Raw genomic sequence first — 72,089 nt, 5'->3', positions numbered from 1 at the left:
TGTCATTGGTCCATCAGTCAGTCTGTAATAATTCTCCTCTGCGACTGTTTCCTCCCAGCCTGCAAAATTCCAATAATTGAGGAGAAACCCTGCGCCATTTTCTTCTTTTCCTTTCCCCTTTTTCCCAAGCGGGCGTGATTTGTCCGCATAAAATAAAGTTCCTCGTGTGGGACCTGTGTTTGAGGAGCGTTTTTCTGGGAGTTATCGACGAACCAAAACTGCCCCTAACATCTGGCCTAACAGGATGTGTGTGATTTGAATTCAGCAATGTCCCACAAAACCTCTCAAAGTTCCCTGTTACAACAATGTTCAGAGGCAGGGTTTTCAGGAAATGGTTGGATTATGAGGGCTATAATCTCACCAATGGATTAATCCATTGATGGATGTATAGCAGAATAAAATTTTTGGAGAACTGGAAACTGTAAGATATGGGACCAGAAGGCAGAAGGTCCTTGGAGGTCTGTCTTTGAGGACTATAGCTTTAGCCTGACACCCCTCCCCAGATTTATGTCCCCCCTCTCCCTTGCCTTCCTTTCAACAATGAAGTGATCAGATTTGCATCACAACATACAATTTAGTTGGGGTTTCAGTGGGCATCAGTAGATAGATACACATGCAAAAGTTAGTTATTAATCCTCTTTGAAATGTTTTTTTTTCCTACTGAGGAAATGAGACTTCATAGAATTAGCCAAGGTAATTGTTAGAAGGTAGTAAGTAGGTTGCTTTTAACTTAGGGATGTAGTTGTTTTTATTATTATTAATACTATCATTACAGCTAGCCTGTAGGAAGTGCTGCATGTGATCTCAAAACTCAGTATCATAAAACATGATTAGAAATAAATAAATCTTTCAAATATAATGTCTTGTGAAGACAAGAAAGTATAGAAAACATCATCCTTAGGAATGATAGAAGGAATGAACTGGAAAGTGATATTCTAAAAGAACATCAAAATACCATTTATTTTCTTGGCTAAATATATCATATTTTTCTTTGTCTAATTAATCTGGCCAGCTATTTCCCACATTCACTAATGACAATATATGATTGTAAGGCAAATTTTTGCTCTATATTTTACTTTTTCATGTCATCTTCAAAGTCCCCTATAAGAACACTCACACCATAGGCATATTTCTTGCTTGTAAAATTAACTGTTTCCAATAACTATGCCAATTTCTGTTAACAAACACTGTGTTTATATTGCAAACAAAAAGCTAGCCCTGATTCCTAGAAAATCAGCCTTATTGAGTGGATTTCTTTTTATAGACACTGTGCAGAATGCTATCGTGTTCAAGACTAATAAGAGTGAAAACTTTATTAACCATGTGAAGTAGGGGTCAAGAGTTCTTTGATTAATGTTTTTAAACTGGAATAAAATGAGAAAAGCAACCAGTTTGCATAGATAACTGATCTAAAATTGATCAAAACTGATCCTCAAGATCTACGCCTAAATAAATCCTACTGAAAAACTTTTTCTTGAATATTTAAATGTGATGTGTTCTTTGTTGTACACTGTAAAGGAAAAGAAATGGTGATATGATTTTGTCACAAATATTTGGCAAACTTGGAGTCATTTTTAGAATTTTTAAAATTCATTAACTTAAAACCCATTCTAAGTACTTTCATTATATTTTGCAGTTCACTAAGGAAATACATTTATTTTACAGTTTTGCACTCTTCAATGAGGCTGATGTTTTAGAAGTATGATATTTTTGACCCGTTCATACTGGTTTGTGTTTTATTTGACCCAATGATTCTTTTCTTTGATTCTTATGCATTTGCACACGTCCTCATCATTTTTATCCTCACTTTTTCTCTTTCTTTTTTCCTTTTTCTTTTTAATTAGGGTTTAAATGGCTCTCAAGTGATTCAGTTCAAGAATTAGCTCACACGTTTACTTTGTTACACAAAAAATAATAATTTTATTCCTCAATTATGACTTAGTTCCTTGCTTGTAGTTGTATAGACTAATCACTTCATTAGTTTATTAAATGCAGATATTCTCTTTAATTTCCCCAGTAAGAGATTTTAGATAATTTAGAATAATTATTGTCTTAAATTAAAAAGTTTTATCCAATATAATATGCCTGTAATTCTTAATCACACTGCCTTCTTAGAAATCAATCCATCTCCCCATGACCAAAAAAATAAGCAAATGAAATGAATACAGTTCTAATTTTTTTCATATATGTTGAATTAATCTTATGTAACTCAGTAATTGAGAAATTCAAGCATGGAGGGGGAATATTACATTTTTGTCTAGTTTGTCAACATACAGTTTCTGGTCCTCTATCCAAAAATTAATTTTAAGACATCTCTGATTGTTTTGATGATATTTTTAGAAATTTATATTAGAATGTGTTCACATGAATTGAGTACCTTTCAATAGTGATACACACATGATTTTTACCATATTATTTTCTGGCACATTACCAAGCACTGCAATGATTTAACAATCATTCTCTTGTAGATTTAGTGTCTTGCAAATAAAATCGATTTCTTCAGAAAAGTAACCTATGTATAGGCTTTCTTTAATTCAAAATCAGGGCTTTTTCTACTGCATTTTCCATGTTAGGTTCAGTTGACACTTATTATCCACCTGACATGATGGTTGGTGCTCGTTTGATGCAGTCCTGTGCTCTCATAATTGTCCAGTTACATGTCTGATCAATGTAGTTTTGAATTTACAAATCTCCCTGCATTTATTCTGCTGACCATTCCTTTCTGCTTATATAATTTTTTAAATAATATTTTCCATCTTTTCCCTGATGGCTAACATACTGATATGACACCATAAATTTCTTCACTTTCAAATTGTTTGAGCTCCTTTCCTTGTATATGTACAGTATCAAAAATAAATATACCTTAGGTGCAAGTAAAATGCTTGACTAAAACAAAAGAAAAATGTATGGGTTAGATGAACTACACTGGAAAAATTAGAACACATATAACCATTTGTTAGTTCTGTGAACCTGAGCAACTAAAATTTTCAGCCTCAGTTTCCTCTTATAAAATGTAAAGAAAGGAGAAGCTATGTAAAATCTGGATGAAGAATGAACAAAGCTATTTTACGTAAAATGCTTAGTTTATCTCAAACAAAGGAGTATCATGTCTTTATGTAAATATTGCTTTGCTTATAATACTGACAATATTTGTAAAACCATTGAGATGTTTTGATGTGGGAAGAACATTCAGCATGTGCAGAAATGTAATGGAAGAGACTACTCACAGGAGGTTAGATTACATGAAAGTAATTTCAATATTATTTAAAAGTGAAAACACATTTTTCTTGGAAAAGTAAACATCAGAAGCACAGACCTGGGAGCAGTGTATGACAACATTGTCCATATGAATAGAACTAGTAGGAAGAGAATAGATATGTTTCACTGACAAAGGGACAATCAGTTTGCTTTTGATGGAGAACATAAGTGTTGCAAATAAGGAGAATCAAAGTGTCTTCATTTGATTTTGAGATGAAAGGTGGATTTTGGAGATTAAATTCTTACAGAATAAAGAAAGAGGATTGATGTTGTTTTTAAGTGTTGGTTTGTGTTCTGGATTACTGGAATAACAACATAATGGGCATTGTATAAAAAAGTTTATGCCACATTTACACGATTAGGGGGAATAGAATTTGTAGATATAAAGGCATTGGTTTTATGTTGAAAGCAGTGGAGAAGTACAAGAAAGTAATGCGCTTATCTTTTGCAGTTCCTCTAAAGCCAGTCTGAAATAGAAAATTGTCTTTGCAAGGATGCACTCAGGAAATGCACATAAAATGAGGGGATCGGGATAAAAAATAGAAGTGATTTCAAATGTGTGACTAGTTTGAGAAACACAGAAATAATATTAGAAAGACATTTGGTAAATACTTATTGTTTGTTGGGCTAATACTTGTCTGATACATAATAGTGAAATGAAAATCATATAGATTATAAAAACTTAAAAATGAGTGATTGACTCATACATGTTATGCTGTATTCTTAAACAACAAATATATAGACATATTTTGTGGAATTTAACCAATTGAGTGAATTCAACATCCCACATTATTAAATACTATGAAAAACAATAAAAAACAGTAATAAAATAGAAAAAAGTAAAAGTATCTAGGTGACTTATCAATTTAAGAATAGCACCAAAATTATACCCAGGGAATGTTACTATTTAGTTTTGATAATATGAAAGAGCAGTTAATAAAAGAAGCCTTTTGTATGATCTGACACTTATCTGCCAGGTAAGTATTTGCTTACCTATTAAACTCCATGATTTTTCTTTCATAAACAGAACCTTCCAGTTGAACATTGAACTTACAAAGTGGAAATTTTTAGTGTCAACCTTGTTCTGTTTTCTAAACACTTCATAATATTATCTCAAGTATTTTCCTCAAAAAAGTAATAAATTTGAAGTTATTAAATAATTTTGGTAGCATTTATTATTGTGTTTAAAACCATTATACAAATACAAAAAATGTCTGCTCTATGAGAGTAAAATCATAGGGGTTGAGTGGAATTTAGTAGAAAATAGGAAGGGTTTTCCTTAGAGCTGCTTTAAAGAATACTAGCTATATGTATCTTGAAACAGGCTTTCATAACAAGTGTAGCAAAAAAGTGATAAAATTTTGGTTGTTTGTAGAGTCTTCATGTCATGAATTAATCTATTCAATTTATTTACACATAATACTAAAATATTTGTATAGATATTTAGAGTGCATTCACGCTCTTGAAGAGAAAATATATCAAAGGAGAAGTTCAGCTAGAATGTTTCCCTTCTATGCTCCTCTCTCTCCTCTATAGGATAATAGAGATGCAATATGCTACTATTGTTTTAACATTCTTAGAACATCTGACTCTGATTCTTTATTCTTTATTCTTTATTCTGATTCTAATGCCCTGTTAATGAGATATCTCATAGTATCTTTCCTTTAGTTCTTTTTGTATTATTTCTCATTCATTTTTACCAACCAACATGTGATGTGATATAAGAAAAGAAAACTAGATGAGCACTAACGAGCATAATACACAACATCCACTGATGCATGCAAGGTAACATTACATATATGGAGCAAGAACATCAAGGAGCACTCATTAGATAATGGGCAAAGGAAAATGTTTATCAAATAAACCATGTGAGGACTAGAGAAATACTTTCATGAGAAATAACATGAAGGACCATTGTCTTATCCCAAACCTGTTAATGATTGTTAAACTATGATTAAAAGCTTTGGAATTAATTTCAAATAATCCAACACCTCTGAGAATTAGTATGTGTTCAGTATGATTCATTAATCAGGATACAGTACTTAACAGCTCAACAGAAATAATGGCAGCATAATGTGAGCTTTTTAACACTGGACTCATGTTCACTGACTGGAGAAAATGCAGTGACATAATACAGAAAAAAATCATCATTCTCAGGAAATCCAAACTTTCTCTCCCATTGCTACCATACATACTCCAGTCACCACCACCTCTCATCTAAACTCCTGCCTTGGCAGTTGTCCCCTGTTTCCATTATTGCCTATGCCCAGTCTGTTCCATTCACTATGCTGCAATCAGTGCTCTCTTTAATAATAAATCATATTATGTCATGCACCTCATCCCAGAATCATTCCATTGCTTTCTGTCACATTTTAATATATACTTCAAAATCCTGTTGAAGAGATAAAGGCAAGACATAGACACACCCTGACTTCATTACTGCTCTTTGCTTCTAGTTACCCTGAGATTCTCCCAAACTAAGGAGTGTGTGTAGATTTTATTTATATATTTATTTTTCTGGTAATGGGAATTAAATCCAAGGAAGCATTTTCATAAGCACTTAGACACATTCCAGCCATCCCAAAATTTTTAAAATTTTGAGACGAGGTCTCTCTAATTTGCTTAGGGTCTTGAATCTATAATGCTTCTGACTCAGTCTCCCAAACTGCCGGTATTGCGTTCATGTGCCACCTCACACAGCTAAGAAATATTTTTTATCAGTACATTTGTATTATTCCATCCATATGGAATGCTCTCAAAGCATTGACAGAATTGGTCCTGGTATTGATAGTACCTCCTGCTTACATTCGGGCCTCTATACAAGATAGTTTTTCATATTACACAGCCAGGCCTAATACACCTTTCTAAGACACTTCTAACACTTTATTTAGTGTAGTTTTTCAGTACACATCTTACTGTAAAACATTTTGTGTGTGTTTGCTAATTTCTTTATAATCCAGCAAACATAAGATGCATGCAGAAATGGGCTTGTTTGTGAATTTCACGGTCAAGAAAGTATTAGGACTTTAAACACCAATTCTGTTGTGGAATGAATGAAAACAATGGATGATAATGCTACTCCAAAGGCTTTCCTATCATCACAGCACTTTTCCCATGACCCACAATTTAAACCAGCAGATATTGGGATATGCAACATAATCCCAGGCTCTCCGAATGAAGAGTACACCACAATCTCAAAATTTAATCCCCAAAATGTCTATGAATATTCAAGTGTGAAAACCCTACATTGGCAAAACCTGAATATCAAGTCAGAAGTGGTTCCATAATAACTAACATTTTAATTAAATTACTGAGAAGGAAAGGCATACTTCAAGCATCTGCAAATTGCAAATCAATTCAGTTTTCTCTCTTGACTTCTTTCTATTTACCTCCAACGTGCCATATGCCTAATGTTTCTGATTTCCCTCTTCTGGTGAGAGTTTTGGCAAAGAGGGGTTCTTGGGTTATTCCTTACTTCCCAGAGCACAGTGCATTCATTCCCACATACCCGGTAAACAGGAGAGAACTATCAACACAAGTTGTTGTAATGCTTCACCCAATTCCACAATGCATCTCTTGAGGAGGTCCATCAATATTAACAAGAGTCTACAAACCGGCTCCATTCCTCTTGACACTGGAGTTACAATGATACTGGGAGAGTGGGTTGAAAATCCCCTGTATCCTCCTGAATGCAACCAATAGAGGCTAACATGGATTCAGTCACAAATCCTACCATTATTCATGAATAATTCAAATGCAAGCCACTGCAAAGCAAAACAGTAAGAGAAAATCCAGGGATCGAAGCAGCTGTCTTTTCTGTTAACCTCCTGTTTTCCAATTGACAGTGCAGTTCACATGTAAAGTACTCAGTTGTGGAAGTCCCCTTCTTTGTCAGAGAGAATGGGAGTGTGGCTGAGAAACCTGGAGAATTCCAGGTACAAGTGCAGTTCTCATTTTTAATTTCCTGCCACCGAAACCTGGTAAACGAAGCGCAGTGGAAGAAGGTGGTGAAGAGTTATTCGCATAAGCATACTTATGAGAGACCTGTAATCTCTGTGCTAAGGAGAGTAGAGTGAGTTCGTGGAAGTAGTACTCTGAAGAAATGAAGGTGAGTGTGCAGCACTCCCTTAAAGCACATTTGTAAACTAAAAGGTTCAGGGAAAAGGGGTTGCTGCTCTCCAGAGTTGATTCATTTTGTGAGCAGAGGAGAAAAGAAAATAAAGAACTGAAAGGAGGGAAATCTCCAAAGTGGTCTCGATTAAATCTTTGTTATTTCCACAATCTATCAGTGCTGGGGACTCGAACCCGGACCTAGAGCATGCAAGGCAGGTACTCTACCTGATGAGCTATATCACCAGCACAAACAGTGCTCCTCTGAGTTAGAACACTTGATCACTTACAGTCCCTAATTGGTGAAAAAGTATGAAAACTAGCAAACATGACCAAGTCAAACAATGCCTAAGGAATTCTTAACCCTCTGGTTCACCACAATCCAGGAAGGAACTCTTTTGCATGTCAATACCCAAGACGAGCAGTGTGTCCTGAGGGACATATTTTTCCCTCTCTTCACTTCAGGAGAAAAACGGATGTAACTGATCTCTGAGCACAAATTTGCATCAAGGATCCATGGATCCTTGAACAGGGACAGAGGCAGGACTATGTGGGATTGAGAATATGCTCAATTGGTGACTACGAATGGAGACTTTGTGATCAGAAGTCCCTGACTCAGTTTCATTTGTCTGTTTGTAGTTTCCCTGAAGTAACAGTACTGCCAGGGTCTCGAACCCTGGTCTTGAGCATGGGAGGCAGGCACTCTATGTGATGGGCTATAACACCAGCACAGGAAAGTCTGCTCTGAGGTACTACACTTGATCACTTACAGTCCTAATTGGTGAAAAAGTTTGCAGAGAAGCAATCATGACCAAGCCAAACAATGTCTAAGGAATTCCTAATCCACTTGTTCAGGACAATCCAGCAAGGAACTCTTTTGCATGTCAATTCCCAAGAGCAGTGGTGTGTCCTGAGGGACAGAGCTTTTCCCCTCTTTGCTTAAGGAGGAAAATGGATGTAACTCATCTCTGAGCACAAATTTGTATCAGGGATCCAAGGACGCCAGAAGCAGGGGCAGCAGAAAGACTATGTGGGACTGAGAATATGCTCAATTGGTGATTACGAATGGAGACTTTGGGATCATTCACATATGAAAAACTAGCCAATATATTCACAAACTTCTGATTAATTCCTCGATTCTATTTTTTAACTATTGTTCCCTTGGTCATTTTCTTTTGAACAATTCTAAACAGCAGAGACCTCTGCAACATGGACAAGCCAGTTTTGCATGTGGATCTCGTCCATCATCTCAGGAAAGGGTGAGGCAGAGGAAGATTTTCCTACTGGGCTATGCCTGTTTCCCTCAGTGAGTGGGTGATTCAGCAATTTAGCTGGATGCTGCTGTGAGATATAACAAGGAAAAGGCAAGTGTTGATGGCTCATGGGGTCTGGGGTCCCAGAAGTGAAACGTGGTGGCAAAAAGAAAACATTCCTCATCCAGTTTCAGATTTCTGCTCCTTACATTTTCAGTTATTACTCTCAGGATTCATTACAGAGAGATCGTGACTGAAACTCATATCCTTGATCCTACATCCATTCAGGTGCATTCACATCCACTCAGAAAAACGTATCAATTGCTTACCATTCTCCTGTGAAAGGAGAAACATTCATGGGAGAAGTGCTCTAATCAAAGGGGAGGTAGCTGGCTCTGGGAAGCTAGGTTGTGAAAGGTGCAGGGTTTCTAGGCTCCGGTAAAAGAAGGCAGTTGGTTGCACACCCCAGAGGGTTCGTGAAGCCTTGGGCAACAGGAACTTCGAAGACTGGCTCACGTGACATGGCTCCTGCACCCCAGATTCCATCTGAGGTCACAGAGGAGTGGCCAGAGAACACGGTGGCATCACGGATTCCAAGGCAACTGGAGAGCATTCAGCTCCTAGCTGCTTCCAGCCCAGAGTCAAGACAAGCACCGGCTCAGCTGTGAGGGTAAGAGGACAGACGAAGAGAGCGGGTTGCAGGGTCTTGTGTTTTTAAAGAAATGCTTTTATCCTTGTTGCCTGGTCAACCAGAAACCAGGTTGTAAGCGGTATTCAGCCCCATGTGTACGATAAATCCCCCATATCCAGGCAGGACCAGGGTTCCCACTGAAGCCTGACAGCTCGCATTTCCACCAAGGCCCGCTAGGTGGTGCAGTGCTCCTTTGACCCCACCATTCATAGTGAAAGTCCGCTCACTTGGTTCTCCTGCAGGCTATTAACCACCACAAGGTCCAGTGTAACAGGCTGGGACTGAGTGGTGCCTGCGAAGACGTGGCTCAACAAGCTGACCACCGGCACCAGTGTATTTGCACTACGACCCCACTCCTCAAGGACTGTAAATGCCCGGCTTCTCTTCAGATTCAGGAAACTAGCCTAGAGGCGTAGCAGCCACACAGAGACATGGGTGGTGAGCGCTCAGCTCAGCAGAGCATGAGGTGCAGTGTTGGGGCTTAAGTGATCATTGAATTGGGACACATCGCCCCCGACCCCGAGCGCTCGCTTGAGCGTGGCACCTTGACCACCGGGCCGACGGCGAGACCCGCCCGGGGCGCACTGGGGACAGTCAGCCCCACCCCTGGCACCCCCACCCCCCCACTGCGGGCCGAGGTTATCTAGAGTCACCAAAGCCGCCGGCACCCGCCCCCCGGCCGGGACCAGGGGGAAGATGACCGGGTTGGTTTTGATCTGATAAATGCACGCATCCCCCCTGCAAGGGGGGTCAGTGCCCGTAGGCATGTATTAGCTCTAGAATTACCACAGTTATCCAAGTAGGAGAGGAGCGAGCGACCAAAGGAACCATAACTGATTTAATGAGCCATTCGCAGTTTCACTGTACCGGCCGTGCATACTTAGACATGCATGGCTTAATCTTTGAGACAAGCATATGCTACTGGCAGGATCAACCAGGTAGGAGCGCGGTGAGCCACGGGAGGCAGCACACCTGCCTTCCCGAGCGTCGGGCAGCCACCGGGAGGGAGAACACTCCCCGACTGCGCAGAGGGGGCCCCGGCGGGAGTGGCAGGAGCGGTGGAGGCGACCGCGGGACGGCGGTGGGGAGGGGGGGCGGCTCGGAGGGATCCGGAGACACTACCGACCACGACGACCCGTCGTCCCCGACATTCCCCGCCCGCCCGTGCGGCGAGGCCGACCCATTCCGCCCGCCCAGCGGGCCCGGGGGCAGACCGAGGAGTGCGCGAGGCGGCGTGGAGCCGGCGAGGGGTGGGGGCGTGGCCGCACCACCCCCTGCGAAGGAGCAGCGGGCCACCGACGGGCGCGTGAGGGGGCCCCAGGCGCAAGACCTGACCCGCCGGTCGCAACCGTGCGGCCACCGCAGGGAACCCGATACGACGCAGCGCGCACGAGACGGAGACGGTGCGAAGGTTAAGCTCGAGGGGGGCCGAGGCCCACACCCCGGGCGGATCCCCGCCAGCACCGCGCGCGCACACTCGCGCCCATGAGGGAACGGGGGTAGGGAGCGCGAGACCTGCGCCTCCCCGCCCCGAAGGGGGCACGGAGCCGCCGTGGCGAACCAAGACTTCCGCGCTCGCTCCAGGGAACGGCGCGGCGCAGCCGGGGGCGACTCCACGCAACGGACCGGCCGCGGGCCGGACGCGCAACCGGGTGCGAGAACACTCGTGCGGCAACAGACGGGTGACCCGCGCATCGCGGTGGGGGAACGGACACCGCGTCCCCCCCCCGAGCGCCGACACACAACGACGCAATCGCCAGCGGAAAAGCAGCGGCGGACCGGAGACGGGGCCGTGTCAGACCCCCCGTGGCAGCGCACGGGGAAACCAGCCACCGCGGGCGCACCGGCCGACCGAACCCAGGGCAGCACCGAGGGGGAGAGCACGCGGGCGCATGCTCGCCTCCGAAGCCATCCCCCCCGACACACACACACTGACGCCACGGGACACCAGGGGAGGGGGTGGCAGCAGAACAGGCCCCCATGAGGGAGACTGGCGCCTGGCCGGGGGCTCAATGCCTCGACCCCCCAGACAAAACCAGTCTTTCTTTCCAGCCACTCACCTCGGAAACCCCCACAGGCCGGGGGAGACCAGATATGAGGCAGCGGCCTCAGCGGCAGTGCTGGGAAGAGGAGCGGCAAGACGCCGGCTCAGCCTCAGGCACCTCAAACGACAACCCCGACCGCTCCAGGAGGACCACGAAGGACCAAGGCAGAGGCGCACTCGAGCGCCACGGCGGCGCGGTGGCAGCCCTCCCCAAGGCAGAGGGAGGGCCACACACACGCGGCCCGGCCACCGACAGGGGGTGGCAAGCGAGAAGCATCCGCTGCGTCAGCAGACCCCAGGGCGGGGTCGGGGCCGGATTCCGCACCCCTGCCTTCCACACGCCGCCAAGGGACGTGGAGGAGAGGCGAGAGGCCCGCGGGCAGGACGAGAAGAGCGGTCCCGTTCGCCATGAACGTCCGTCCCTCGCCTGGCGCGGCTTTGGCCCAGCCCAGGAGAGCGCAAGGTCACCACATCGATCGGTCGACAGGAGGGAGGGGGACCCGGGGAGCGGGGGACCCGGCGAGGACCATCGTCAACACGGAGCCTGCTTCGGCCTCGCCGGCCCCACGCCCCAGGGAGAGCGGCAGACGACACAGACGGGAGAACGCCTGACACGCGGCACGGAGCCATGGAAACGAGCGTCGTCACAAACCGCCCTCGGTGCCCGCGGCAGGGAGCGCACGGTGGTAAAGGACCTCCGCCACATCCCCCGCCGCCCTCGGGTGCCAGAGACCGGAGGTGGCACCGCGGCCGAGACACTCCAGATGCCCAAGAGCCGGCGCGCAGGCCCAGGCGGACGGCTCAAGAGGGAAGGGGCCTGGGCCACCCCGTCGTCCTCGGTAGCCCAGAGCCCCCACACGCATCCAGAAGTCCCAACCCCTTCGGCGACACACGCCAAAGGACAACGTGTCAGCACCCACCCGACGGCACAAAATGGCCACCTTGGGACGAAACAATCATGACCAGAGGCCACGGGGACCTGTCCAGTCACCACTCTGACCTCCCGGAAGAGAGTCACGGCCACCTGTCCCCAGACCTGACCCCAGTCGCCAAGAGAGCCAGAGCCCCTAGGGCCAACTGGTCGACCCCAGGTGACAGGGACGAAAGAGGGACGCGGACCCCACGACGAGCCGGAGCGGGACCAGGTATGCCTCTCCCCGGATGCACGAGCACTCGAGGGACCGGTCCCCGAAGAAGGGCTCCGGCATAGCACGAAGGCCAGGCTCGGGACGGCACCTCAGACGAACACGGTGACACCACCGAGGGACCGAGGGGTAGGCAGGCGGGTCACCGCACCCTCTGGGCCGCCCGGTGCAGGCAGGGAGAGAGGGAGGGGGAAAAAAAAAAAAAAAAAAAAAAAAAAAAAAAAGTAAAAGAAAAAAAGAAAAGCAAAGTCCCAAGGCCCACAGCACTCAAAAGAAAACCTAAGTCCCTGCCGACACCAGCCAGGACAGGACCCAGACGGATGGGGACGCGAGCCCCTGCCGCGGTCCCCGGCCCAACCCGCGCAAGGGAGGAGTCCCCAGCTGCTCTCGCCAGGGCTCGGTCAAAGAAGGCCGTGCGGGCCCCCTGTCGTCCTCCCGGGCCAAACCAACCCGTGCGACGCGGCCCCGCCCCGCCCGGCTCCGCTCCGCTCTCTTCAGGTCCCGGGGACAGCGCCTGGGAGTGCTGGTCGACCCGCTCGGGCTGCCACCCAACGTTTCCCGGGCCCTGGAGCGCGCAGACAGGCAACCCGCACACTATGCCTGCCGGTCCAACCTCCCGCCAGTAGGTCACACAAGCCCGCCCCAGCAGGCCGGCGGCAGTTCCGCTGGTGTCACCCAACTCCTGGGACTCTGTCTCGGTCACCGCCACCACATGTCACTCCTTGGTGACTTCCGAATGCGAGAAGTTCGTATAAAAGCGGCCACCAGGTGGAGCCCGACAACCGCCACCAACATCAGGCACAAGAGACTCGGAACGTCGTTCCGTGTCAGCGGGACCAGCTCCGAAGGGGGCGTAGAAAGCCACCAGGACGTGCCCCACCAGCCGGGGCGCCCTGCCAGCCACCACCCCCCCCCCCCCGCCCCGAGGGGCACGAGCAGCCACCGCTCTGCCCAGAGGCCCTAGAAAGCCCGGCGGGGACACAGGGGCGGTCTCGGACCGCCTGCAAAACCGAAACCACGAAAGGAGGACACGCGAGGAAACGGAACAATCATCGCTCCGATTCCACCCTCTCGCTGCCGGGGAAAGGGAGAAGCAGGCAAGAGAGACTCTGAGAGACCGAAAGACAAGTCTGGGTTCATGCCCCAAGTCCAAAGAGAGAATACCAGGACTTCCGGGGATGGTGTCCTAATATGATTTCATTTCAGTTCATTTCATTCCAATCGTTCCCGCTGACGGAAGCATCCAGGTCAAGAAACCCACAGAGCAGGTCGGAGATTCCACGCTTGCAAAGGAAAGGAGGGAGGGAGGGAGGGAGGGAGGGAGGGAGGGAGGGAGGGAGCGAGCGAGCCTACAGGCCGCTTCCCTCCAGAGGAGAGGGGTGCCCTGGACCACAACCCACACCTACGACACCCACCCGCCGCCGCCGCCGCCGCCGCCGCCGCCGCCGCCGCCGCCGCCGCCGCCGCCCCCCCCCTACACACAATCTCTCTCCCTCTCTCCTCCCTCCCCCTCGGGGTCTCCCCGACCCCCACCGCCACTGCTGCTGCGTGCACCCTCCCCCCCATCTCCCTCTCTTCTTCTCTCCCTATCTCAGAGTCCAATAGGTGACTCCAGAGGAGCAGGATGTGCCATGTGCCTCAATCACTCTCACCAGGAACAGGGTGCTCTCACTGAACTCACCCTGGAAAAGATGCTTCAGTACACGTGCCATTCCGACAACACACCCCCTCCCCAATCCAAGGCAGCGCGAAGTACGAAAACTAAATCCATGTTTGCTTTTCATTCATTCATCGGTCCGGGTCATTTGTTTGGTTTGTCAGGCTTCCACCCGCCACCGCAACCCAGTGACCCAGCTTGATACTTTCCAGATCGGAGGAGGCCCCTACCAAGGCCTCCTACCTTGTCCTTTCATTCGTAATCACGTGACGGTCGTTCCATTCCCCAAGACCACTAACTAACCCTAACTCACCTTAAACCTACGCCTGTATAAATATAGACACGCGCACACACACACACACACACACACACACACACACACACACACATTGAAAAGGAGGGGGAATGTATGTGACTCAGGAGCTCAGCGTTCAGCGACCCTGCGGTTCCATCCCCATGATCACCAAGGGGGGAAAGATAAATCAATGCCGCAGCTGACATACACAGGCCGTCCATGCTTTGGATGGTACACAGTAGTCACAGAGTTCGCCAGATCATGGGACACAGATCAGTGGGCCTAATCCCGCCGCACTCTTAGGGCCATCCCTCCAACTGGACTGTGGGCTCAGGCGTAAGTGAATCATGGCTACTCCCCACTTTGAGGAAGCTTCAAGGCCTTTTAGGGCAAGAACCTTGCAGGTGCCTGCAGGATAAGCAGTTCGGAGCCCGCACGGAGATCAGCTGAGCAGAGTAAAGGCTCTCCCACAAGATGCGGGGAGAGAGACCGAGGGACCTCACTGCTTCCTGAGGCCACCACTCTATTTTCACTGGGAGCCAGCGAGTGTGTGATTTGACACGGACCGCCTCGCAGTCAGCGGGCTGGCGAGAGGCACCGGGCTCAACCCACCAAAACAAAAACCAAAAGGGAGGCGGCGGCGGCGGGGGGGTGTCCCCCGCGGGGGCGCCGTGGGGCGGGGCGGTGCCACAGGAGCGGGGCAGGAAGCTCCAGCTCGGTTTAGGTTCCTTTGCAGGATGGTGATTTCCAGAGGAGCTGGGAAGGACAGAGGGGGAAGGAAGGAAGAGCGGCCGCCACTACTCCACGCCCCCACCAACCCGCCTGCCAGCCACTTGCCAGGACCCTCCTCCTCCTCCTCCTCCTCCCCCCCCCTCCCCCCAAGTCGCCCGGGACCGCAAGTCCCACCCACCAAGCAGCGCCAGCGCCAGCGCCACCGCCACCGCCCACCCAGGCCTCCTCGCGAGAACGGTATCTTGCCGCCGCCCACACAGGTCTCGCGAGAGTTGACGCTCGCCGCCGGCACCCACAAAGGTCTCGCGAGAGCTAACTCTAATTGGTTCCCGTCCCAGGCTCTGCTACACCTTCTTCCGAAACTGAATCCACTAGGTGACGCTGCAGGACGGGGAATAGAACGGGATCCCTCACTCGAGAAAACGGGGGGGCGGGGGGGGGGCGGGGGGAGTTCTACCAAACACAGGTGATCGGCCTGGCCCCCGAGTCCCCTCGGACCACTCCTCTGGACCTCCCCATTTAGACGCAGGGAGCGGAGAGGGGAGGGCAGAACTGGGAGGAGGCGGCGGGGGCCCCGCGGGACTCAGAGAGGGCTGGGCCCGGGGAACCCTGGCCGGACCGACAGACAGAGCGGGGCCGGGGGCAAAGAGCTGCAAGGCAGTCCCCAGCCCTGGGAGACACACCCCAGGCAGGCTCCCAGAAAATCCCTCTCCCTCACACAAACCAGGCAGGTAGCAGAAACTGCTGGGGAGTCACCAAAACACATAGAACCAACTCCCCTTTCTCTCCCAAGGAGGCTCGGCTCCCAACCAGGTCCTCACCACCACGGAGGGACTTCAGAACATGCCACCTCAAAACACTCAGGGAGGGAGAGCGGCCCCAGGACAGAGGATCGATCGCTTGTGATTTCCTTTGAGGCCAGCCTCCACCACTTAGCGAGTTCCTGCCTCCCAAAATACAAAGGGGTCATGTATAGGCCTCACAGGAAGAGCGCCCTGGGTTCAAACCCTGGCACCACCGCTCGCCCCAAATACTGCCATTACCAAACCCGCCTCACTCTTCACCCTCAGAGTACCAGGTACAAAGTCAGGTCAGGTCAGAGCCAGGGTGCTCTCGCTGAACTCATGGGGCAAAGACAGTTAAGTAAGTGAAGAAGGTGCCCTCACGGGTTGCAGTGCACCTGAAGCCAAGGAACATCCCTAACTGAAACAAACAAACCAAAAAGGAAAGCGAGGAAAGGAAAGAAAAAGAAAGAAGAAGAAGAAGAAAAAAAAAAAAAAAAAATATATATATATATATATATATATGGAACCCTATCCTTAGGTGGCTTATGGTGTCTATATAGGTAAGGAGGCCGTGTCTTCTGAAAGACACAAGTTATAACTCAGAGCAGAGTGGGGGACAATGCAGGAATAGCTTCAGGACATGGGGTTTCCTCTGCAACAATGCACCAAAAATCAATCTCCCTCTCCCCAAAACCACTCACCAGACATACGTCGGGGAGCAGAGTGCACGTGTGGCGCCTTGGTCTCCTCACTCGTGCAACAGAGAGGGACAGCACCCACCGCCGCCTCCCAGGAGCACGTCAAAGTCACGTATGTATGTTACACACTTAGGGCCAGAACTCAGGAGCAGTGAGATGAGATTACACTCTCCAGGCCCGCCTGTCCTACCGCTTCACCTTGTAAACTGTCCACTCTATTGCCTGCAAAGAGGAGATGGAGATCCAAGGGAATGTGCCCCGACTAGATAGTCAGGCCAACACTTTGCCCCGATCTGACTCGTTACTCGGTTCTGACATCTCGTACCGTACATCCCCGGACAGAGCAGAAAATTCTGAGAACACCAGTGTCCTACCCTGGGCACGGCAGGGAGGGAGGGAGTGAGGGAGAGAGAGAGGCAGGGAGGGAGGGAGGGCAGGGCAGGTCAGGGCAGGGCAGGCCGGCCGCAGAGCAACCAGATGGCAGTAGCCAATCCCCCATTCAGCTAGCTCTGTCTTCCGGTAGGTTTCAGGAATCATTAATGACACCCACTCACTCACCCACCACCCACTCTCACGAAGAGAGGCGGCACAGGGCCTGATACCCTCCCTGCCAGTGCCCGTTTTCAGACAGGAGACATAAAGTTCATGGAAACATCCGATACAGATGACATTCCAGGAAAAATCCATCAGACGGTCATCGCCTGCATCCACTCAATCTGAAAATGCCGGAGCCTCAATCCTCGCTCGACTCAAACCCGAAGTCATCATCACCATCACCACCACCACCACCACCACCACCACCACCACCACCACCACCAACACAGGAACACCGGGCCAAGATGCCCGAGCTTGCTCTTCCTTCTCAATACGGCCAAATCCCTTACAGTTTCCTTTCCTGCTTTTCACCATGACCTGGTCTGCTAGGCTTTTTCCTTATTTTTATTCATTCATTTATTTATTTATTTATTTATTTATTTATTTATTTATTTATTTATTGGGAGGGGGCAGAGCAGAGGAGTACCCAGGAGTTAGGCCAGAGGCCCAGGGTGCTTGAAACTTCAACGGTTCAATGACATTTCATTTCAAAGACGAAAATGAGGCCGGCTGGGGGACAGTCAATATAAAGCTAAGGCTTCACTTCGGTGTTTGGGGGTGGAGGTGAGGGTGGGGTGCGGTGGGGGGATCAGCAAGCACATGTCAGTCCCTGGGTTTTGTCCCCAGACACAGGAAAGGAAAGGAAAGGAAAGGAAAGGAAAGGAAAGGAAAGGAAAGGAAAGGAAAGGAAAGGGGGGTGGCGGACCGGAAAACGTGAAAGCCACTGTCACCGGTGGGGGGGGGGGGCGTGACTGAGAAGGAAGAGATGAGGACTCCTGGCCCACCCGTGGTGGAATCTGGTCAGGCACGTGTGGAAAGTCTACATCTATTTGTCTTCTGCCTCTCTCATTTAGACAGGCTGGCAAGAGAGAAGCGTAGATTGCGTGTGTCTCTGCAGCAAAGGTGACCTTCGACCTTTGACTACCAGGGACTTTGGTACATTCTGTGGGTGACTGAGTGCCTTCTCTCCCATATAAATGAAAATATGTAAAAAGAAATAAAAGAATATATATATACACACATGTGCACGCACACTTACACTTAGGACTGAGGACTTAGATTTTGTGACCTTTGAGATCTTTCTCTCCTAGGCCTCTCTCTAGCTCTCTCACACTCTCTCTCTCTCTCTCTCTCTCTCTCTCTCTCTCTCTCTCTCTCTGCCATCAGGGAGGCACATTGTGTTAAGCCTGTGCCTGGTGACCAGTGTTTTCAGACTGACTGAGAACAGGAGACATTTTGAATGTAACAAGGTCTTGCATTTCTTTATCTTCCTTCTGGAGCCTGTGGAACATGGGGAAGACTGTGGTGCAAGGATATTTTTGGTGGTCATGAGCAGGGTCTCTGGAAATAAAGGGTACATACAGCTCTTCTTAAACTGAACAACAATCCCCACATACCCTGGAGTAGGATGCAGAATCTATCTGGGTAATGCTCCACAATGATTTAAACTAATAAAAAAAATTAGATAGATGGCAGAGAAAGAAAGAGAAAGGGAGAGAGAGAGAGAGGGAGGGAGGGAGGGAGGGAGGGGGGGAGAGAGAGAGAGAGAGAGAGAGAGAGAGAGAGAGAGAGAGAGAGAGAGAGAGAATATGAAAAGAATCACGTAGCTCCAGACTGTACTGAGCTCTCTTCCTGCACTGGTTCTCCCTGGATCTCACCATCACCCTTCCCTCCCTCCATCGTTTGTCTTTTCTTCCTTACTGTTTCCAATCACTCTTGCTTTACATTTGGTCACAGAGTTTAGATCATTCTGCCACTGAATCACTACATCCCCCATCCCCAGTTCTCCAGCCTTTGAATTACAATGATTTCTATTTGGGGGGTTTGAATCTGTTCACAGCACCCCCCACCATCTTCCACAGCTCTCTCCCTCTCTCTGATTTCTATTAAATAAATGACCCCTTTACCCCATTTAAAAGGCAGATATCTGATTGGAGGTCATTTAAAAACACTTTCAATGAGAAGAGCTTAGGGATCTTCAGAGGCCTCTGCTTTGAGACACCCTTCCTTGGAATCCAGCTCCATTTCCTGCAGTAAATTCCTTTGGCTCTGGAGAGAAACATGTAAAAATCAGTTGAATTTGCTTTGGAGTTGGATTTGCCTGTGTTTGGCGTTTGGGTTCCCCTTTTCTAGACAAAACTTTGTAGATGAACGGTCCCTCGGAATCCTTCCCCGTCTAGTTCTATCGTGTCTGTGTGGCAGGTTTTATCTACGTTTCTCATTTGTTATTTTTCTCCTCAGAAATAAGCATTTTCTTGAACCACAAATGGAGTCATTGCATACTCGGTAGCAGACCCAAATACATGTAGGATTTAGGTCCTTGGTAATAAGAAACTGTAACAGGGAGCTAAGACAGGCTGCATTTGCATAAGATAAAAAAAAAAAAAAAAAAACAGAAACAGAAACACAAACAGTGGTTGTTTACGTAGAGCGAAACACCACGCACACACTCTGGGTTACTGAAATCAGGAGAAAGCTCGCCACGTCTGCCTTCATTTGTATCTGTCTCTGTATAACTCGAACCTTTGCGACCCTGCTCAGTTCTGCACATAGTAGTCAGTGTTCATGCAAAAGCTAGCAACGCGAGGTTTGTCAGCCCGCTCCATTCATAAAGTGCTTGCCTGTCAAGCACAAGGCCCTGGGTTTCATCGCCAGCACCTTCTGCAAAAAAAAAAAAAAAAAAAGAAAGAAAATAAAAAGTATATGCGTTTTTGTGATGAGCATATGCAAAATGTCGATCAAACTTAACCTTGAAAGGGAACATGAAGCAAACCTCAACAAAATAGGAAATCAGGCCACATCTCTTCTCTGAACACTGGGACAGTAAGGTAGACGTCGGGCACGGTGGCCTCTGCCTGTCTTAGGAGGATCCCAAGTTCAATGCCAGCTTCAGCAATTCAGCGAGTGCCTGGGAAACTGAACAACACTTATTTGTAGAAAAAAAAGATTTATATTGCTTTAAATCTACCTTGCTTCATCTCCCAGGGTGGTCAAGTTGAAAATGTGTATTATTCGAAATGTTGCTTGTATTGTTTTCAATCACGTTTCACTCTCAATTTTATCCCTCCTGCTTTACCTGTGACAGAAAGACTCAGCATCCTCTGGTGGGTCTGGTGACAGATTAATAAAGGCATTGTTTGACCATGACTCTCTCTTCACAGGGTCTGTTCCTCAAGACCCATCAGTAACTCCTCCATGGAATTTTCAACGGAAGCCTAACAGTCCCTTGAAATTTGCTTTACTTATGGTCAGATCTAGTCATGCCCTCAACACGTCTACCTGTTTTCCCCTTTTTCCCAGAACTTTACCATTTTCTTTCATTTACCATATTTCACAAGCTATCATTCTCCTTCAATCTTGGATTGGTCTGCCCTGTTGGGACCAAGTGGAGTCTTCCTGGAGCCCTAACTGCTTATTTCAAAATAAGGGCACAGAAACTATTTTAAAAGGAATAAGCACACATCACACCACGACTGCATTTTCAGCCAGCTCTGCTGATTTACAATGGCCCAAAAAATATCCCCAAAATTGTGATCTACTTCTATTGTCAGAGGAAAAAGCGCCCTCAAGTGGACATTTCCATAAACCACTTCTTTTGCATGTTCACGTCTGGTTGACTGAAACAAGCTCTGAAATTCTGAAACCAAAGGGTCTTATCCTGGGAACCAGTAATTTCTTTTATAATGAGAATGTATGTTGTTTTATAAATCTTTTGAGATCTGGTTTTGACAACCGCCAAAGGATACAGAAGAGAAAATAGGGGTCACTGAATATAGACGTTTTATTTTAAGGAAAGCCAGAAAAAAGACGTTCAAACACCTTACCAACTGGAATTTATTGCTATATATTAACATGTCACTCCTCTTCTTAGAGAATGTAATTTTTTTTCACTTAGAAATGGTAGAAAATCCGTCAGCTGAATGATAATTACAAAATATTCAAAGTGTGATGTTACATTCAGATCTTGTAACACAGCTTGTTTTTATCCTAAACGGATACTCAGTTTTCATTAGTTAAAAATTATTCTTTGGTCCTCCATTTGAGAGACTGAGGCCTCATGCAAAGCTGAGGTTCCCATTCCCTGTCTCCCAACTTTCAGATTTTCTGTATCCCAGGACATGGGATGAAAATACCCTTTTCACCAGACTGGGAAGTTAATTTTTCTTGCCATTTTTCTCTCTCCCTTTTGAAAAATTCAGATCATACGTTCTTAAATAAATTGTAGTTAAAGAATAGTCCATAATTTATACCTACTTTCACTTAAATTGAGTGCAGGAAAAAGTCTTATGGGGTATCATTTCCCAGAAGATTTTTCTGACATTTCATTTTCTTGTGATCTCTGGAATCATACAAATGCAGTGTTGTTTCTTTCTTTTCTTTTTATAACAGTACTGTGGATTAAATCCTGGTCTTTGTACATGCTAGACCAACACCCTACCACTTAACTCCACCCCATACTGTACCTACCATACTTCTTGGTATTTAGGCTAGTTAGCAATGTTAAAAACAACAAAAATATTTAGATATCTACTTTCCATCTCACTTTCACATGACAGTCATCATTCACCTCCAACAATGACCACAGTTTCTTAAACTAGGGTGTTGGAAAAGCAGGAAAAGAAACATTATCATCAGTGCTGGGGAACCAGGGGCAGGTGCACCTTTCTAACAGACTACTTGGCAACTTGAATCAAGAACAATACAGTGCTGATGACTTTTCACTAAGTAGCTTTATTGATGATGTTTAAACTGAGGAAAAGTGTATGTAATGGTGTGAGCAATGTACATGGTTGCATACCACACAGTGTGACTTTGAATAGCTAATGAGAACAATGCTGTTGTGGATGTGTGATAAGATTGAATGTGGTCTGGATTATAAAAAAAATGCTGTGAAGCACCAAACATGAGTCTCCTTTTATGTGAGTGCTCATGCATATGCACACACACCTTAAGTGGATGTGTTATTTAAAATCTCTATAAAGCACTCAAAAACTGAAAAATGGCAACTCTCCCAAGATGAACTTAGGGTGCCCTAAATCTTTCTGTCTCTCTAGTCAAGATGGGCAGTGCTCCAAAAGATGAAGACATACCGAGGTTACCCAGGACATAAGGCAGGGCAATAATAAAAAGATTAACAATTTTTTTAAGCTGCATTCTAACACACCTTTAGAAGAACTAAAGTCAATATTCCACTAAGTATTCCATTAAATAGAAAGGGATGGAATACTTCCAACTTCAGTCTCTAAAGCCATTCTCACGCTTATACCCAAACCAAATAAGGACAGCTCAAGCAAGGAAAACTGTAAATGAATAGTAATTATTAACTTGGAAGCCAAAATTCTAACTCAGCACTGATTAATGATAAAAATATTGAAAAAACTAGGGTTAACATCATGAAGTCTATATATGAAAAACCCAGAGAGGATCCAAGATGGTGAACTAGAGGGAGGCTGCGTTCCTTATCACCCAGTAACTCTGGTTTCAAGCAGAGGATATCTGTTTCTTGGTGAGGGCAGTTTTTGCTCCTTATTAATCCCCTGCTGTTTACCCCATTTGTCTACTGTGATCACCTGCACTCTGCCAGGAGCCTATCATCTGCTATTTGCCAGCCTCTTGCTTGTCCATCGCCTGCCTTACACCTATCCATCACCCACCAAACAAGTTTCACCTCCTGATTGTCCAACAACAGTCAGCAAACTTATCACTGACCGCTAATGGAGCACCACCAGCTGCCTGCTGTTGCCTGGAAGTTCACTGTTAACAGGACCTGCAGGTTTGATTACACATGGATGGCACCATTTAGAGACAACAGTCAGGCCCCATAGGACCCCTGGCAGGACTGACTGAACCCCATCTCCAGGATCCCACAGACTGACCTAATCACTCCCTGCCTCCCTGCTTCGAGGGTCTTCACATCCACTGACTGCTCCCTGCTGCCAGGACCCCCAGACTGACTGATTGCACCCCACCTCCAGGATCCCAAAACCACACCAAACACAACCGACCTCCAGGACCTCTGCCTGACCAACTGCACCCCGCCTCCAGGACCTCCAACCAACCACGTCCATACCCTGAGCTGCAGCTCCCCATTTGCCAACACATTTTGAAGCCAGAGTGGCCATCTTGGATAATCCTGGAAACCTTCACTCTGATCTTTAGGTGGGGCAAATCCCATCCTGAGACACCTGCTGGAGACTTGAAACTCATTGTCAGGTACCTCTCATACATAAGGCTACCTAACTCTGGGAGGTTTCATTACTATATGACTGTTATACTGTAGATTTTCTTTTTTCTCCTTAATGAAAAATTTTAAGTTTTTATTTCTTTACTTTTCTTGCTCTCTTTTCCTTTTGTTTACCTGTTCCCTCAGAGTCTCTTTCTCCCTTTTTTGCATGCTAACATCCAATTTCTTTTAATTACACTCTCACCCTTTCTATTATCTAGAAATTCTGTATATTCTTTTCTTATGCCATTAACAGCCCATTCTACATCCCTCTGCATCCTCTTTGTCCTCCATTAGAACCTGCACACCTTATTGCATATCTGTTAGTTTTACTGAAGGTAGTATTTGAACTCATTCTGTTTACTATGACAATTTTTTTATTGTCCTCATAGGGGCTATTTGGTCTAGGATTGCATAGCATCTGAATTGGACACTGCTAATATTGATCTCCCCTTAAAGAAAAGGTTTTGGAAACCTATAGGGCCACTATAAGCCTGTAGGGGGAAATCTGCAATATCCCAGATCTGCACTGCTAGAGGGGAAGGTACATGAACAACATGAAAAAAAAGGGAAGAAAATGATCCAAACAAATCTAGATTCTACAGTAATAGAATCCAATGACAGTATGGTAGAAGAAATGTCAGAAAAGGAATTCATATTATACATGATTAAGATGATTCACGAAGCAAAGGATGAGATAAGAGAGCAATTGCAGGCAATGAATGATAATACCAATAAGCTGAAAGAGCAACTGCAGGAAACAAAAGATCATTTCAACAAAGAGATAGAGATTCTCTAAAAAAACCAAACAGAAATCCATGAAATGAAGGAAACAATAAACCAAATAAAAAAAAAAAAACTCAATGGAAAGCATCACCAACAGACTAGACCGCTTGGAAGATAGAACCTCAGACAATGAAGACAAAATATTTAATCTTCAAAATGAAGTTGCCCAAACAGAGAAGATGGTAAGAAATCATGAACAGAATCTCCAAGAACTATGGAACATCATGAAAAGACCAAATTTAAGAATTATTGGGATTGAGAAAGACACAGAGAAGCAAACCAAAGGAATGAACAACCTATTAAATGAAATAATATCAGAAAATTTCCCAAACCTGAAGAATGAAATGGAAAATGAAATACAAGAGGCAAACAGAACACCAAATTCACAAAATCACAACAGATTCACACCAAGGCACATTATAATGAAAATGCCTAACATTCAAAATAAAGATAGGATTTTGAAGGCCAAAGAGAGAAAAGCATCAGATTACACATAAGGGGAAACCAATATGAATAGCAACCAACTTCTCAACCCAGACTCTAAAATCTAGAAGGGCCTGGAACAACATATTTCAAGCTCTGAAAGAACATGGTTGCCAACCAAGAATTCTATACCCAGCAAAACAAATCTTCAGATTTGAAGATAAAATAAAATCCTTTCATGATAAACAAAAGTTAAAAGAATTTAAAAATAGAAAGCCTGCACTACAGAATGTTCAACAAAATATTCCATGAGGAGGAAATGAAAAACAACAATGTAGGTCAGCAAAGGGAGAAACTACCTTAGAGAAGAACCCACCCAAAGGAGAAACCAAACCAAGTTAAAAACCAAAAATAAACTCAAATGACTGGGAATATAAATCATATCTCAATAATAATCCTGAATGTTAATGACCTAAAGTCATCAATCAAAAGACATTGACTAGCAGAATGGATTAAAAAGAAAGACTCAACAATATGATGCCTGCAAGAGACTCATCTCAAAGAAAAAGACATCCACTGACTAAAGGTGAAAGGATGGGGAAAAAACTACCACGCACATGGACTCAGTAAAAAAGTGGGGGTTTCCATCCTTATATCAGATAAAGTGGACTTCAAGACAAAGTTAGTCAGAAGGGATAAAGAAGAACATTTCATACTGCTTAAGGGAACCATAAATCAGAAAGACATAATGATCAAAATCTCTGGAACACTCTGAAAGCAATACTAAGAGGAAAATTCATTGCATGGAGCGCATTCAAGAAAAGAATGAAAAGTCAACGACTAAATGACCTAACATTGCAGCTCAAAGCCCTAGAAAAAGAAGAAAAGAATAATAGCAAAAGTAGTAGAAGACAGGAAATAAAATCAGAGCTGAAATCAATGAAATTGAAACGAGAAACAATTCAAAATATTGACAAAACAAAAAGTTGGTTCTTTGAAAAAGTAAACAAAATAGGCAAACCTTTAGCCACACTAACAAAGAAAGAGAAAAGAGAAAACTCAAATTACTAAAATTTGTGAAGAAAAAGGAAATATCAGGACAGACACCACTGAGATACATAACATATTGAGAAGCTACTTTGAAAATCTTTATTCCAACAAAATAGAAACTACCGAAGACATTGACAATTTTCTAGAGATATATGCTCCTCCCAAACTGAACCAGGAGGACATACACAACTTAAACAAATCAACATCAAGCAATGAAATAGAAGACATTAAAAACCTACTATACAAGAAAAGCCCAGGACCAGATGAATTCACAGCCGAGTTCTAAAAGCCTTCAAAGAACTCATCCCAATACCTCTCAAAGTATTCCAGGAAATAGAAAAGGAGGGTACCCTACCAAACTCATTCTATGAAGCTAATGTCACCCTCATACCCAAACCAGGAAAAGACACATCAAAGAAAGAAAATTTTAGACCAATATCTTTGATGAATATTGATGTAAAGATCCTTAACAAGATACTGGCAAACCATATCCAGAAACATATTAAGAAAATTGTGCACCATGATTGAATGGCATTCATCCCTGAAATGCAAGGATGGTTTAACATTATTAAATCAATAAATGTAATCCATCATGTCAACAGACTTAAGGATAAGAATCATATGGTTATTTCAATTGACGCAGAAAAAGCATTCAACAAAATACAACACCCCTTCATGCTCAAAACAGTAGACAAAATAGTGATAGTAGGAACATACCTGAACATTGTAAAGGCTATTTATGCTAAGCCTGAAACCATTCCCTTTAAAAACAGGAAAAGGTGGGGATGTCCTCTTTCACCACTTCAATTCAACATTTTCCTCGAAACTCTAGTCAGAGCAATTAGGCAGACTAAAGAAATTAAAGGGATACAAATAGGAAAAGAGGAACTTAAGCTGTCAGTATTCACTGATGACATGATTCTATATTTAGAGGATCCAAAAAACTCTTTCAGAAAACTTCTAGACCTCATCAATGAATTCAGCAAAATAGCAGGCTGTAAAGTCAACAGCATAAATCTAAAGCATTTTTATACACAAGTGATGAAACGTCTGAAAGGTAAATGAGGAAAAATCTCCATTTGCAATACCCTCAAAAAAATAAAATAAAATACTTGGGAACAGTCTAACCAAAGAGGTAAAAGATCTGTACAATGAAAACTACAAAACATGGAGAAAAGAAATTGAGGAAGACCTTAGAAGATGGAAAGATCTCCCATGTTCTTGGATAGGCAGAATTAATATTGTCAAAATGACCATACTACCAAAAGTGCTATACAGATTCAATGCAATTCCAATTAAAATCCCAATGAGGTACCTTACAGAAATGGAGCAAGCAATCATGAAATTCATCTGGAAGAATAAGAAACCCAGAATAGCCAAAGTAATCCTTAGCAGGGGGTATTGCAATACCAGGCCTTCAACTATACTACAAAGCAATAGTAAGAAAAATGGCATGGTATTTGCTCCAAAATACACAGGTAGATCAATGGCACAGAATACAGGACACAGACACAAACCCAAATAAATACAATTTTCTCATACTAGACAAAGGTGTCAAAAATATGCAATGCAGAAAAGATGGCCTCTTCAACAAATGGTGCTGGGAAAACTGGAAATCCATATGCAACAGAATGAAACTAAACCCCTGTCTCTCACCCTGCACAAAAATCAACTCACAATGGATCAAGGACCTTGAAATCAGACCAGAGACCCTGCAACTTAAAGAAGAAAAAGTAGGTCCACATCTTCAACTTGTTGGTTTAGCATCAGTCTTTCTTAACAGGATTCCTATAGCACAAGAAATAAAACTAAGAATGAATAACTGGCACAGATTCAAACTAAATAACTTTCTCTCAGCAAAGAAAACTATTAGCAATGTGAAGTGAGAGACTACAGAGTGGGAGAAGATCTTTGCCACTCATACCTCAGATAGAGCACTAATTTCCAGAATATATAAAGAACTCAAAAAACTCTACACCAAGAATACAAATAACCCAATCAACGAATGGTCCTTGGATATGAACAGACACTTCACAGAAGAAGATCTACAAGAAATCAACAAACATATGAAAAAAATGTTCAACATCTTTAGTAATATGAGAAATGCAAATCAAAACTACCCTAAGATTCCATCTCACCCCAATTAGAATGGCAATTATCAAGAATACAAGCAACAATAGGTGTTGGAGAGGATGTGGAGAAAAAGGTACACTCATACATTGCTGGTGGGGCTGCAAATTAGTGCAGCCACTCTGGAAAGCAGTATGGAGATTCCTTTGAAAACTTGGAATGGAACCACTATTTGACCCAGCTATTCCATTCCTTGGCCTATACCCAAAGGACTTAAAATCAGCATACTACAGAAGTACAGCCACAACAATGTCCATAGCTGCTCAATTCACAATAGCCAGATTGTGGAACCAACCTAGATGCCCTTCAATTAATGAATGGATAAAGAAACTGTGGTATATATACACAATGGAATATTACTCAGCCATAAAAAATAATAAAATTATGGCATTTGCAAGCAGATGCATGAAATTGGAGAATATCATGCTAAGGGAGATAAGCCAATCTCAAAAAAACAAATGATGAATGATCTGCTAATATGTGGATGATGACACATAATGGGCAGTGGGAGGTGGGCAAGAATGGAGGAAGGAGGGACTATATAGAGGGAAAAGATGGGTGGGAAGGGTGGGGTGGAAGGTAAAAAATAACAGAATGAATCAAACACCATTATGTAAATGTATGATTACACAATTGGTATGCCTTTACTTCATGTGCAAAGAGAAACAACATGTAACCCATTTGTTTACAAAAAAGAAAAACTCAATACCAGCCTCATAGTAAATGGATAAATACTAAAAACATTTCTTTTAAAATCTAGGACAAGAAAATGATGTTTTCTCTCATCACTTCTCTTTAATATAGTTCTACAAAGCTCACCAGAGCAACTGAAGAGAAAGAGAAGAAAATAAAAGAAGTCAAATTATCTCTGCAGACAATGATTCTTTACCTAGGTGATCTATAAAACTTCAAATGAATGTGAAAGCTAATAAACAAACCAAGCAAATGAGCAGTTCATAAAATTAACCTAAAGATTAATTTTTTCCATGTACTAAAAATTAATGTACCGAGAGCAAAAGTCCTCCAAATTGAGCAAACTCTTTGGGACAAAACTTGTTCTGCTTGAATGTGTTAGAGATGCTCTGCAACTCCTCTGTCCTTGAGGCCTGTCAACATTATCTTATTAAAAGAACTTTGGTACTAGTGGACTCTGAGAAGCAAGCAAGTTATGTGATCTGTACATGCACAAAGCTAACTGTACTATGTAACCTAGGTAATTTGATATGACCCTGGAATAGGTAATAAAACTGAACTAACTTTTCCAGGAGAACCACTTCTTGCTCTTCACCATCATGTGTGCTTGCCTCTTTCTTAGTTCTCCCCTTAACCCTTGTAAATGGACCCCAATTAACCTTAACAACTGGGGCGCTGCGCAGGTACCCTATGAATGTCTTGATGTGAGAAGGGGTTAGCTTACTGCCTTGAACAGGCTTTGATATGCATCACTGTTTGACTGGAACTGATTCCACTGGTAGGCTATGGGGAATTCCATGTGACACTCAACATTGACATTGGGCTGAGCTGTCATATTTGCTTTGTAAGGTTAAACATACTGTGAGTAATGCTGATCTTGCTGCTTTGTGGTCTGAAATAGACTCTTGCTATACATGTTATTGAAAAAGCGGGTCCTTATGACCCCAAGATTGGGAAGACATAGGTAAAAAATTACACAAGAAGCTGAGGGCTCCTATACCTGTGTTACATGCTTACTACTTGTGTTGAGATTCTATCTCAAAAACAGCCTTGACAGAACCACTAACTTCTCTGGTAGTCTCTAAGATGGAAGATTTTTCTCAGCCATCTCCTTGCATTTCTACTTTTCCCCCTCCCTCTTTCCCTCCCCCAGTCCAGTCTCATTTATCTGAATGTCTCAGGCAGTCAGCTGCAGAGGGAGAAATTCCTACCTTGACTGTCTGTCTCGTTAAATTAAATAATGCTAATCCATCAGAATATGAACAATTGCCTTTTGCTGTGTTTAAGAAATTAAGATGGATGCTGTTGAAGAGTTAAAATCAATAGTAATTTCATTCTTAATATGATAGAGGGGCTGGGCATGTGTTATGCCTTGGTTCCAGTGACTGGAAAACCTTGTTGAAGATGGTTACTTCTCCTGCACAAAATAGTGTTTTTACAAGAATACTGACTTAGCCTGTGTTCAAGCTGAGAATAATGCTCAAGGAAATGTTAATATTGATTATGATGACTTGTTTGGCCTGGGGTGAAGCAGGACATTACAGCAACAATTCAGTTGCCTGCAGTCACCATTGGCCAGATAAGAACCTTAGTTTGTAAAGTATGGAGGAGGATCCCAGACACTCAGGATCCTTCAAAGTCCTTTGCTGTAATTCAACAAGCCTTAGGGGAGACTTACTAATTTTGTTAACCTATTGAGTAAAGCCACTGAAAGACAAGTAGACAATTTGGAGGCTGTCAATATTCTGACCAAACAGCTAGCTTATGAAAATGCCAATCAAGATTGTAAGGAAGTAATAAAATCTATTTACCATAAAGTGGATACTACACTTTCTAATTTAATGAAGGTCATGTGAAGATGTTGGAACTGAAAATCCTAAAGTGAATTTACTGGCTGCTGCTCTAAAAACCCCTGATAAACTTTGTTACAATTTTTAAAAAAAGGTGGCTGTCTTCAAAAGGACTGTAAAATAAAAAACAGGGTCATAAAAAGGGCCCAATCAGAAATGTCCAATCTGTCATAAGGATTTCATTGGGCTAATCAATGCAGATGTAAAACAATCTTGTTTGGAAACCTAATTATAGGTGAACTCCTAACCCAGGGCCAAAGAAGGAGGAAGCCTTTTCATCTGCAGATGCAGATGCCTCCTTTACAGATGTTTCTGATTCAAACAGAAGCTCCTTCCACTAATCCTTTCATGACACTAGAGGGAGTACAGAAATAGATTTGATTACTACTGAGGATGCTCAAAAACATCTCCCTTGGGAAGTTTGTAAAATTGCTACTCAAATTCAAGGACATCTACCTAAAAATACCTTTGGTTTAATTTCACCCAGCTCTCAAAGTGCTAAAGAAGGAAAATTTGTATTTCCTGGAATGATTGATTCTGATTATACTGGTGTAATATGCATTGAATTTTGGTAACACATGTCTTTTACACTCCCCAAAGGATCCTTGGTAGCTCAATTAATTCTCAACTTTGTATTACTGCTGAACAACCCCTAAGTGAAAAGAGGGAATGCCAGTCTTGGTTCCACTATTATTGGTGCATTTTACTTATTACTGAAAATAGACCAAAATTAACCTTTTTTTAAAAATGTACTATCACAGGGTTCTTGGACACCAGTGCTGATGTTACAGATACCTGTCTCAAAGAGGCCACCCAGTTTGGGGCATTGGATGAAATAATGAATAGGTGTATTAAAAACTCTCTATGGTTGCAATGCTCCACCTCTTCCAAAACACAACAAGTTATTACTCATATTCAACCATACATTATGGCAATTCCCTTTCCTAAGTGAGGCAGAGAAATCTTACACAAATTACAAATATCTATGAAGTTGCTCTTTTTTATTGGGGCCTCTGTGGAATTGACTGCTTACCATTAAAATGGAAGGTCACCACTCAGGTCTGGGTAGAACAATGACCATTGTGTAGGGAGAATGTGGCAGCTGCAGAGGCCCTTATTCAAGAACACTTACAATTGGGACATATTAAACCTTTTACCTGCCCATGGAATACACCTATTTTTATCATAAAGAAAAAGTAAGGGAAATGGAGAGTATTACAAAATTAAAAATAAACTGATAAACGCATACATCCTATGCTCCACTTCAATGTGGATTGCCTAACCGTAATATAAATCCTCAGGATTTTTCCTTATATGAAGTATACCTAAAAGAAAGCTTTTTTACTATTCATCTCTTTCCTGACAATTGAGAAAAAATGCCTTCACTGTTCCTGTTTTCAAATCATAAGCCTGCTGATAGATATCAGTGGAAATTTCTTCCTCAATGTATATTAAATAGCCCCACATTTTGTAAATAAGGTTCTTTAGCCTTTCTGACAATTATTTCTACATATTCTTGTTTATAATTATATTGATAATTTTATTGCTGGGTCAATACTTACAGCAGAAACTTTAAATTATAACACATAGTATTACAATCTGGCCTCCATGTGGCCACAGAAAAAAACAATTCAACAATTCCCTATTAACTATTTTTGACTTAAGATACTTCAATGCTATTCCATTCCTCATATTCCAAAACTGACTCTTCCTTCCAATTTTCCTTAGTTCACTTACAACAATTTTTAGGACATTTAATTTGGGCTCAATCATATATTTCTTTAACTACTGATATGTTGTTGCCTTTTTCTCACCTGTTAAAAAAATAATCCCACCCTTTTTTCCAGTTAATTTTGCACTGACTACAGCTCGCTCTTCACTGTGTTAGTGAGAAATTCTCTACAGTTCTTATAGACAGACTCCCAACACTCAATGTTCCTTTATCTCTAATAACCTTTACAGGAAAGACTTATGTCTTTGCTGCAGTTGTTGCCAGTTATAATTAAAACTAGTATATAATAGAATGGTTATATTCTCCTTTTTCTGGAAAAATATCTTCCTTATGCTGATATATATGCTCAACTGTTCTCAGATGATAACAATTATACTTTATGTCTTATAGTAATGGATATTTATGTAATTTTTAATCTTTTTATGGAAAGATTTTACATTTACACTATTTGTAAATTTCATATTATCTAGCTGTCTTAACTGACTTTTTTTTAGCTCACATTGCTTTACATACACTTCCAAATGAAGGTCTTTACTTCTTGGGTCAAGTCTCGCTCCTTTTCCTAAAATCTTCTCCATTCCATTTTCCAGTGGGATTACTGTCTATACAGAGAAAAACAATGGGGTGTGGTATCTATATTCACTGATAAAAAATGGACTGATTATTACACATTGCCTTAATCTTGTCCTCAGTAAGCAGAATTAGTTGCAATTATTTGGGCTCTTCATATGTTTCCCACTGCCTTACAGATTCTCAGTATATAGTCAAAGTGATGCCTCACATTTCCTCTGATATTTTGTCACCTCATTTGGACTCTAATTTGTTATCTCTGTTTATCACTGTTCAATTATTCTTTTATAAGATCATTCAGTTCCATATTTCTTGCTCACATATGTAGCCACACTAAGATTCCTGGACAACTCACTGAAGGAAATACTCATGTTGATGCTGCTATAAAATCACTTCATCCACTCTTTCAGATGCCATGAAATCACACAATTTTTCATCACAACACTCACTCATTAATAAAAACCTTTTTGATTTCCCCTCAACAGACCTCTTTAATTGTTAATAATTGCTCTCATTGCACACTCTTTGTTCCCCTAGTAGGAAAACTGTAAACCCTCAAGGTTTACATTCTAATTCTCTTTGGCAGATGGATGTAACTCATTTACCTTCTTTCCACTTCTATTCCTTTTCACATGTTTCCATAGATACCTCCTCAGGCCTTATATGGACCAACGCACATTGTTCAAAGAGGGTCTCAGACTGTATGTCTCATGTGCTCCTTTGCATTGCTACCATGGATAAACCTCATCATTTAAAACCGGACAATGCACCTACTTATACTTCTAGTGCCTTTGCTCAGTTTTGAAATCAAAGGAATATAGTTCTAACCCATAGAATTCCTCACAATATTACTGGACAGACCTTAGCTGAATGTACATATCAAATGCTTAAAATGTGTCTTTTAAAGCAAAAAATTCACAATCCAATTCCCAAATTTTATTTGACCTTGGATGAAGAGGACCCTGATTCAAAAAAGGAAGCTCCAATATGAAAAAGATGTTCAAGAGACCCTCTGCCTTTGATTCATCTACTGACTTGGGGAAGATATATAAAGAATTTAACAACATCTACTCAATAATTGCTAGTCTAGATATGTTCAGAATATACCCTGGAAAACTTGATTGTGGCTGTTTGTCAAAATTACCCAAAATTCTATAAATATGCTGATGATTACTGTATTATTTCTCTGTTATTGTGTCCCTCTTGAGGGTGCCTTCATACTTAGCAGAAATTGGTAATTCTTCTGAAATTTGTATCATCAAGCTACTCTTGATAATAGGGCTGCTATGGATTATTTGCTGTTACATCATATAGGATGCCAAGATTTTAACAATAAGTGTTTTCAATTTAGCTGATAATAGTAAACCCATTCAAAGGGAATTGGATTATCTTAAAGATATTGTTAAAAAAGGTACAAGATGATGGTGGTTGAGATTTATTAGATTGATCAACCTCATGGGTGCCAAATTTTACATGGATCAAACAGCTTTTCACTGGAAGATGTTTACTGATATTTGCCTTATTATGCTGTACTTGTGTTTGCCTTTGCCAATGTTTGCCTTCCTTTATCCCTCCAGTGTTTTTAAACAGAAGACCAGTCATGTCTATTCAAAAGGTCATACAGAACAAAAAAGGGGAGTTGCGGGGATTTCAGGTCAGTCAATGTACAGAGGAGCAAAAGTCCTTTGAGTTGAGCAAACTCCTTAGGACAAAAGGTGCTCTGAATGACTTAGAAATGCTCTGCAACTCCTATGTCCTTCAGGCCTGGAGACATTATCTTATTTTAAAATATTTGGTAATAGTGGGCTCTGAGAAGCAAGTAAGTTATGTAATCTGCACAGTTGCTAATCTAACTGTACTTTGTAAACTAGTGTAACTTGATATGATCTTGGAATAGAGATAATAAGACTGGACTGACTTTTCAATGAAAACCACTTCTTGCTCTTCACCATCCTGTGTACTTGCCTCTTTATTAGCTCTCCCCTTAACTCTTATAGCTGGACTCCAGTTAAACTTTACAAATAAGTGTTGGAAGTGATATCACCCAAATTATGTTATTAGATTGTGTGAGCTTATGAGTATGTATCAATAAAAAAAGTGGAAAAGAAAAAAAAGTAGTCTAATTAAAAATGTGTAAACAATTTGAAAAAATATTTATTCAAAGACAATAACTATGTCCAAAAATCACCTGTTACTCATATACTTTGCAGTGGGAAAGATGCCAAACATGATTAGTCATTAGGAAAATACAAAATAAATGTATCACAGGAAATGACTCCATAATCACTACAATTGGTATGACTTTAAAAAAAAAAGGACTACAAAGTCACCATATGATCCAGAAATTCTATTTCTGTATATATATGAAAATAAAACCACATTGCACACACACACACACAAACTCACTAAAACTTGAGGATGAATAATCATAGCATATTTAGAGACAATAGCACCAAAGTGGAAACAAAATGAGTAAACCCACACCAGTTAATAAATGGATAAATAAAATTTGGTGTTATTTGTAGAAAATAGTATTCAGTCAAAAAAGTCATGGTTCACACTGTGAAATGAAAAACCTTGAAAAAAATTCCATTGTGAAAGAAGCTGGTCATAAAGACTTCATACTGCATATAATATTGACTTACATAAATGTTCAGAATTGGCAAATCCATACACATGAAACACAAAGTAGCAGATACCAGAGGATGGAGGTAAGAAGGGCCTGGAAGATATAACATTTCTCACTAAGGTGATAAAAATATTCTGGAATTAAGAGTTGAGAGTTAGTGTCTTCTTTCTCTCTACCATCCCAAACTGTTTTCTCTCAAACTGTTTTCTTAGCACAGGTTTCTCCCACCCTGGCCACCGAGTGACATCGCTTTGTCCCTTCTTCCTCCCTCCCTCCCTGAGACCTACAGGAATCCAAACCTGGGTACCTAGTGAAAATTCAGATCATCAGAGAGAACCAGCCACATGAATACACCCAATCCTACCTTAAATAGTGAAAGTCCCCAGTTCTCCCATTCCCAGTCATGACCTTATACTTTTTGCATGAAACCACATGGATCAGAATGAGGGAGTTGAACCCTAACCTCATGTGTGCCCTCTGTATGGGCTACTACATCCATGTGACCACCATCATGGAGTACTTGCATTCCTTCTGCAAAACATTCATCCATTGCTACCTGCAGACCAACAAATACTGCCTAATGTGAGATGCACAGGTCTATAAAACCCAACTGCTGCTTAGTATCAGATGGAAAAAAAAAAACTCTCCAAGACATTGTCTATAAATTGGTCCCTGGAATTTTTAATGGTGAGATGAAATGGTGATGGAATTTCTACACAGTTCACCTCCTCATAGAGGTCCCCAATGACTCCAGTGAGGACCTAGACAAGCAGAAGATGAAACTGAGCAAAGATGAGATCATCAGTCTCTTCATGGATTGCTACAAAGATGTAACAAAGAAGAAGGATCTCCTGTAGAATGGAGATGGGGACAAGGAGAAGACAGGGGTGTCCTTCCTTTGATGATCAGCTGCCATGACAATTATGCACATTGCCAAGTTCATTTGCTTGAAGATGGATGTACCCAGCAAATACAAGGTGGAGGTTCTTTAAGAGGATAAGCATCTGAAGGAATACTACACCCTTGCGGACACTGCCTACATCTATTCCTTGCAACTGATTGGCTCTATCCCTCTAAAGTACCATGTCCAGACAACCTGTAAGCAACTCACCATGCCCAAAATGCCTACTCCTTCCAAGGGCATCAACACTCCTTCCAAGGGCATCAACATCAGTGGGGCATCAGAGTGTAAGTTAGTCAGCAACAGGGTTCCTAGCTCTACCACACTGCCAACCACTTTCTCCTCCCTACGCAGTCCTGCCACTCCTTCTCATGGCTCTCCCAGTTCCCAAGACCACCACTCCTGCTGCCCACACTACCTCCCTCACTCCCCCTTCAACAGCCAGTGGGTCCACCAGAGCTGTCAACTGGGGTGACTCAAACTGCCTGCAGAAACCATCCTCCACCAGCTGGGGGTGGTGGATGAGTGTCAATGGAGATCCCATGCTCCCCATCTGAAAGAAAGGGATCCTTTCCTTCTTTGCAGCCACCTCTTCACTCCTTTCACTTTCTCTGGGCCCCTTTATTTTCACCTCTTCTAGCATCCCCAGCTCTTCCCACCATAGAGGTAAGAAGTGGGTTTCATAAATAAGTCTACATATGAGTACATGGGAAAAACCAAATATACATACTTGTTTTCTATGGGCCAACCAGATTAATTTAACTGACACACGGGTGGGGGAACCTTCTGTGTTTTCATTTTTAGAGTGTCTTGTGTAATTTGCTCTGCTCTTTGGGGGTTACCTGGAGGTGAACTCAAGGGGCCACATGGAGACTGGATAAAACCCTATCCCATTACTCCATGTGATTCTTAAGGCAGATGTGGTGTTGGGGGACCCTACCAGCCCCCAAAGCTTTAGACATAGCTCTATCTGACTGTGTTTAGGGTCCACCATTTTAACCTACCCGTCTTTGTTGTTGTCCTGCCCTACCCAGTCCCCATTGCTGAATGTTCAGAGAATTTTGAAAACACTGCCTTTCACAAACACAGTTTGTGCCCTGGATTTGAGGAGCTAGTGGGCATCACGGAAGTCATCTCCCTCACTTTCACATACAGTGCAAAAGCCTAGATAGTTCTGCTGCCTTTTTCCTGTATGTGTGATCTTTGTCTCATTTATCTTGTGGAAAAGAAGATTCAGGCACAGGGGATCCCAGCCCTGGAAAGTCCATATGTGCCTTTGGTATGTGAGTTGACTCACCCACTCCTGTCCCTTCCCTGTTCCAGGACCTTTACTAGCAAGAATGGGGGTGGGTGAAGCCTTACTTAGGAACCCAGAGTGGAGAAGCAGGGATGAGGTTGCCCTCAGACAAGCACATACCCCAGTTTCTGCCAAAGGCAAACAGTTCCCTAACTACCCTCTCAACCGGCAGCTGAGGTAAAGTCAGGACAGTGACTGAGGCATCTAGAAGCACAAGAATCACACCTCAACCTGAGAGGTCAACAGAGCACCTCTCAGGAGCAGGCCTGAGCAGATTCCTGCCTACCTGTTTTCCTCAAATGTACATAGATCTGGGAGGAGGCCAAACTCTCACAACTAGGTGCATGGGGTTGGGAGCTCCCAAGGTTTTGTCTGTGCCTTGTCCTGTTTGAGGTCCTCTCTATCTGTACCCTCCTCCTGCACTGGGACATTTGCATCTCTTGACTTTGTCATCAATGGTCCATCCTCAAAAGAATTAATAGTTATGCAACATGGTGAATAAATTAAACACATTCATACATAAATTTTAAAATGTTAAAATTTATGTTATGTGAATCATTCTAATAAAAACATAAAATAGGTTTCCATAAACAATTAGGGCATGAACTCAAGTCCCTGAATTGTGCACTCATAGGATTTGAGCACCAGGGCACAACCTTCTTTGAGACTTCTACACATTTCATGGTGTATAGAACAGCAGAGTTTTCAGGCTGTGCCTCAACTCGATTACTCCATCTTGAAAGCAAGTCCCATCTTCATTTGCTACTTAAGTGCTTTCTTTTCTTCCACTCACCTACTTTTTATATAACTGTAGCAATTCATCCTCGACAGGATAAAATGTATGCACAGGATTCTATACCAGCAGAAGGAATTTAGCAGTGCCCACCCCAAGATGACTGACTGATTCTCAAAGCCCTAATGTTTGCAAAGGCAAAAAAAAAAAAAAAAAAAAAAAAACCAACCCCCCCCCCCAAAAAAAAACCACTTTTTGAAACTATGCCCTAAACCAATAGAAGTCTGGGACTAACACTGTCCTGCAACAAAATACATGTTGGGAGAAATCCTACTTCTTGACTGGCAGTAGTGAACATCTCAAGTGTGCAAGAAAAACTTTCAGGGAGGAGCATTCTTCTTAGGCCACCTAGGAAAGTACACAACTGTCCACAAATTGACTCAATGTTACCAAGAGAACCTGTATAGGAACCTGGTGGTCTGATCCCCTGTGGCACATTGTGATTGGACAAGAAACTTATAAAATGTATACCTGTTCCTGCAAATTGAGTTTGCAAGCTGCTTGCCACAAACCTGCTTCCATGCAACTCTCAGAGTCTCTTGACTCTGCGCGGCTTACCCCACGTATGAGCTAGTCCAGCACAAGAGAAGCTACACTGAGCAATGGAGCATGAAGGAAGATTAAGAACAGAACCCAGAGAAAAGTCCGAGCTAATCCAGCACAATAAAAACATCAAATACACACAAATAAAAAACTGGTCCCTTCATCCAAGGACAGCCTGTCACTCTTTCAGTCAAAAATGTACTTCTATTCTTGCTTCTCAGGCAAAATCTCCAATAAAGCCTTCCCTGACTGAATTTCTCTGGATCTCACCTTTTTTCCAGAATTTCTGGACCTAAAGACCTGGTACACTTAGTGAAGGAACCCACTCGACTTTCTCTTACAACCAATGGGAAGGAGAATTCCATCCCTTACTCAAGGCAAAAGAGGAAGTCTCACAGATGAAGAAAATTCTCAACCCAGCAAAGATTATGCCTTCTAGGAGGAAAGCAAGTTTCCAGGCCTCACATTGCCAATTTTGCAACAGAGAGTCGTGCATGCCTATTGACCAAGCAAGGACATGTGTGAGCACACATGTCACAATGGAAAAACTGCACAGTACACAGGACTGTGACTAGAAACTCACCTTGAATCTGACTCCAACTTCTCCAAGGACATTTGGGATGAACATTCTAGCATTTTCAAAGTGGAGTTTTCATGCTGAAAGAAAAAGAAATTGTCTTTATCTGACATATCTGCCACAAACATACAGATATATTATTTATTCATTCAGGATCTTGCAGGACAGTACAGAGGCAAAGTTTCTGTCTTTGGGGAGTTCATATTTTGTTTAGTGAGAAAACCTCAGAACACCATAACATAATGTGGTCAGTGCTTGGGATTAAAAAGAAGACAGTTTGATAGACTTAGAGGTGAGTGGGAGCAGATAACAATATTTTTTTGAAGATTATGTAAACCTTTCCTTGTTAACATTTAATAGAAACTTATAAGAAAGAATGAGAGAATAAATAAGATAGACAGAAAAGTGCTGTCTTAGGGTAGATGGATTTGATGGTCCACTTCTTCACTATAACACACCCGCACCAATACACAGTTATGGCAGCAGCCTTCTACTTTGGGCAGGGAAAACTTCTAACAATAGGTTTGGCCACTGGAATAGAGCCAATGCAAGCAAATTAATTAAAAACATTTTATGTACAAAAAATTTAAACATGAATTTTTAAGGTCAATGAGAACAGGAGACCTAATTGTGCTGATATGGTATGTGTTGTCCTTTTATGTGCCTGTGGTGCACAGTAAGAAAGTGCCCCAGGATGGTAAAGAAGACCCTTGGGCTACACTGAGGCCAACCCAAGCCCAAACAGGTTGCCCTGGGCACACCAACAGCATTCTGAGGCATCTGTTGAGAAGAATCACTGCATAAAGGGATAATGAGCAGTCTTATAGTTAAACACACTAGTTGTGAATAAGATGCAATCACAGAGGAGAGGCACAGTGGAGGGGACAGTGGCTTCTGAATGGCATTTTCTGTAGCAAAAAGTTTTTGGTGTTATTTTGCATGAACATGGCAACTCCTGGCAATTTACACTGGACTAAATTGCTTAGTGAGAAAACTTGGGACACAACATTCATACTCCAAGTGTAGCCAGGACAGTGTGGGCAAGTTGGCTCAGTTGACTCTATCTCTCTGGATCCTGATTTGGGTTTAAAAGTGTTTCCACCCTATGGACTGACATTCAGTGATAGCTAGCAAATTCTTATACTTTGCCTCTCCAAAAAGAATTCACATTGGGTTTTAATTGATGGGTGAAGATGTCTTTGCAAAGACTCAGAGGTACAATAATTAATTAGATTACTTACTACTTAATCTACACTTGATTATTTATTTTTTAAAAAAATTCATTTTAGTTGCAGGTGGACACAATACCTTTATTTTTATGTGGTGCTGATGATCAATTCCAGGGCCTCACACATGCTAGGCAAGCACTTTACCACTGAGCCACAACCCAAGCCCCTACTTATTTTCCAATGTGGGAATTCATATTGTTTAGCAAATGGCTTACAAGTTGAGTTATTTTACAAGTTGTTGGGCAGTTAAGCTTCAGAGATCATTTGTTGCCTAGCATTTAAATCCTAAATGGGAAATAATTATTACATTCAAATACTTTAATGAATTTCTGCAGGTTGAAAAAGACTTGCAGAGGGGATAAATTGGGTTAGAAAAATTACTTCATGTTTTAAAGATACTCATACCTTTAAAAGATTATGACACTCCAAGTTATTGGGGTTTTACTCCCAAAATTGGTTAAAAGTTGTGATAGTTTTGAAAGACTATCCTGGCTTTGTTTTTTTGTTACTATCTTAGTAACAAAAAAATTAAAAACCAATGTATATGAAGGGAAGAAAAAGTCATATTTTAGAAATATACACATTGATACTTTTTTAAAGGAAGTAAAGTTCTTGCTGCACTAATTGATACATAAAATATCAATAATTTTGCACTTATAATGATGATTATCATTTCTTAATCTCTCTAGCCCTGTCATGGATTCTTACAAATTTTGGGACTATGCTTAATTCTTTAATTGGAAAACAGGACCAGGGCATGGAGTATGGAGAACCCAGCTCTATACTTCTGGCTGTGTCACTGATGAGCAGTTTAACGGGTGACCTTTAGGGAGTTTCTGCTCCCTGTACATCACTCTTGCTTCTTCATCTATGACAGGGAAAAAGAACAGATGACTTTCAAGTTCTCTTCCAGCTTTATAACTGTGGATTATGTAATTATTTTGGCAGACACTAAATGTTTTATCCAAGCCATTATCACCTAAAGTGCATTTTATTTTGTAGTCAACACCATTCCTTGCAAATGTATTGTGTATGTATTGTGACAAAGGACCAGATTTCATCTATCAGAAAAGCAGATAGTGAATCTAGGAGTATGGGTTTTGTCTTATTTATATGTTAAAAAGGGAACCTTTCCTGGAAACCTCTGGTTTTAATTCACTGATTACAGTATAGATATATATTGACTGAGTAAGTGATCTCTGCTGTAAAATGAAACAAGTGTGGAAATTAAAAAAAACATTAAATTTAATCATGCACTTGGCACTGACAACAGCCCAGATCATGCATTTCCTTCCCTGCTGCAGGACCCTTTCCCTAGTAGGCATTTAGTAATGTTATTCTTAAGGTATAAATTCTTGACCACTGAAGATGTATTTCCAGTGGAAGGTGATTAATACAAGTCAAGCCAGAATATTGCTGCTTCAGATAGTCTGTACCTAAAGTAATTATATAGTTTCTATTGATAGTATATTCTGTTGATAGAAACTATGTAATTACTTTAGGTACAGACTGAAGAAATAAATTAATTCATTACTACTGTAATTAATAGTAGAAAATATGTTCATTAATTATTTCATGTATAACTTAGAAGTTTATAGGTTCTTTAGGAGCTTTGGTGGCAATATATGCTGATTTTTGTGAGAAGTTGCAAGTTAAAATAAAAATTTTGTTCTAGTACAAAATGAAGAAATCTTAAGTTAATACTATTTTAATTTTAGCTACATTATCAAATATAAAATGTATCTTTCCCTTTTAAATTTTTTTGTTCTTATTTCTTTTTACTTTCAATTCTCTTTATACTTAACTGATTATGTGGAAAATCTAATGTACTCTTGAGTATATAATAGCATTACTTCTAGTGTATTTGCTTTCTGTCATGCCTAAAGTTTTGTACTGGTACAATTTTTCTGACATCAGATGATATTGCATTTCTGGAGTTATTTTGTAATTTACAGTATTCTGTCAAGAATGAGTACTAAAGTGACTATGTGTCATTTAATGTTTTTGAGCAGCATGTATGTTGACACTGAGTTTCCCTTGTGTGACAGCATAATTCATGTAACATTCAGTAAAATTGCCTTTCTCACCTTTGTAATGGGGAGTCAGTGTTCTCATTGGTGCATTGTAAATTTAAGAAAAGTTTGTTTCATAGGATTGGAGACATGGCACTATTTCCACTTGACATTTAATGATAAATTATGTTGACTCTTGACATGTACTTCAACCTTTTCTTCACCCACAGATATTAGTAATTCCCAAGTGTTATAAAAGAAAGGAATTCATTGATTCTTCCTTCAGAGGCCAGAGATGAGACAAGTGGATAGAAGCTATAGGGAGGTGAATTCTAGATTAGTTAGTGTCAAGAAAAGGTTTTAATCAGAAGGTTCCAACAGTCTTAAACTGTCTAACTAGGGCTTTGACATTGGGTGAGTTTAGTAGTGCTATGTAACTCCCATTCCTAACTGCCTCAGTGCTAGGACTTGTTGAATTTTCAGTCTGATTTTTTGATCAGGGTTTCAAGGCTGATGGGGGTTGGGTGTAAAGAAGAAAATGCACCCCCTTCATGTAAAAGTGAATGTTTCAGGACTGGATTGTGGCTCAGTGGTAAGGAGCTTGCCTAGCATGTGTGAGGAACTGGGTTTAATTCTCAGCACCACATAAATAAAGGTATTGTGTCATCTACATCTAAAACAATACATAAAAAAATTGAAAAACTTTGAAAAGAAGTGAATGTTTCTCCTTTCAAAGGTCCTTATATTGTGATAGGCAATAAGAGTATTTGCTATTGATACTCATTATTATTCCACTTCTATCCTCATGAAGTACACTTATTGAAGCTATTTATCTTTGTGAATACAGGTATTTCCCCCATTTAATGATAAAAACATTAACAAAAAAATGGTCTTTTTTGACCAACTAAAAAAAAAAAAGACTTATACTACATGGGAGGTAGGACAAGGTCCTTCTGCCAGCAGATATTTCATCTGAATAAGAGTTTACCTTCCTCTCTGGCCTTCAGCTTGCCCCTTCCACCCTCATGTGGGGTCACTGTGAATTCTAGTGGACACTACCCACCAGACTTCAGTGCACAATAAGCCCTGATAGAGGTGGTCACGGCCCACATGGCTCCAACCTTCAACATGCCAAAATCTTCATTATCCCAAGGCCTCTGACCTGTTCCCACCAACACTGGAATGATGGGTTCCTTGTAAACAATAATGGTGCTAGCTCTCATAGTTATAGTAGAAAGCAGTGCTATCATGTTTCTGCAAACACTAAGCATCCCCAGACTGTAGGATGCCAACTCATCACCTCTACAATGCAGGTGCCATCATCACCTATTTTCTCTTATTGATTAAAACACAGCAAGGAAAGAAAATGAGTTTGTACAGTTTTGAAGGGGTGGGGTTCAGGGTAGAGCTTAGGGACTCCTGAACTCACAGCCCAAACACTATGGCCAGTATCATCCAAAACACAAGGTCCCCAAAGATGAAAGTGACTAAAGGTGACAGAGGAAGGCAGAAGACAGGGTAGAATGCAGATGGAGAGTCTGAGACCAGAAATGACAGACCCATGAGAAAAATTATTGAGGACCCCATGACAGCACAGGACAAAGACAACTTAGAAGAATATAGGCTCGAGTGAGCTGTATGCTCACCAAGGATGGCGGGTTGGCTGGATGGGCAGAAAGGGAGTGTGTGTGTGTGTGGCCTACCACCAAATGATTACCCAAAACACGAAATATTCTGCACTTCCTGGTGCTTATCACTGTGCCGTCACACCAAGGCTGAACTGCACTCTCCTCATTCCCACTGAAATAAACAAAGCTGAATGTGCAGGAGGTATACATCTGATGTCTGCTGAATGCACAAGTTAGTTTCAAGCAGCTCATCTTCACCATGGAAAACTTTTGTGGCACTCCTAATTTGATTTGGCTAAACACATAATTCAAACCCACAGTGTTTAAGCCTCATGTCTTAATATTTGGGTGTAGTGAAATGTTGGTCTGCTTCTCTCTTTCAGACTCAGATACACACACACAACTTACTGTTGACTGTTCAATGTATCTTCAGGCTTCCATGAAGTAACACCTTCAAAGTTCTGTTGTACGTTCAATGATGTAATTTTTCCTTTCACCAAGTTGTCAGTCAGCAAACTCATTCTTTTTCAAGAGAGTAAATACACTTTACAGTCCTCTGTTGCCAATACAGGCCTGAGAAAAGAAAGCATAAAGTCTTTGAAGACACTCTTAGCTCCATCATTGATCAAGCTCCAACTCCCCATCAACTACAGACAAGACAAGAAAAGTCCTTGACTTCTCAGTGGCCAAACCTGCATGAACACAAAAATCCACATTTCACAAAGATTTCTTAAAAGACACACGGTCAAGGCAAGGAATAGGGGGTTAAAAATTTTCCCAGTGGAACTACTGGCTCAGGTTCTGCTACCAGAAAAGAGATTATTGCTGAAGGAATCATTTCAGAGGATTACATGTATGTATATAAATGTATGCTGTAAATTATACACACACACAATGTTTGCATTTACATAATTTTAGTAAAAATTAAAAACTCACATGTAATCTCAGTAACTCATCTTAGGAGACTGAGGCATTAATATTATAATTATTTTTTTATTAATTGCAATTTAAAAGTCAGCCTTAGTCCCAAGAATTTAGTGTCCAAGGCAAATGGCTGTATATGCACACCATAGTACCAGCTTTGCCAACAAAATTTAGCTGTTAATCTATTACTATAAGGAAGCTTCTGTCCCCAACACTTGAGACTCTCCTCCAGGAGAAGTTAAGCACAAGATTACTAGTTTTAGAGGAGTGGTAAGGATGATAACATCCAGTTTTTTCCCTTTAAAATATTAATTAAAATACATCATTTTTGAAAACCAAAAACAAAACCAAAATCAAGACAAAACAAAACAAAGTGAGCCTTAGAAGCTTAGTGAAGTCCTGAGCAAATTAACAAGTCTCTGTCTTGAAAACATAAAATGTGCTGCAGATGTGGCTTGGTAATTAATTCCTTATACCAAAATAAAAATAAGAAGGGGAGAGGGATAAACAAAGACACTGCTCAACAAATGACAGTGTGTGGCATTTATCTGGACTTTGATTCAAGCAAACTATATAACCAAAAGGTACAATGATAAGTGAAATGCAAAAAAAATTGAAACATTTTTATCCTTTAGAACTACATGTTTAAATTGTCAAACATGCAATCCTGAAGTACTGATCACTACTGTACATGGAAATGTACAGTGCCTAACCATGCTTTCATGAATGTTTAAAGTTTGCTTGATAAAAAATAAAACAGAAGGATTGGTGCAGGGCAGCCTGGGAGGGATGACTATTATAGGATCAATCCCAAGTAAAGCAGAAGTGACCATGGTCCAAGTAATAGATGTATACTCAGAAGGCCTGGGTCCTACTCTGGTCCTGTTCTTCCTAGCTGACTCCCCTTGTATTGGAGACACACTCCACATGAAGAAAAAACTAATAAAAAATAAAGAGGAAACCTGTAATCTCAGTACCTTGGGAGGCTGAGGCAGTATGACCATGAATTCAAAGCCAGTCTCAGCAATGGCAAGGTGCTAAGCAACTCAGTGAGATCCTGTCTCTAAATCAAATGCAAAATCGGGTTGAGGATGTGGTTCAATTCAATTCCCAGTGCCAAAAAAAAAAAAAAAAAAAATTGAGGTCAACATTCATCTCAATTAAAAAGTAAAAAAAAAAAAAATTATAAGGATTCAGATTTTAACACTTACAAACTTGTACTAATTTAATTTATGGAACACTCCACTAAAACAACAGGACAATTTTTTATTGGTTTCCAGGGTATAAGGAAAAACACTTTCACAACAAAATCTTAGTCTAAAACACAAAACTCTATGTAAAATTTAAAGGATTCTAATTATACAAACTGTATTCTCTCATCACAAGAGAATACTTTTAGAAAGTACAAACAGAATTTTACTATAGATCCTAAGAATGTTTAGAATACAGAAATAAGGAAAGATCACAAACAACTTTAGGCTTACAAATTCAGGAATTTTTATAAAACAGACTCATTTCCTAAAAGACAAGAAATATAAAGGCTTATATGAGAAAGAGATAAACTGAACAGCCCTGTATCTATAAAAGAATTTGAGTAGGCTGAAATATTTCCATTAAATCTAGGCTCAAGTGGGTTTACTGGTGAACTTAATGACCTTTTTTTTTTTTTTATTGAAGCGCAAATTAAACCCAGTGCATGACACACAGGAGGCAAGTGCTGCACCACTTAGCTTCACCACTACTGGTTTTAACTTTGATAGAAGATCTCATTAAATTGCTGAGTTTAGCCTTTAACTTGCAATCCTCCTGTTCTTAGCATTCAGAGTACCTGAGATTACAGATGTGCACCAATGTGCCCAGGTTTTCTAAGATTTAAACCAGCATACCTCAAGAAGACACAAGCAAAATGCCTAAAAATTTTAATAAATTGATCTTGGCACAATACATCATGACAAGTAAGAATTATCCTAGGAATGTAAAGCTGGATTAGTCTTTTAAAATTAATAATTTTCTAATAGATGCAAAACAAAGCAATGGACATAATTTGATAACATGATGAAAACTCATCACACTGAAAATAAAAGGAAAATTCTGTAAGTTTTATCAAGTTCAATAAAGAAAAGCAAATAAAACCAGTCTGTGAAGGAAAAGAAAGCTATGTCCAGCATCAACACAATTGTCTACATAGAATATTCTACTACAAAGCTCCTACAAAGAATAAATCATTTTAATGTGATCATGGAATACAAGATCTACAGGAAGATGAACTGTATTCATTCAAGAAAGGAAGAGAAAGTAAAGACACAAAAAATTTTCATTAGCCACTTCAAACATAGAAATAAAACCTCAGTGAGAAACTAACCCATATCCATCAGAGTGAAATAAAACAAATTCTGGTGAAAAGGCAGAGAAACTGGATGATCACTTTGTTGGTGGGAATATAAAATTATACAGCACCTTTAAAAGTACTTTGGCACTTTAAACAACTACACATGGGACCCAGCAGTGGCTCTCCTTGGCGTTCATCCCAAGGAAACGGAAACAACTCCACAAATATCCCTATATAAATATGCCACAGCTAGATTCATAAACACCCACCAAACTGCAAATATCCTCATGAACTTTTGATGGTGGCCAATGAAGAGCTGCTTGTCCATGCCACAGAGTACAACTGAGCAATAGCATGGAAGAACCTACTGACAGACACAGCAACCTGTTTGGGAGAATATTGCTGGGTAAAAAGAGTTGATCCATGTCAGGGACCAAGAAGTTCTCATTCTGAGAACATTCTGACCTTTACAATAAGCAGCAGTGCCCCTCACACCTCCTGGCTGATAATTCTGACAGTATGGCGCCTATGGTGCCGTCCCTGCTTCTCTTCCGGGACTTCACCTTCCCGCCATTGCGAACCTCACCTTCCCGCCAGCGCGAACTTGCAGCCTATCAGGAGCCCAATAGAAGAACACAGCCAACCAGGCTGCACCTCGTCATACCCCTCATTCCCTGAGCATATAAATACCTCTGTGTGAACAATAAAAATTTGCAGCTTGATCAGAATTCCTGTCTTGCTACCTCTCCCTGCGTCTCTTGTCCCTTCATTCCTTCTCTCTTAGGTTTGCCGTTCCGCGTTGATGTCCCGCGGGTCGGGACAGTTGGTGCCCAACGTGGTTGGCTCGAGCCTTTGTTTGAGAAGCGAACGCTGCCCTCTGGGGAGGACTTGGCCAAGCGGGATTCGGGATCGCCTCGGTGGACGCGACTGGGAGTCAGATCCAGGAGGAAATTGAGGCCAGCGCAAGGTGAGTGACGCACCATGGGACAAGCAGTTTCGTCACATGATTTGTTTCTGACGGGTCTCGAGGAGGCCCTCAAGACTCGGGGAGCGCGTGTTAAGAAAAAGGATTTAAGATCATTCTTTTCATACATAGAGGATTTGTGTCCTTGGCTTCCCCTCGAGGGGTCAATTGATGGTAAAAGGTGGCTCAGAGTAGGAGACTGCCTCAAAGATTATTATGAGACTTTTGGTCCTCAAAAGGTGCCTGTCACTGCCTTTTCTTATTGGAATTTAATTAATGAGATTCTTAAAAGCTTACCCTTTGACAGTGGTACTTTAAAACTTGTAAAGATTGGGGAGCAGGCAATGCAATCCACCTCTCGCCCCCCATCGGCATGCCCTTCGGTTAGTATTCAAATGCCCCCTACTCAGCCTTCTCAGGACCCTGGGACCCTCCCAGACCCCGGGAACCTCCCAGACCCCACCTTACCAAAAAAGTCCCCTAAAAGTCCCCCTAAGATTTATCCGGTTTTAAGTCCCTATGATGAGGTGACCCCAGAGGAGGAGGCTACCCTGGAGGAGGCAGCGGCTCAACACCATTCTCCAGACCTGCCACCTCTTAAAAATCCACTTCCCACTTATACACCCCCTGCCTTTCGTGCTCCGGCCCCTCAGGGACCTACTGCCCCCCCCAGACATTTTTTCCCCACTTCCCTTGCCTAATCTAACCCCTTTACGCGAGTCTCTCCAACATAGGCGGGAACAAATCCAACTTTTAAAAGAACTAAAAGCCCTTGATGCCGAGCTTCGCTCACTGGCCTTGGGCACGGAGTTAACACAAACCGGCCCAAGACCCCTCAATACTCGTAAGGTGAAGCCACGTGGTCAGCCTGTTCTTGCCTTTCCAGTCACTCGCAGTCAAGCAGATCAGCCCGCACAAACTGAAGCAGAGAATTTAAAAGGAAGTCAGGAAGAGGAATCAGGGGAGGAGCAAGAGGTAGAACCAGAGAGGGAACAAGAGGAGGACCAGGAATCAGGGGATGAGGAGGAGCCCACCTCTGGACAGAGTGGAGCCCTTGGTTCTTATAAAAGGCTGAGCCTCCGCTTTCTTGAAAGACTTAAAAAGGCTTGTACACAGTATGGCCCCACTGCACCTTATACACTGGCCTTGCTAGAGAACCATAGTACACAGTGGCTCACCCCTAATGATTGGAAATTTTTGGCCCGAGCCACCCTCAGTGCGGGTGACTTCCTGTTGTGGAACGCAGACTTTAGGGAATACTGTCGGGAAACTGCCCAAAAAAATTCAACCAAGGCTTCCTCTAAATCCTGGACCTATGTTAAACTAGTGGGTAATGCGCCATTTGATACTAACCCTAAACAGGCACGCTTTCCTACTGGGCTCCTAGCACAGGTTCAAACTGCTGGTTTGCATGCTTGGAGACGGCTCCCTCAAAAGGGCTTGGCCACCATCTCCCTAGCAAAAATTCGTCAGGGTCCTGACGAGCCTTACAGTGACTTTGTTGCCCCACTTAATCTAACTGCGGAGCGCTTACTTGGACCAAGTGAAAACGAGAGCTCCTTTGTAAAATATCTTGCCTTTGAAAATGCCAACCCACTATGTCAAGATGTTCTTCGGCCCCATAAAGATAAAGGGGACCTTTCTGACTTCATTAGGCTGTGTGCCGGGGTAGGAACAGCCCATGCCATGGGTCTCACCATTGGTGCCGCCTTCACCAAGGCCCTTCACCACCCTGGCCCACGTACTTGCTTTACTTGCAAACAACCTGGCCATTTTGCGCGAGACTGCCCAACAGGGAAACTGGATCAAGGACCCATATCTCCTCAAACAGGGACTAAACCACCTCCGCTCACCCTTTGCCCTAAATGTGGTAAAGGTCGCCACTGGGCCAAGGAGTGTAGATCCAAGACCAATGCCCTTGGACAGCCTATTCCCTCTAACTTCTCGGGAAACTCCTCTCGGGGCCAGCCCCTGGCCCCGACCACCCCCAGAGCAAACCCAGGGGCAATAAGGTTTGTTCCCTCTCAGACTCCCAACCCAATCCAGGCTCCCTGTCCTTCTCCACAATCACCTCCCTCCAACGTGCTACCCCAGGCAGCGCAGGATTGGACCTCTGCGCCTCCACCGATACAATATTAGACTCTATGCAAGGACCTCAAATAATACCCACTGGGGTTGTAGGCCCCCCTCCACCTCATATGTGTGCTCTTATTCTTGGGAGAGCTCCTACCACCTTACAAGGTGTTCAGGTCTTCCCTGGCATCATTGATGATGATTACACTGGAGAAATTAAAATACTGGCCACAGCTGTTAACGGAGTAGCGGCCATCCCTGCAGGAACAAAAATTGCACAATTAATACTCCTTCCCCTCAATTCAGGAAATTCACCAGGAAACACAGCCTCTTTAGGTTCCTCTGATGTGTATTGGGTCCAACCTATCTCCCACAAAAGACCCACTCTTACCTTATTTATTGAAGGAAAGAAATTCCAAGGGATCCTAGATACTGGTGCAGACGCCACAGTTATTTCTCAAAAATATTGGCCATCAGAATGGCCCCTCACCTCATCACTAACTGACCTTAAAGGAATAGGGCAGTCAAGAAACCCCTTAGTTAGCTCCAGGGTGCTTAATTGGACTGACACAAAAGATAACACAGGGAATAAAGGAACCGTTACCCCCTTCGTTGTTCCTGATCTCCCTGTCAACCTTTGGGGACGAGACATTCTAAGCCAAATGAAAGTTATTCTTGCTAGTCCCGACTCTTTAGTCACTCATCAAATGCTTCGTATGGGCTTTATCCCTGGTACAGGCCTTGGGAGGCTAGGACAAGGACAGGTTGAGCCTGTACAGCCCATACAAAAAACAGACAAATTTGGACTTGGGTATTTGGATTTTTAGTGTCGGTCCCTGACCCTCCTGTACCCCATGCAGACAAAATTATTTGGGAAACTCAAACTCCTGTGTGGGTGGATCAGTGGCCCCTTACCCAAGAAAAATTAGAGGCTGCCTCCATGTTAGTACAGGAACAGTTGACAGCCGGCCATGTGGAACCCTCAACCTCACCCTGAAATACTCCTATTTTTGTTATTAAGAAGAAATCAGGCAAATGGCGCCTTTTACAGGATTTGCGCGCTATCAATAAGGTTATGCGCCCGATGGGGGCATTACAGCCAGGCATCCCTACACTGGTAGCTATTCCTAGGGACTATTATAAAATGGTCATCGACTTAAAAGATTGCTTTTTTACTATTCCTTTACATCCTGATGACAGACCCTATTTTGCTTTCGGCCTCCCCCGCATCAATTTTCAGGGCCCTATGCAAAGATTTCAATGGAAGGTCCTTCCCCAGGGTATGGCTAACAGTCCTAGTCTTTGCCAAAAATATGTTGCTCAAGCAGTAGACCCTGTGAGAGAGCGGTGGCCACAAGTTTATATATTACATTATATGGATGATTTGTTAATTGCTGCACCTAATACCTATGATCTTAACAATTGTTATTTGGATCTCTATAAAGCCCTTACTGCCTTGGGACTTCAGATAGCCCCTGATAAGGTTCAAACACAGGACCCCTACACCTACTTGGGCCTCAAACTTCAAACTAATCAAATTCAAATCCCTAATATACAATTGCGTGTGGACCATCTCCATACTCTTAACGATTTCCAAAAACTACTAGGGGATATCCAATGGCTAAGACCATATTTAAAACTACCCACCTATGTGCTTTTGCCTCTTAATGATATTTTAAGGGGAGATTCTGACCCTTCTTCTCCTCGAGAGCTTACTCCCGAGGCACGGCAAGCATTAATTCAAGTCACAGAAGCCATCGCTCAACAATTTGTTACACAAATATCTTATAACCTTCCTTTGGTTTTGGTTATATTACACACCCCTCATACACCCCCGGGACTATTCTGGCAGCGGGATCCACATTTTAAAAATAAGGGTTGCCCCTTGCTCTGGGTTCATTTGCCCACCACATCCTCTAAAGTTATTGCTGTCTATCCTGCTCAGGTAGCTTCTATCATTATTAAAGGTCGCTTGCTTTCTCGACAACATTTTGGCAAAGACCCTGATAACATTCTGATTCCATACACTAAGGATCAAACCCAATTTTTGCTACAGACGAGGGATTAATGGGGTATTGCTCTATCAGGCTTTTTGGGAATAATCGATAACCACCTTCCCAATGACCCCCTTTTGCATTTTGCTCAGTTACATCCATTTATTTTTCCTCGGGTTACTCAGAAGGCTCCTATTCCACAAGCCCCTACTGTTTTTACAGATGGCTCCAGCAATGGCCGTGCAGCCTTTGTTGTTGATAATCAGCCTACCACCTTTGACACTGCTCATCCATCAGCACAGCTTGTAGAATTGTTTGCTATAACACAAGTCTTTATGACATTTTTTGATAAACCTATTAATATTTATACAGACAGTGCTTACATTGCCCATTCTGTGCCCCTATTGGAGATTTCACCTGCCATTAAGGCTTCCTCCAATGCAGCCTTTTTGTTTAATCAGCTTCAACAACTAATTCAGGCTAGAAAACATCCATTTTTCTTAGGACACATTAGAGCACATTCTGATCTTCCCAGTCCCCTATCACGGGGTAATGCTCAGGCTGATGCAGCCACTCGGTCCCTTTTCCCAGTTCTTATTGGATCCATCCAAGAGGCCACAGATTTACACAAACTTCACCACTTAAATTCTCAGAGCCTTCGGTTACTCTGTAAAATTACCAGGCAACAAGCAAGGGAAATTGTAAAAGCGTGTCCTGCTTGCGTTGTCTCCCTTCCTATTCAACATCTGGGTGTTAACCCTCGAGAATTACTGCCCAATCAGATTTGGCAGATGGATGTTACTCACTTTCCTGAATTTGGGAAAACAAAGTACATACATGTTTCCATAGATACCTTTAGTGGCCTTATTTTTGCATCACCGCATTGCGGAGAAGCTACCAAGGATGTCATTTCTCATCTTGTCTCAGCCTTTTCCATAATGGGAAAGCCAGCACATATTAAGACAGATAATGGCCCTGCATATACCAGTACCAAGTTCAAACAGTTTTGTGCCACTCTTCAAATCTCTCATACTACTGGAATTCCATATAACCCTCAAGGTCAAGGCATTGTGGAACGTGCACACCTCACCTTAAAAACCTGGCTTACCCGCCTTAAGGCCTCTTCCCTTGCATTTACCACTCCCAGGGATCGCCTTAATCATGCATTATTTGCTCTTAACTTTCTTACCCTAGACAATGAAGGACATTCGACCACGGACAGACATTGGCATCCCTCTTCTAATTCTGCTCGCCCATCTGTTATGTGGCGCGATCCTTTAACAAATAAATGGAAAGGCCCAGATCCCATCCTCATTTGGGGACGAGGCTCAGCTTGTATTTTAGATCAAGAACAAGCAGCCCCAAGATGGTTACCAGAACGCCTGGTCAAACAGGTCAATGATTTACCACAACCCAGGGACGGAAACCTTCCCCCTGAGGATGAATCTTCCTCTCTTATAGATGCAGCCGACAATCTATGCGAAAATCCCCTGAATGACAGACCCTGTGACTGCACACCATTGCTTCTCTGGATAATGGCTGCCTGTTCACTGCTCTCCCACAGCCATGCAGGACTTGAGGACCCTGCTAAGGTCCCCTCCTTTGCTTGCTGCTTATTGTATCTATAGGTCCTTTAATATTCAACAAGATCATGGCTTTTCTTAAAGCTCAAATTGAGGCTATACAGGCGAAACCTATTCAGGTTCATTACCATCGACTGGAGATGATGGATCATGATGGTGATCTTAAAAGACCATCACCCCTGTGAGCTGAACTGGACAGCCAATGACGGGTAAGATTCGTAAGAGCTCATACCAACCTAAGACAGGAAATGAGGGCTAGAGCCTCATTATCCAATGACGGGTAAGGATGTTGCTCTATCACGGACAACCTAAGACAGGCGCAGTTCCCGAGGGATTGTCACTCCAGCCCTATACCTGTTCAGGCAAGCTGTGCCCCCATCTCGCCACATAACCTCTATCACCCCCTTAAAATATGGCTATCGAAAAATGGTCAATAATTTTATATAAGAAAGGGGGAAATGTCAGGGACCAAGAAGTTCTCATTCTGAGAACATTCTGACCTTTACAATAAGCAGCAGCGCCCCTCCCACCTCCTGGCTGATAATTCTGTCAGTATGGCGCCTATGGTGCCGTCCCTGCTTCTCTTCCGGGACTTCACCTTCCTGCCAGCGCGAACTTGCAGCCTATCAGGAGCCCAATAGAAGAACACAGCCAACCAGGCTGCACCTCGTCATACCCCTCATTCCCTGAGCATATAAATACCCCTGTGTGAACAATAAAAATTTGCAGCTTGATCAGAATTCCTGTCTTGCTGCCTCTCCCTGCGTCTCTTGTCCCTTCATTCCTTCTCTCTTAGGTTTGCCGTTCCGCGTTGATGTCCCGCGGGTCGGGACAGATCCACAAAACTTACACAATGTGTAACTCATTAATACACATTGCTGAATACCTGGCATTACAGGTATGCATCACTGTGTACAGAATTTACAAATAATTGAAGGAGGAAATAATACCAATTTACCCAAAAGTCTTCGCAATGGATGCTTATGATATAAATCTGAATATTGAATAATAATGTGCATGTAAAGAGTCACATATGATAAAGTTTCAGATCCATGCACACATGCCAGTACATGTAACAGTGGTTAATCTGACTAGGCTTAAGCTGGAGCCAACTTCCTCATTGTGCCAGTACACTACTTATGCAAGATGGTTTACCATTAGGAGAAAAGGAGTGAAGTATGCATGTCTGGTTTATTTCTTATAACAGCACATTAATTTTCACCTACTCCAAAATAAAGTATTTTTAAAAAACAAATAATATGGTTATCAAAAGTTTGGGGCTGGGGAGATAACTCAGTCGATAGAGTGCTTGCCTTTCAAGCACAAGGCCCTGTGTTCAATCCCCAACACCGCAAAAAAAAAAAAAAAAAAAAAAGTTTGAAAATATTGGAGTTTTAAGTCCAAGAAAAATATATTTCAACAAAAATTGTAACATTATACCTCTGTTCTTTCATTTTTTATTTCCTAAATGTTCTTTAATAATTAGAATATTTTTACTGATGAAATGATTGAAAGAGAATTAAATGGACAAATTCTGCAAACAGGTACAAGTTATGCAAAAAATTGAAAATTCATTTACTGCAAAAATTATTTTAAATTAGTTGCATTTCTATATTGTAACAACAAATACCAAAAAATGATTTTTTGGTAGGTCTGAGGACCAAATCCAGGGCCACTCACAAATCCAGTCATCTTTAATTTTATTCTTGTGACAGGGCCTGGCTAAATCTGCAGACTGAGTTTTATTTCTGCTGCCATCCTCCTGAGTAGCTGGGAATGCAGGCATGGCTCTTTTCACTCAGCAGAAATTGAACTTTAAAATAGCACTATTTACAACATGTATCAAAAATTTGAGTACTCAGGAATAAGTTTCACAACCCATTAAAAAACATTAATATAAAAACCTGAGGGAGATTTAGAATGGAATAAGAACAGGATGGCAAAGGAGGATGTCAAAAACAAGTCCAGACAGTGAGAGAACAAAGAGTGTCTGCCAATAAGGCCAAATTCTAGATGACAAATGTGCCCATGCACATGAGCAGAGACCCACCAGAAAGACTAAAACAGATATGTGGGTATGGGAAAAGGAAACAAAACTAAAGAAAAGAGAGCCTGGAGTCAGAGCAGATAGAAAAAGGAGGAGGGCCTAAAACTTTTGAAAAGAACAAGTCAGTACTTTCCTATAGGATTCCAGGCTCTGACTCTGGGGCCCCTTCTCTTCAAAGGAATCTGTTACTTAACTACCCTTGCTATTGTAGAAAACCTGCTGCCTGCTTGCTATCTTCCTGTTCTATTAAATGCAAAAAAATTTTTTTTGATCAAAATTACTCAACAGCTAAGTTTTGACTAACTGGGTTAGATACCAAGCCCCAAATACATTAAAAAACCCAAATAAAGCAAAGTTATTAAAAATTTATTCAAGACCTATACCCTGAAAACTGTGCACATAAACCAATAGTAAGAGAAATTTAAATGACTTAAATAAATTGAAAGATGTGTCATGGTCATATTTGAATAGAGTCAATATTTTTCTAAATCTCAATTCTTCCTTACACTGAGTTATTAAGTTTTTTGTACTCTAAACATAACCCCAGCAAGACTTGTGGAAAAGCAGAACCTAAAATGGAATGAAAGAGAAAAGAGTAGAGAAGAGTCAAAACAGCAGAAAAGAAGTTGGAGAAACAGCACTACCCACCCAGTTCCAAGCTTATTGCAAAGCTCAGCAACATCACAGTGTGTAAGGACAATGAGACCAAGTGAATATAGCAGAGGACACAAGCAGACTCACACCTGAGTGGTCAAGCAAGCTTTGACAAATGTGCCATGTCAATGGGAAAAGGAGAATCTTTTCCACAAATGGGTGTAGAAAAAACTTCATAACCATATGCAAAATTAAATATATAAATAAATAACTCTCAAGCTCTGCTTCACACACTATGACCAATTAAGTGGGAATGATCACAGATCTAAATTTAAGTGTTCAAAATATAAAACCTTCTAAAACAAGAGATAAAAATCATCACAACCTTGGTTTTGGCTGACTTATGTAAAATACAAATGGCATGAAGTCTGAAAGAAAAAGAGGACTGGATGTACCTCAGTGGTACAGCACTTCCCTAGCATGCTTAAGGCCCTGGACTCAATTCCCAGTACAAGAAAAAGACATGAGCAATAAATGAAAGGACTGTTGACCATGAACACGGATTGGTGACAAGGTACAAGAGCTGTAACTTTGTACACAGTGGTGAGAATGTAATGTAGTTATCTGGAAAGAACTTGGCAGATTCTTAAAGTGGACACCTACATCATGGTCAACATATTCCACTCGTGGGCATCAACCAAGAAAAATTCAAGTAGAGTTCTGCATGTATATTATACACACACAGCAAATGTGAACAAGTAATTGGATAAACAAACTTAAATATACACAATCAGTACTAAAAAAGAAAATAATACACACAAGATGTGAAAGCCAAAACTATGCAAGAAGATAGAGAAGAACATGAAAATTGTATGATTATATAATGTATTAAAATCTTATAGTGCAAAAAGGCACAGCAGCAGTTTCTTGCAAACAAGGAGGTAGTAAAGGTGGAGCAAGAAACTTCTGGGGAAAATGGATACATTTATTATCCTGGAAGTGCTGGTGTTTCCTTAGGGCACAACCTAAATGTGTGCAAGTTTTTATAACTCAATTATACTTCAGTAAAGTATATGGAAAAACCAAACAAGTCATATTACAAGTTTAAATTTAAAAAAAGGGAGGAAGAAACTAAAGGTTTGTGTAGGAAGATAACCACAAGAACAAAATAAGTATTTCTAAATAGCAAAAGACATTTATATACAAACAAGCTATTTATAGAGCATCATTGTCAAGGCAGATCCTGGGACACCATAGTTGCTTCTAGGGTATCACATGTTCAAAGCTATTTTATCACAAGAGCAAAATGTTGTTTGCCTTTTTTCTGGTTCTCCCAAGAGTGTATAGTTGAATTGTCCACAGGTTACATGACACAAGTTGAACATAAAATATAGAAAGAGGGGAATCCCGCTGTACTCTAATTAGCCAAACAGCAAGTTCGCAAAACTTTACAGCAATGCCACGCTTTCCACTGATTTTTTTTGAAGATCAATATATATTTTACTAAAAATGCTAATATTTTAAATTCAATATTTTAAAAGAATGTAGTCCTTTTTAAATTCTCAGTTTTAGTTCCCAACAGGGCAAATGTTGATAAATAAATGAAGGTTCTTTGGGATGTTCAGTGTTGGAGAAGAGCTATTAATTGCATCAAATACTACTCAGGCAGGCCACCCGGGAGGAATAACTGCCCTGCTAAGTTCCAGCCTGCTGACATAGAATAAACTTTGAATTCTCCTACTTTCTAAGTGTCCTCTTATTGTTTCCCCAACAATGGGTTATGGAAAATAACATTCCGATGAGATAGCCCCAAAGAGAAGTAGAGAGACAAGCACCTTTCAGGAGGGAGGGGCAATTAGCCTAACAATTAACCTCCCACTAAATCTTTTCTTAATAACAATGGGCCCTGAAGGAAAGGGGCAGATACTGAATTCAGGGCTCTGGACTTTGACCTTCCCCCACTGCAAAATAGTCCTAAATGGAAGCACAGAAAATTATCAAAACTCTGGGAAACAATGAATCTCAGAGAAAGAAAAGCAATGGGCAAGATTTGAGTACTTATCCCTCAGGATCTGGACTTCTATTTTCCCAGATAACAACTGAGTTTCAACCTTTTAACAACTACCTTCTGTTAGGTTGGAATTTGGGCGACTGTAGAAGAGGGAGTGGGGCAGCGTGCCAGTGACCAATCAAAGTGGACAGGAAAATTCCACCGGTCACTCAGCAGGATTCCTGCCTATTTCGGCCTGTAAAGACCCTGGGTAGCCGGGGCCACTCGCGATTTTCTCTGGGTCCCTACCTAACCTGTACCGTGGGGATGTGGGAATTTCGCCCCAGAGCCAAATTCCAATAACACTTGCTATGGCCGCTTTCTGTAAATTTTATTTGGCCGCTAACCATGCCCCTGAGCTTACACCTTCCTAAGCTAAAATTTTAGCCTGCACAACTATGTCCCTGACTGTGCTAACTGCATGTCCACAGTGTCCAATAAAACTATAAAACCAAGACTCCTTTTGTAGCCCACAAGCCATCTCCATGCCCAGAAAATGGGCCCTAACAGTGCCTGATCTATTGACTTTGTTATAGAATAAAGGAAAACTTGCTGATTCGAGGTTGGCATCCCATCTCCTGCATCCGTCATTTGTGGGCCATGAGCTTACAATCACCATCCCTGTTCTTTCCCAAGTTTACCTGATAAGAAATGGCTGTAACACAGTATAAACCATGTTTCCCAGCGCTCCTCCCCTGGGACGGTGTCCCCTGGACCATGCTTCCATTCATCAGGCTCAAATGGGGATCGGGAAACAGAGTCTTCGTATACCCTACCACACTCAGGTCTTCTTGTCCAGAAGTTCTTGGACAGTGACAAAGCTAGACCCCAGCATGGCCTAAGGGCAAAAGGTAACAGAGAGCTAGGGGTAACCTGGAACATACAGTACCTTCTTGATCCTGTCCAGGAAGAGCTCTTTGGTGCTAGTTCAGCTGCCCTACAGCAGACCTCTCGCCCTGAAACCCAACAAAATCGCTGTGTCCACGTGAACGCTGAAAACCTGCAGCCACTCAAGCAGCACGGAGGTCACACAAGAAGCCATCACCTCCCACCTGGCATCACGAGGACCAATACTGGCAGCTTTCCTTGGTGACGCCACCTTCCTAGCTTGTAGGTCTTAGAATTCAGGTACTGCACGATGGCGAGGCAGCATACCAGGATAATGTTCGGTGGATAATGAGCCAGGAAGCTGAGTCATCTCATCCTTATTTATCATAATCCCATTGCCATGACAACTCCCGCCACTAAGGACTTATCGCCATGGTAATTCCCGCCTCAGGATTGGCATTACAAAATGACCAATGAGGACGAAGTGGGCAGCATTCTAATTTGGCATTGTAAAGTAACCAATGGGCGAATATTGGACACTATTCTAATCAGGTGTTACTAGATAACCAATAGGAACAAATGGGGTGAGGCCTTCAATCAGATCTGTATAGTAAGGAATGTCTTACAGCCCAGCACATAAGACAAATTTGCAGACTTGGGAATTTTAAACTTCTCTTGCTCAGCCCACTCCACTCCACTGCACAGAGTGCTGTTTTCACCTTCACTTTCAATAACCAAGAACCTGGACCCCAACTGCACAACCCAACTAGCACATGCACTCGATATCTTTTCTGTGGTCGTAATGCACCAACATTAAAAACAAGTGAAAGAGATGCGACGCAGAGAATGGAGAAGGGACAGGACTGCATGGAACATGCAATAGGGAATGTTTGTCTACAGAAGAAAGAAAAAAACTCTCCAAATATTAACGATAAGTATTTGGTAATGGCAGACTTTTGTGATGGTGGTACTGTTAGGTAGGAGTTCAGGTACACCAAGAAGGCAGAGGCAGGTTACAAGAAAAATGCCAGACAAGACAGGGAATTGAGCAATCACATCTCTGTAAGTCCCATTGCCATGACAACTCCCGCCTTAGCTATGGCATTCTAAAACAACCAATGGGGATGAAGTGGACAGTATTCTAATTAGGTTTTCTAAATTAACCAATGGGGAAAATTTCAACGCTTCTAATCAAGTACTACAAGATAACCAATAGGAGGCAATCAATGGGAGCAATCAGGAATATATAGGGAAGTGAATGCTTTATAGCCAGGCATAGAAGACACTGATTTCTGGACTTCCTAGATTTGTGGACCTTGAACCTCTCTCTCAGTCAACCCACTCCACTCCACCCTAAGGAGTGCTTCCTGGCCACTATGGTTAAAACCAAGAGTGGCATCAATCTGAGACTGCCCAGACAATGGTTGGGCAGATCCTTATAGAAGGACTTTTTGTATAAAGTTGTGGTAGTCTCTGTGCAAATTGTGATTATGACACAGTACTTTTTGATAGTCACTAACAAGTAAATATTGCCCTCTCACAATATTCAGTTATACTAAATCTGAACTACAAATCAGGGGTGATGATGATGGAGCTTGGGACATCAGGATCCTCTATGCTCATTCCTCAGATTCTTGGTTATCTTCACAGGCTGCAGGCATAAGAGAAGTGGTGTGTAGCTGAGACTGGCTTAAAAATACTTTTGTTTATGCTTTATCAAGGAGCCCACTAATTGGCCATTGCACTGTTGCCAGCTCTTGTACTGAGCCCTGTTTTTCACCCCTCATGCCTGGTATACAGAGGCAGCTGGGTTTGACACTGTTACCTGCTCATCAGGGTGGCAGATGCAGCAACAGACAGGTAAGGATCACCCAGTCAGGTGTCTGTGACTCAACTCTGGTGTTGCATAATCTGGGAAGGGATATGAGAACACTACCACTGAGTAGCATCAGTAGAAAGCTATGGAAACTAAGTACAAAGCGCTTCTGCCCAACCGGCTGTCCTATATCAGTTCCCCCAATCCCTGGCATTTATCTGTTCTCATCTGATTTTTGCTTTTCCTTGTTCTCCTGCACACACACAAATGCAGCCCTCCCTACCTCTGCCTGTCTCAGGTGCACCAACTTCTCTGCTTGCTAATATTCATGCCTCGCAGTGTCTCCTTTTATCCAGCAGATGGCAGTGGTTCTGCATTTTCTGGTTTTCCTTCCAGCTAACACCTGTCCCTGTGATTCCTAAATATGGTTAATCATTCCTGACTTTCTAAACCCTTGGGGGGTGGCGGGTCACAGCTCTGGCTGTCACAGCTCTTTGGCAGGAAGGTGCTGGAAACCACACTCACTCAACCTATCCTTGCTTTGTTGGATGTTTTCCTCCATTCTTGGCTCCAGGCTCTACCATCCCCATCAGTTTTCTGTGGAGTTTGGATGGTTATGTCTGCAGGCAGGATGGCATGAAACTGCTTTGTTAGGTGTGGAAGTAGGAGCCCCAGGAAAGACAGGAAGAGCCAGTGGGTTTTATGAGTCATCATTTGTCCTCCAACCTTTTCTATGGTACTGTCTATATCTTAACCTCAACTCTCGAGTCTTCTGGGTGGGCTCCGCGGCGCAGGCCGGGTTACGCGGAGGGCTCGGCGGGCAGCAGCGGTGGCCTTAGGAAGGCCGCGGCGCCATGGGGGGGGCGGTAGGCGGACGAGGTGAGGGCCGTCAGCGGGCCCGGCGGCGGGGAGGCCGGGGGCGGGGGTCGTCCGGGCTGCTCGGGGCCGTGGGGCGGGGTCGCCGGCCGTCGGGGTGCAGGAGGCCTGGGCCGCCGCGAGGAGCCGCTGCCCGCCGCCGGGCCGCTGGACGACGACGCTCCCGCTGGGGCCCCGCCTGAGGAGGACGCGGCGGAGGCCGCGGAGGATGGAGGAGTGGAAGGAGGAGGGCGAGGCGGAGATCCAGGAGCACGGGCCCGAGCACTGGTTCTCCAAGTGGGAGCGGCAGTGCCTGGCCGAGACCGAGCAGGACAAGCAGCTGTCCCCTGAGGTGCAGGAGAAGGCGGCGGCCGCCGCGCCGCCCGAGCACAAGCAGCAGAAGCTGTGGCACCTCTTCCAGAACTCGGCCACCACGTGCCAGCTCTACAAAGACCGAGTGTGTCAGCAGCCATGACTTTCCCTCTGGGTCCCCTTCCAAAACGCAGCCACCGCGGTCACCAACCTCTACAAAGAAAGTGTGGATACCCATCAGCGAAGTTTTGATATTGGAATTCAGATTGGCTATCAGCGACGCAATAAGGATGTGCTGGCTTGGGTTAAAAAACGCACTATTCGTAGAGAAGATTTGATCAGCTTCCTGTGTGGAAAGTTTCCTCCACCACGAAACTCTAGAGCTCCCCCAAGACTGACTGTAGTGTCCCCTAACCGAGCTACTTCAACGGAAACTAGCTCATCTGTAGAGACTGATTTGCAACCCTTCCGGGAAGCCATAGCTCTGCATGGTCTTAGTGGTGCAATGGCTAGTATAAGCGTGCGCTCGAGTACCCCAGGCTCTCCTACACATGTAAGCAGTGGATCGAATGCTAGTCGAAGGAGAAATGGACTCCATGATGTCGATTTGTACACTTTCATATCAGAAGAAATGGCACTCCACTTGGACAATGGTGGAACTAGAAAGCGTACCTCAGCCCAGTGTGGCGATGTCATTACAGACTCACCAACCCATAAACGCAACAGAATGATCTAAACTGCAAACATTCTCACACCCACCATGCTGCTTGAAAGCCACTCGATCCTCAACATATACTATTATTGCAAAGGCAACATGAGGCCATCTTCCCTTGTTCACTGTTTAACACAAGTGAATTCCATAGTGGTTGCCATAAAAGGAAGTTCTAGGTATTTACAGTAGATGCCTCTTGTAATATGGCTTTCTCAAAAACTATAATCCTAGCAGAGGACATCAGATATCGTGTGGTCCTTAGCAAGATCATCATAGGCAAACATATCCGTTCCAAGGCTAAAAGTGACCTTAACTGTATTTATTCTCAAAGGGAAAGGAAATATCAGATGTTTATTTGGTTATAGAATTTTTTTTTTCTCCCCAGTCCATTTCCTGCTGGGTTGAGTATTTTGCTTCAACAGTATTGCCAGGTTCCCCAAATTATCTAAAAACAGGATTTGACTTCCTTGTCAGATCTCCAGGCTTCCATTTTTACAGCTGCACTGTACCATGCACCTGGTTTCTGTATAGTAACGGTGTGCAACTTCTAATTATTGGACTGTGTCCTGTTTTTAGTTTTCAACACAGTTTCTAATTCTGGTGATTGTGTGATGTAAAGAGGTGCTATGATGGTCATGCTATTAATACTTAATATTGAATCAATACACAGAACTTTATTGGATTCACTTTGTGTGTGTTAGTGCTCTAAAAATAGCAATATTATTGAACTGCCCCAGATTAACCCTGTAGGCTTCAAATACTCAGTTTTAAGACAAGCACTACTTCTATGCAGGGTACTCCTTACAGTAAATGTAAACTTGTAGACTGCATTCAAGGTGACCTGAAATAGAGAGGTCATGAACTTTGAGAGTGGGCTTCCTTTTGGTTCAGTATTAGTGAGGGGAGATGGATGGTGGGGTAGGTATTTATTCAAGTCTTTCATTTCCTGCTTTTCATTTTTCATGGATGCCCTACTTTGTGCAGTTTCCATTGTAATCGGTGGAAGGTGACAAAGCTGTTTTATCTACTAATAATGTGATCAAATGCATTTCTTGGTATGTTCCAAAGGGAAGCTTTAAAGTATTCATAATACATAGGCATGTCCGTTTCAGGTAAAATGACAGATTGCTATAATTCTTCCTGCTATTATACTCTAACAAAAAATGATCCACTGTTGCAAAAATTTAGAAATCTTTCATTCCTACTTTTGAGTATGGATTTCACTGTTTTAAATAAGGGTTATATCTATAACGAATACAGAACTACAATTCAGACAACATTTCTAACATTCCATTCACATCCCACCCAGTCAATATGGTTAACTTAGCAAAGTTTCTTCACAGAAAGATATTATTAAATGGCTGAAGAAATTGCAAACTTTAACAAAGTGCTGTGAGTAATTACTGGAAAAACCCTTACACTGATTTGCAATGGTCATTTAAGGATAAAAATAGGAAGTAACTGATACTGGACTACAAGTTTGCAAGGAAATGTCACATGGGCTGAAGCTGCTGCACAGAAATGGGGGCTCCTCCTTTCTGCTCCCAACTCCACTTTTCAGTGTCCAAATCCTCCACTTGTCCTGCATGAGAAAAGGTGACAGCCTGAGTGGAGACTACCCTGCCTCATGACTTCCACCAGTCAGTTGAGATAAATATTGGGTGAAAATTTGCATAAACATAGTTATGGTGCATATGCTTTAAAATCTTTCTTTGCATTTATTATTCAATAGTGGTAATTGGACCCAAGGGCACATAACAACTGAGCTATACCCCTAAGCATCCCCTTTTTTGAGGTATTCTAACTAAGTTGTACAGGCTGACCTCAAACTCGAGATCCTCAGCCTCCCAAGTCACTGGTATTGTAGGCATGCAACACCATACCTGGCTAGTATTTTAAATCTTTAATTTTGATTTTTATGAATTTTATTGGGGGAATCCATCATTTCCGGTTCTTGCACATGATGGAGAGCTACATCAACAAGAGTATCCATGCCACTCAGTCCAAATCATGTCTAATCTTCCTTCTTCCTAGAATTCTTATTTGGAGAAGGGGTCAAAAGACCCCTGCCCAGGCGCACCAACCTGGGCCCTGGTTACATCCATTCACATTTCCCAGTTCTCTGCCACCTATAACATGCCTCCTGGCCATTATGTGTGGTCTACAAAGGACCCAATGTAGGCCCAGATGCATGTGCACCATGTCCAGTACAGTCACATGGGTCAGACCTCCTTTCCCCACCACCCAGCATATCCACTATGCCCATCAGTACCAGTGTGATCTTCACTAGGGGTCACCCATCTGGTGAGGTATATGTGGATAGCAAGGAACCATTGTCTTCAGACACTACCTGTCACTCAACCCATGTAGGACAGGAGTACACCATCACCAGCAACTCATGCCAGCACAGAGCAGCAGCAAAATCAAACCCAAGACAATTGTATGGACTGCTTGGGTAGGAGACCAAAACTCCTCAAACAACTACCAACCACACAGGGCCACATCCACTGGAGTCATCTTCAGATCAAACCCAGGTCAGCTTTGTTTCCATCTCTCCCTCACACACCATAGCCTCCTAGCATTCATGCTTCTCTATTGCTCATGTTTGAAATTCTGTATTAAAAAGCAATTTACTTTCCACCTAGCAATATACAGATAAAATTCAGACATGTGAAGAAATTTCTCACCCTCTTCTTGCAATGAAATGCACAATCCCAGTTGTCACTGCTATTCATTTGGGGTTATTTGAATGACTCATCAAATTCTGTTAGAGTTCCTTCAAATATTGTTACCTAAGGACTAAGTTGTAAGTTTCAGCTTAAAACATGCTACATAGGTAATAGAAAATATGAAGAAGAAAGTAGCATACACAGACTCATAACATTTGTCAAAGTAAAAGAGAAAATAAGAAATGCTAGTACTGTCTTTTGCAAACTCAAGAAAAACTGAACATACAAATTCCCAGCCTTTCGGCACAAATGAGAGCATACTGTGGTCACTGTTCTGCATCATCTTGATTTTCCATTTACAACCCTAACCCTAAGCCTCTTTGAATGATCACTGACTATTCTATGCCAGGAGTTAGCCTGGATCCATCCCTTGAAAGTGACATTTTTTAATCTTTGGGGTGCCTTCTTTTTGTGGACCAAGGAAGCAGGCCTTAGTGATTTCAAACCCTCACTGAAGTTAAGAGCTAGATCCAGAATTTAAACCAGACCATTGAGCCCAGGTCTTAGCTTCCACAATCACTAGGGTGTCACCTTCACCTGTTCTATTGGCCCTATTTGATTATTATGTGTAATTTGCACTTTGTTTTTCTATTGACTTTTTCTGTGGTACTGGGGATTAGATCCAGGGATTTGTTTATGATAGGCATTCTCTCGATGATTTATTTTTAAAAAAAATTATTTTAGTCTTAAGTTAATATCATATTATTTTAAAGAAGCAGACATGCTGTGTCTATTTCCTGCTACTCCAACACTTGACATGATCTGTTGGAATAAAGGACTCAACACTTGACATGGTTCTGTTGATGGTCCTCCCTCTTGGGGGCCATAGGCATGGCATGTCTCCATGTGTAGTTGCTTTTTAATATTAATAATCAATATATCATTAGAAACTTATTGGAAAAAAAACATTGGGAAGGTTTTACTGTATTGGGACACAAAATAGTGCACAATAAAAATTTGGCAGTAGTACATAGATAAAATATATGTAAACAAACAATTGTAGCTGTGCTGGAGTTTAAAGGAGTCTGTGATTGCTTTAATATAATAATAGATGAATAAAGAGGCCTTCCTCTGAGCTTGGATGTGGTGTTTAGCCTTTGTTGCTATCCTAGTTTCAATAGTTTATTCTAGAGATACTTCACATAATAAAAACATTTAGGTTAGTCATAAATATAATTTGTGCTTTTCCTATGTTTAGTCTAATTCTTTGAAAATCAGAATAAGATTGTAGTCTGCCATTATATGGATTATAATAGACTAAATATTAATTATAAGTTGATTTCTTTGCCCTTTAATAATAGTAAAAGCTTTTCACTGTTAAACACTGGAGTTCATGGTGGGAGTAGTTTCTCAGAAAATCTAGTGATGTGTTTGTTCTGAAGGTTGAAGGCTGGCACATCATGGTGCCCTCAGTTTAGCTGGGAGACAAGTTTGTTTCAGTTTAACTGGGAGACAAGTTTGTTTTAATCTAGCTGGGAAATAAGCTTATTTTGGTCTGGACTGTCGTACAAAGAGAATGTGTACTTTGAGAAGTAGCACAGATTGTACTTTTGAAGATTTTTCTTGTTTTAAACTAACCAAAAGTGATATGATCATTACTAAAGAAAAATATCTATAAAAAGACTGGCAGGAAAAATAAAGACAGATTCAGTCTCAGAACACTTGGTGTCTCTGTGTGCTCTTTCTCCACTGCACCGATGCCTCCCATCCACCTAGGACCCCCGACCCCTGCTACAGCTGGACCCTGGCACAGACAGAGTAGTAAAAGGAAAGAATTTATTTACTGTTATTAGATTCTTCCAAGTGACTACTGCGTTTCAGGATTCCTACCTTGCAATGTCCTCTCTACTGGTTAAATGTGAATGATAAAACATGGAGATGTCACCCTATGTTCTGGTCCTTGAGGTTACACAGAAGAATAGATTATATGCAGGAAAACACAAATGCTTGGAGCAACCCTGGCACAGATGCATGTTGGTTCTCTAAGAGCGGGACCTGCCTGCCCTATAGGGAAAGGCATAATTGGAAACTATATCACTCCAATCTTCTGAAAGTTCTTGGTGGCCTGGCAGCAAGCATAAACAGAGGTGAGTCATGGTGTCTGTGGCAGTGACCATGCTATGTGACCCAAAGTCTCTCCAAAGTTCAGAGGTAGGCAGGAATGGGGCAGAAACAAGCCCACACAGGACAGAAGGTAAACACATTGGAGGTGTGAATTGCCTTTTACTCCACCTTGTCATCTTGGCTGACAAACAAGTTCCATAATCCTGCACAAAGTTGGCAGACATGTTAATGCCTATGGTCCCCTCAGGCACTTTTTCATACCTAGAAGATGTGCACTCTCTGCGATCTTTATTCTTTTTTTTTTTTTTATTTATTTTTTTTACGTTTACATAGGGTAATGATGTTTATTATATTTTTCCCCTCCCCCCCACCCCTCCCACCCCTCCCACCCCTCTTTTCCCTCTACACAGTCCTTCTTTCCTTCATTCTTACTGCTCTCCTTAGCCTAACTCTAAACCTAACCCTAAACCTAATGCTAGCCCCTCCCACCCCCCATTATATGTCCTCATCCGCTTATCAGCGAGATCATTCGTCCTTTAGTTTTTTGAGATTGGCTTATCTCACTTAGCATGATATTCTCCAATTTCGACCATTTGCCTACAAATGCCATAATTTTATCATTCTTCATTGCAGAGTAATATTCCATTGTATAAATATGCCACAGTTTCTTTATCCATTCATCAACCGAAGGACATCTAGGTTGGTTCCACAATCTGGCTATGGTGAATTGAGCAGCAATGAACATTGATGTGGCTGTATCTCTGTAGTATGCTGCTTTTAAGTCCTTTGGGTATAGGCCAAGGAGTGGGATAGCTGGGTCAAATGGTGTTTCCATTCCAAGCTTTCTGAGGAATCTCCACACTGCTTTCCAGAGTGGTTGCACTAATTTGCAACCCCACCAGCAATGTATGACTGTTCCTTTTTCACCACATCCTCGCCAACACCTATTGTTGCTTGTGTTCTTGATAATCGCCATTCTAATTGGGGTGAGATGGAATCAAGGGTAGTTTTGATTTGCATTTCCCTTATTACTAGGGATGTTGAACATTTTTTCATATATCTGTTGATTACTTGTACATCTTCTTCTGTGAGGTGTCTGTTCATTTCCTTAGCCCATTTGTTGATTGGATTATTTGTATTCTTCGTGTAGAGTTTTTTGAGTTCTTTATAGATTCTGGAAATTAGCGCTCTATCTGAGGTATGGTTGGCAAAGATATTCTCCCACTCTGTAGGCTCTCTCTTCACATTTCTGATAGTTTCCTTTGCTGACAGAAAGCTTTTTAGTTTGAATCTATCCCAGTTGTTTATTCTTGCTTTTATTTCTTGTGCTATGGGAGTCCTGTTAAGGAAATCTGATCCTGAGCCAACAAGTTGAAGATTTGGACCTACTTTTTCTTCTATAAGATGCAGGGTCTCTGGTCTGATTCCGAGGTCCTTGATCCATTTTGAGTTGAGTTTTGTGTAGGGTGAGAGATAGGGGTTTAATTTCATTCTATTGCATATGGTTTTCCAGTTTTCCCAGCACCATTTGTTGAAGAGGCTATCTTTTCTCCATTGCATATTGTTGGAACCTTTGTCTAGTATGAGAAAATTGTATTTATTTGGGTTTGTGTCCATGTCCTCTATTCTGTACCATTGATCTACCTGTCTATTTTGGTACCAATACCATGCCGTTTTTGTTACTATTGCTTTGTAGTAGAGTTGAAGATCTGGTATTGCAATACCCCCTGCTTCGCTCTTGCTACTGAGGATTGCTTTAGCTATTCTAGGTTTTTTATTCTTCCAGATGAATTTCATAATTGCTTGCTCTATTTCTGCGAGGTACATCATTGGGATTTTAATTGGAATTGCATTGAATCTGTATAGAACTTTAGGTAGTATAGCCATTTTGACGATATTAATTCTGCCTATCCAGGAACATGGGAGGTCTTTCCATCTTCTAAGGTTTTCTTGAATTTCTTTCTTTAGTGTTCTGTAGTTCTCATTGTAGAGGTCTTTCACCTCTTTTGTGAGATTGATTCCCAAGTATTTTATTTTCTTCGATGCTATTGTGAATGGGGTAGTTTTCCTAATTTCTCTTTCTGAAGATTCATCACTTATGTATAAAAATGCATTGGATTTATGAGCATTGATCTTGTAACCTGCTACTTTACTGAATTCACTTATGAGTTCTAAAAGTTTTCTGGTGGAATTTCCAGGTTCCTCTAAATATATAATCATGTCATCAGCGAACAGGGATAGTTTGAGTTCTTCTTTTCCTATTCGTATCCCTTTAATTTCTTTGGTTTGTCTGATTGCTCTGGCTAGAGTCTCAAGGACGATGTTGAATAGAAGCGGTGAAAGAGGGCATCCCTGCCTTGTTCCAGTTTTTAGGGGGAACGCTTTCAGTTTTTCACCATTTAGAATGATATTAGCCATGGGCTTAGCGTAGATGGCCTTTATAATGTTTAGGAATGTTCCCATTACCCCAATTTTTTCTAGTGTTTTGAGCATGAAGGGATGCTGTATTTTATCAAATGCTTTTTCTGCATCTATTGAAATAATCATGTGATTCTTAACTTTAAGTCTGTTGATATGGTGAATGACATTTATTGATTTCCGAATGTTGAACCAACCTTGCATCCCTGGGATAAAACCCACTTGATTGTGGTGCACTATCTTTTTAATATATATTTGTATGCGATTTGCTAAAATTTTGTTGAGAATTTTTGCATCGATGTTCATTAAGGATATTGGTCTGAAATTTTTTTTCCTCGATGTGTCTCTGTCTGGTTTAGGTATCAGGGTGATATTGGCTTCATAGAACGAGTTTGGTAGGGTTCCCTCCTCTTCTATTTCATGGAATAGTTTGAGGAGTATTGGAATGAGCTCTTCTTTAAAGGTTTTGTAGAACTCGGCTGAGAACCCATCTGGTCCTGGACTTTTCTTTGTTGGTAGGCTTTTGATGACCTCTTCTATTTCATTGCTTGAAATTGGTTTATTTAAGTTGTGTATGTCCTCCTCGTTCAGTTTAGGTAGTTCATATGTCTCTAGAAATTTGTTGATGTCTTCAAGGTTTTCTGTTTTGTTGGAGTATAGATTTTCGAAATAGCTTCTAATTATGTTTTGTATTTCACTCGTGTCTGTTGTGATGTTTCCTTGTTCATTCCGAATTTTAGTAATTTGAGTTTTCTCCCTCTTTCTCTTTGTTAGTGTGGCTAAGGGTTTATCAATTTTGTTTATTTTTTCAAAGAACCAACTATTTATTTTATTAATTTTTCTGATTGTTTCTTTTGTTTCGATTTCGTTGATTTCGGCTCTGATTTTAACTATTTCCTGTCTTCTACTACTTTTGGTATTGGTCTGCTCTTCTTTTTCTAGTGCTTTGAGCTGTAGTGTTAACTCGTTTATTTGTTGATTTCTACTTCTTTTTTGAATGCACCCCATGAAATAAATCTTCCTCTAAGTACTGCTTTCATAGTGTCCCAGAGATTTTGATATGATGTGTCTTTGTTCTCGTTTACTTCTAAGAATTTTTTTATTTCCCTCCTGATGTCTTCTGTTATCCATTCATCATATAATAGTGTATTATTTAGTCTCCAGGTATTGGAGAAGTTTCTGTTTTTTATTCTGTCATTTATTTCTAATTTCAATCCATTATGATCTGATAGAGTACAAGGTAGTATCTCTATCTTCTTGTATTTACTAACAGTAGCTTTGTGGCATAAAATATGGTCTATTTTAGAGAAGGATCCATGTGCTGCTGAGAAGAAAGTGTATTCATTCTGTGTTGGATGGTATATTCTATATATGTCCGTTAAGTCTAAATTGCTGATTGTGTTGTTGAGATCTATAGTTTCTTTATTCAATTTTTGTTTGGACGATCTATCCAGTGGTGAGAGAGGTGT

The 72,089-nt window shown here is 42.2% G+C and overlaps 1 protein-coding gene, 1 long non-coding RNA gene and 2 pseudogenes across 5 annotated transcripts; 3 read left to right on the top strand and 1 right to left on the bottom strand.

Annotated features, from left to right (window-relative positions):
- Positions 1 to 12,738: 12,738 nt before the first annotated feature.
- On the top strand, positions 12,739 to 18,416 carry LOC124973194 (probable pathogenesis-related protein ARB_02861). Of its 4 annotated transcripts, XM_047537286.1 has the most exons (5): positions 12,739 to 13,769; positions 14,097 to 15,422; positions 15,524 to 15,560; positions 16,675 to 16,780; positions 17,296 to 17,835. In XM_047537286.1, the coding sequence occupies exons 2-5, from the start codon at positions 15,191 to 15,193 to the stop codon at positions 17,386 to 17,388; spliced, it is 468 nt and encodes a 155-aa protein (XP_047393242.1). In that variant the 5' UTR covers positions 12,739 to 13,769; positions 14,097 to 15,190; the 3' UTR covers positions 17,389 to 17,835. The 4 variants fall into 4 exon arrangements, with proteins under 4 accessions (XP_047393242.1, XP_047393239.1, XP_047393241.1 ...); XM_047537283.1 differs by lacking the exon at positions 17,296 to 17,835 and adding an exon at positions 18,117 to 18,416 and having other exon boundaries at positions 14,097 to 15,560; XM_047537285.1 differs by having other exon boundaries at positions 14,097 to 15,560.
- A 17,335-nt stretch (positions 18,417 to 35,751) lies between these two features.
- LOC124973212 (polycomb group RING finger protein 2-like) lies at positions 35,752 to 36,806 on the top strand (annotated as a pseudogene).
- Positions 36,807 to 39,465: 2,659 nt separating this feature from the next.
- On the bottom strand, positions 39,466 to 60,043 carry LOC124973195 (uncharacterized). Its single transcript, XR_007106637.1, has 3 exons — positions 59,776 to 60,043; positions 44,737 to 44,901; positions 39,466 to 39,539 (listed from the first exon to the last, which is right to left on the bottom strand). It is a non-coding gene; the product is annotated as an uncharacterized LOC124973195 (long non-coding RNA).
- A 2,571-nt stretch (positions 60,044 to 62,614) lies between these two features.
- LOC124973223 (telomere attrition and p53 response 1 protein-like) lies at positions 62,615 to 64,197 on the top strand (annotated as a pseudogene).
- Positions 64,198 to 72,089: the final 7,892 nt, after the last annotated feature.

Source organism: Sciurus carolinensis, assembly GCF_902686445.1.
Source record: "Sciurus carolinensis chromosome 14 unlocalized genomic scaffold, mSciCar1.2 scaffold_101_arrow_ctg1, whole genome shotgun sequence".
Classification (NCBI taxonomy): domain Eukaryota; kingdom Metazoa; phylum Chordata; class Mammalia; order Rodentia; family Sciuridae; genus Sciurus; species Sciurus carolinensis.
The sequence above is the reverse complement of the archived record's forward strand: the minus strand, read 5'-3'. Positions and strand labels throughout refer to the sequence as shown.

Excerpts from the sequence above, each read along its gene's own strand:
- LOC124973194 (XM_047537282.1), top strand. The coding sequence starts at position 15,191 with ATGGTGATTTCCAGAGGAGCTGGGAAGGACAGAGGGGGAAGGAAGGAA. Across the intron at positions 15,561-16,674 it reads TCCGAAACTGAATCCACTAG|ACATACGTCGGGGAGCAGAG; the intron begins GTGACGCTGCAG and ends ACCACTCACCAG. Across the intron at positions 16,781-17,191 it reads CAGGAGCACGTCAAAGTCAC|GTTTCAGGAATCATTAATGA; the intron begins GTATGTATGTTA and ends GTCTTCCGGTAG.